A 72,089-nucleotide genomic window follows, 5' to 3' on the forward strand; every position below is an offset into this window, starting at 1 on the left:
AAAATGATGGGAAGTTGCTGTATATGATGTTTAATGTTTCAGTTTTTATTAAACGTTTGTTGAAGGCATTTAAACAAAGTTTTGTTTTGGAGTTTGTTATATTCCAAATCCTAAATATTTTTTAAATCAGTTATCAGTTCCAAATATCAGTTATCAGTCTCAGGAACTACTAATAATCAGTATCAGCCCTGAAAAACCAATATTGGCTGACCCTTAGTTTTTAGGGTTTAACATTAACCATGGCCCACGGCCCGGGGCCACATAAAGTTACATAACATAAAATTAGAGTTCCAGCAGCAGAGGATTTAACCCCAAACTGCAGCCTTTGCTACATGTCATCCAATCTCTCTCACCCTTACAAGCTGTCCTGTCAAATAAAGGCAAAAAAAAACAAAAAAACCATAATTGTGTTTGGGAATAACAGAGATCTCCCTGAGGACACCCCTGGGGCATAAGGGGTTTTGGATGCAAGTACAACTGTCCCTTGACAAATGACAAAGTGAATCGAGTGACTGAAGACTTCTGTACTTCGGGGACTTCAGGAACAAAACGCATTAAACAGAACTGAAATTAAATGTGACAACACAACTAGTTTATAGTTCATAAATATAATGTAACTTAAGTACTTCAGCTGAGTAGCATATAGTTTTGAGGTGACATTAAAAGTTTTGTGAATTTGGGGATACAGACACTTTACAATATACCAAATTAATTTTAGAACATTTAGTGTATGTGGCTGTAGCTATTGATCAATAAGTGCTTTACTTAAACTAAATACAAAACAATAAGAATCAGCAGTAAATGTATTCAAAAATCAAGCCTGTATCTTTTACGGTGGCATTTTTATTTCTATAGGGCTAACAAAATATATTCATATCCTCAACATTTAATGGTATTTTTATTATACCACTACCAACTATTGATGATAATAAGAAACAACAGACTGTGAACAAAGAGGCTGGAGAGAACATACCATATGTTTACCAAGATACTTTCATTCTGTTAATGTCTCCTTATCTTTTTTTAATTGAAGTGACAGGCTCTCCTCTTTATATAAGCATTCATTTGGGCCATCAAAAGTGTACTTTGGCCACCTAATTTAGGGGCTTGGTTGCCCAACTCGCCAGTGCTTAAAAATATCAGCATCTATCCCAGGTTTTGTACAAGCACTGCTTTTTGATAATTCCTCTTTTCTTACCCCCCACTAACAATCCCACTGACAGATTTTGCTGGGATGCAAAACAAACATGCTTCACTGACCCTCTTAAAGGAACCTGTGACTAACTGAAGCTTTTAAAATCAGCGTGGGGGGAGCTATAGTGCATTGACTGTATCACAAGCTCACAGTATTTATTCACTTGTGTATAAATCACACTCTTTTACAGTCGCTGCGTGTGGGAATGCAGTAAAAAGTGAGGGAGGAGAAATGCAACGCGATGTACTGTATGCCTGGCTCTTGCAGAATGGCAAAGCTTGTACATAAACCTCTGAGCGAACAGACCAACATGTGGAGACGCTGAGACACATGTGTTTGCACATAAATTACCATGTATGCATGCACAAGCACACACAGGCACAAACAAAAAACACACACAAGGATGGTGAGTATTAGCTACGCATGCAGGCTCACACCCACTCAGGCATTAGCTCTCTCTCCCTCACACACACACACACACACACACACACACACACACACACACACACACACACACACAAACAAGCTGCAGTTTTACAGACAGATGCACATACCTGTCATTGTAATTCACACGATCATTCTCTTCATATGGAAGAGACAGGGAATTGTCAGAATGGCAGAAGCTGAGGCCTCATATTAGCCCCGCTGTCAGAGCTGGTGAGCAAAGGATGACATTAACATGAGCGCTCCTGTCCCTTAAAGCTCACCCTGTCTGCGTCGAAACAAGAGCCCAGTCAATGCACGGCTGTACGCAGTGTCCACCAGTCTGCAGTTTAATCAGTGAGAAACTGCTTTTATTGCTCACCTATTTACAGGCTGCTTTCGCTGAAAGTTGAAGTATCTTTGTCAATAGTGTATTGCACTGACAGCAACCTCCAATTAAGTTATACCACCGTCTCTCTTTGCATGACCAGTTCACTGTCTTCACTGCTTGGAGAATGAGGAGGGGGTGGGGAGTGGTTTAACAAGTTTGGCTCACTCTAAAAACAAATGACAGCCTACAAAACAAATGTGGCATTACAACTGAGTATTAAAAGGCTTGACATTTACCGAGGCTCATTTATATGGCTGCCCACACTTAGCTCATTGGCAGCCCCCGTTACTCTGGGTAGAGCAGGAGTGAGAAGGCCGGGGATGGGCCGGGTTGGGGCTGGGCAAACACAGTGGGGTGAGCCGCTAACGGCCTGTGGGAGGATCGTCCTGTAGATGAATGAACACCTGGATTAATGGGGTCAGTGAGCACCATGCTGCTGAGGAAGGAGAATCCCAGCCAAGGCAGCCATTTTACATTTTACTTTTACTGCGTGTCTCATGGACCGTTTTCCTCTGCTGGTTTTAGAGGGGGCAGCGGGAGGGTCCCACGGGGGCACAAGAGAGCGAAGAAAGGACATTTTTGGACCCGTGTACTGTATATACGACATGAGCAGTGGGTGTGCTAGTTATGCAGTTATGATTTTATGAAACAGCAGCCATTTCAATGACACGACTCCATAGGTTTATGCTGATGTACTATGATTTTTACAATAAAATGTTATAGTATTGACTTTGTCTGAGCTCACCTGGATTGATAAATGCACCTTTCTGATTGTAAAGAGATGAACTGTCTTTACATCCATATTGAGGTGTCATTTTTCTGATTAGTTAAAACATTTGCACCTTAGTCCTTCGGGATTTAGTTGGCCTCAATTTTGCCACGAGACAACCTTGACTTCTCTCTGAAAACGCACTACAATGCAAGCTAAACAGGGAGGCTGCCGGCCCTTTAAATGGAGCTCTGAGTGCTTGGCAGGCTAATAGATGCAGTCTAAAGGTGCTAGTGGATGGCAACCTGAAAAATGGTCTTATCTGAAAAGGTCCAGGACAGTTATAAATGAAATAATCGTGCTGGGCACATTAATCCATGTTCATGCCCTAGGAGGAGACCTCAGCTCACCATTTGATCTGTGTGTGAGTGCATGTATACAGTACGTGTGTGCACATGCATGTCTCTGCGTATTTGTGTGTAACCAACCCCTTTCACTCATTTTTTCCCTCCTTCAATCATTTCCTTTTAGAGCTAACAGCAAAGGATTCATTATTCTTTCTGACTTGCTTTTAACCAGGAGCTCCAGCAGGGGATATGGCACAGGGAGAGAGAGAGGGAGAAGTGACAAATACAGGGGACAAAAAGAAAGACGGATACAAAGACAGGAGGACAGCCGAGAAAGACAGAGAGGAGCAAAATTAAAGACATTTTGGTCACAATATGCAATTTGGCATGGCCACTGGACCACTACAGCTTAAATTAGTTTTAATGACTGCTTATAAGGTTCCTGGAGTGCCAGGCGACCCAGACTTGCAATGGAGTGGGGGCATCTGAAGGACAGGAGAAAAAATGTCCTCGTTTGTTAAATATTAGGCCAGTTCCATCATCAGTGACTCATGGTATATCAGTTACAGAAGGTTATCAAAACAGTTTTTGGATCTTTTCTGTTTTGTTTGCAATAATTAAAGAAGAACAGCTCAAAAGCGGTTCATCACTTCACGCCTGCAACATACAAATCACATTTTTCCTATGATTCACGCTACAATTTCCTTCTTCATTATTAAATTTGGTAGAAGCAGGAATCATGAAAGGCCCCAAGATACGATATAATCGCAAATCTTACGTCACAAAACCATATCTTTTAAATGTTTTGCAATATGCTGAGAATTGCTCTAATATATATTATGATATATTTCATTTTTTTAAATCTTTTTTTCAACTGCAAATTGCTGTATGCCCCCCAAACTAATACCCTTTCAACACCCCTTTATGAAAATAAAATAAATAATAAACAAAAAAACTAAAAAATTCTTTTTTTTTAACCTCTTCAATCAGTTCATTGCAGCAAAATGTTTCTAGTGGACTGAGGAAGCAACTGACTTTAATATTCTAGTAGGCTACCAAAAGTTTGTATATAAATACTTTTGCTATATTAATCATTTTCATAATTTAAAAATTGATAATTGGCAACTATTTATTGATATAATATTTGCATGCAAAATATCACAATACTTCACTGTAAGACTTTTTCTACTCATTCAAACTCTTTGTTTTCCTTAAATATAAATGACTAAAAGGTAATCTAAAAAACTTCAATATGCAAACGATTATTTATGTGCCCCCTGGGGTGTGTCTTCCTCTTTTTTCCCCCGTTACAGGGGTTCATTTTGGGAGTTTTTCCTCAGGTGTGTGAGGGTCTAAGGGCAGAGGGACAATGGGCTCTATAAATAAAATTGACTTGACTTGAGACACACTGATCTGAATCAATATACTGACTCAGTAATTAATGATCAAATATCATTTATGCAAAGTGAAAAGGTCAATACTTATCATCATCTCTGAGTTATGCCTTTATTTTTAAATTGTCACAGCACATCTGTGTCACCATTTCCATAAAAGCGCACCTAAACCCCCCTAAACATTCAAACAGTGCTAGAGAATCAGCACCTGGCAGATAATGGAAAGCAGCCATGAAAAAGACAATGAGAACATTTACTGATATCATATAATATCCATCACAGGCCCCTTAATTGAACTGAATCAAAATTGTACTGTGGCAGACTTTATGATATCAGCAAATATCAAATTGTCCAAAATAATCAATACAATATAGTATTGTGATTAAACTTATAATTAATATCTCTAAATGCCTCTGTTCTAGTTTATCGCTTATCAATTAACTACAGTAAAATTCTCAGGTGACTTCAGACTGATGCATAAGTGCATAGATTGAATGACTCTGTCCTATCCGGGAAGAGAAAAGGTAGAATGAGTCTTTTCTAAATACCCTAAGAAATCAATTCCCTGCACACTTATGAAATAATAAAACTTGTGACATTCTGTTCATGAAATGCTTCTCAAAGCATAACCCAGTAAACACAGGAACACAAGTTGGAGAGAGAAACACAAACGAGGTGCAATTTACGGTCAACACTGACATCTACTGGACATGAGTCAACTCCACCAACCACAGAGCTGCAAAGTTAATTGAAAGCCGGGCTGTGTCCCAAAAAAGGATAATTGGGTTACATTTGTCATCCAGAAACAAATAATCATAAAGGGAACTAATTAATCATATTATTGATTAATCATAGTATTGATCGTGATCTCCCTAGTGAATTCTATTTTTCAGTCTACCCTGATTCTCATGATTGGCAAATAAAGTGGTAATCTGTCAAACTGGGATTGCACTCCAACAGAAGTTTGGAAACTGTAAAAGACAGCTTTCAAGAATTTTAGTCAATAACAACGCAACAGATGCTGAGAATTTCTGAGCTGTATTTCCTATTATGCGTCAGGCTCCACAAAAACATATACAACTTAATAGTGTCCCTGACTTTCCCTGCCTGGAAAACTGTCATATCTTTCAAATTCCAATCGATTTCTGTTAAAACAATTTGTAGTTTCCAAGTGCAAACCAAGATTACTCAAGTGACATGAGTGGAGCCATTTTCCAAGACTTCACAAAGCTCCTGCACAGCCACGAAATACATCATACAACTGTTTTCACAGACATGACATGTTAAGTGACTTTGACATGTGTGCTGCAGAGCCAGCAGATTCAAAAGCTCTCCTTTCTCCCAACTTCCAAAGCTCTACTTCACCAGCAACCTGCACAATTTTAGCATTTTAATGGTTATAGCAACCCTAGAAACTTTAAATTCTTGCTGTGCAGTTATTTCCTTTTATTATTTTTCCTGTTGTTGCCTATTTTCCATGCCGCTGTAATTAGCCATGGTTCCCTCTCACTTATCTTGCTTTTTTAAATCTCATTTTATGTTTGTGTAACAGCAGTTATTTTATATTTGTGAATATCGTAATTTCATGTCACTTTTATTCTTGTCGTTATCACTGACATTTCTTCTTTATTTCATCCTTGTGCAATTACATAACTCTTTTGTTTTGGTGCAATATTATAAGTTGCCACGTTAATGTGATTGCAGATGCTGGTGCATTATCATAAGGCAGGTGCAATATAAGGCGGTCAATAATGTGTGCGATCAATGTAAACTGCTGTTTTTTTGTCTGTGTCTCTCACCTCGCTGTATTGATTGATTGTTTATATAGTATAGCTGTAATTACAGCTTTGTGTAGTACCATAGCCCAAGACAAATTTCCCTCAAGGGACAATAAAGTTTATCTTGAATTGGTGAAGTGTCACTTTTATTGCATTTCATCTGATACATCACATAGTTCATTTAGGTTTTGCAAATAATCTAATAAGCATTGACTATCATAACATATGTTTCAATGTTACACTACTCCATTTTACACAAGTATATCTTCATGCTCACTATCCTTTTATGGGAATGAAAAAAAGGTAAAGTTTGTAGATGGATAAATACACACATTTAGGATCCTCACAACTAGAGCACCTTTAAATGTATTTCTGAAACTGTGAAACAAATAAAATTACAATCATTTCAAACTCATCATTTCATCCACCTGTGATGGCAAACCATTATTGTGTACCGATACATGGCAATGCTGCCACCCAGTGAGCGCAAGGTGAAAACACATGGAAAGTAATAGACACTGTATTTATGAATGATGGGTTGGAGTTTTTGTGAATGCTTTTTTAAAAAAAAAATTAAAAAAAATCACAATTTAAGGCAAGTAAGAGCAAAACAACCAATATTTGGTCAAGTCTGCAGAGTGAGATTTATTCATTTATTAAAAATGCAACAGTCTTCCCACAGCTAGCTGGAAGAAAATAAAAGCATGTAAGTTGCATGCAACCCACTATAACTTAAAATTGTGACCTCGCCTGTATACACCCAGGGCTTGAATTTTACTATATGTCATGATGGGAATAGTGAAGCTGTAATCTCTATTCACATTTAACTCAAACTCTCTTTTTTCATTCTTTACCCAATTAGATGTCCTTCTGTCACTTTTTGTATATGTGAAAGAAAGCAACACTATAAATTATATTTGAGGAAAGATTGTCCCAATGAGTTTTGTTATCGCCATATGTCTCTCTCTCTCCGACAGAAACTTCTTCACCTCACTTTCAAGTGTGGCCTTTCTCAACAGCTAAAAATACATTTGACCTGGTCTGACAACACTTCATACAAACTGGTTTGCTGTGAAGCATATCCTGAATTATACCAGTGAGTTTGGAGTCCGCAAGTTAGCCCCAGTAGATCCATGAGACATCCATGTGACATTAACATTATACCTAACATTATATAAAGACGGGGATCTTAAATTTGAGGTTAACAGCAGACATTTTCAGACAGTCTTTCCCGGCAAGGTGTTGTATGCCATGGTTCATGCGAAAAGGGACAAAAACCGGCAGTGCCGGTTCTAGAAGATTTAGTAACGTGTTGCAATAATCAAATAAATTAATAATCAAATAAATAATCTTAATAAAAATTGCAGTAAAAAATGCAAATTCCTTGATCAGAAGAAAAATACAATATGCGATAATATGAAAATAAAAAAAAGTATTTTCAAAAGTAATTCACTTTCTAATTGAACAGGGGATGCATCAGTTTTGAAATACGGATCCTGATGTTTTTATACAGTTTTTTGTTGTTTTTATTTATTCTTCTTTTGTGTCAGGGAAACAAAGAAATCTACACCATTAAAATTACAGAACTGTTTTAAAGTAAATCCTTCAATACACCACCATTGAATGAACAAAAAATATAATGATAAACATTAATAAAACAACCTTTACAATAAACTTCTTTTGGGTTGGCCTCTAGCTCAGTGAGTAGAGCGCGTGCCCCACGTAGGCTGAGTCATAGGCAGCAGCACAGGTTCGATTCTGGCTTGAGGCCCTTTGCTCCATGTCATCCCTGTTCTCTCTCCCCCTTTCCTGTCACTCTCTGACTGCACTACGAAAAAGGCAAGAAAAGCCCAAAAAATAATCTTTGCAAAAAACACCACGTCTTTCACATGACCACCTAAAAAAAAAAATAAAACCAATAAAAGATGTTTTACTTTTTATTATATCTCATAATTCCCTCTCTAATATCTATTTTATGTTGCTGTGAAAACATCAAGAGTTTTCTCCTTCAAACAGCTTATTTATTCAAGTTTCTCGCTAAAAGCTACATTTTCCAAGACTACATTGAACACATCATGTAAACGTTACAGTTGGCCTTTGCCTAGTGCTTATTTTGAACGTATCACAATATAATTCAATTTAAACTCAGTGAGCTTTTACTTGCAGTCAATGATTGCTTAGAGGTAAAGTAATAAGCTCTTCTGCTGATTTCAACACATATTTGTTGTTTCTTTTTCGTTTTCTTTCTCTCAACATACGCTTCTCTCAGTGGTATAGTAGTAGTTGATGAGGTGGGTATTCTACTAGGTAGGTGGGTGGCTTACAAATTAGATGAGAGAGTGGGTATACTCTTTTATATATTCCAATGGCTTTTTGGCCAGTTGGTGGGTAATAGGTGGGTAACGTTATACTGTAAACAGACAGAAAAAGGTTTTTCTGGGCACAAATTTGGTGCTCCTTGGGATGGTGCCCAAGGCGACCACCTGTATCACCTATGGCAAGCCCTGGCTCCTTTCTCACCTCTGCAAAGCTAACCAATCACAGCATATAAAGTCAAGGATTTAATGGCATCTAGCTGTGAGATTGCAGATTGTAACTAATTGAAACTTCACCCTTGTGCATCTTGGCAGACGTAAAATGTGAATGGACCGAAACCGAAATCTGAAACTATTCGACCATCTGACTAGTTCTGATGAAGCTCACTGGCACAAAACTGAACTGTTTTTCTACACATATAAGCGGAAGCTCTACACAAGCTCCTTTCGGATATCTGAGCTCTTCGCCCTATGTAACTGATTTAAATACTCCCGAACTAACCTCAATAAAAGGAATACTGTCCTTTAGCTACTACACACATCAACATGCTACATATCCTTCAGTAACAGCTTCTTTATAGCTTTGGGCTTTTGCCAACCTTTGTCCTTAGACTGACATTAGAGCATTAACCCCCTTGTTTGCCTGAGATCACAATGCTAATCACTCTTAACTGTCAAGGCTAATGGATGGGATAACTTGCATTTAAAGATTATCAAGTAGAAATAATACCCTAAGGATTTTGCTTTGTACTATAGTTTGAATAACACACTTTTGTGGTTTTGGTATTCACATTTTGTATCCTCAGAATTACCCTTTACATCCCCAGGAACCTTTAGGGACATAGGGTGGTAATGCTCTTACAAAGGTTGACCTTGGATGTGCACTGTGACAAAGGTCGTGGAGTCTCACCATCTATTATCAACTGGCCAACAGAAAAACAGAGGTGGGTCTGGAAGGATTGGCAATAATTAGGTTGAGAATCACAAAAGGTGGAAGTGGAGCAAAGGCAAATGGGCAATGCTCGCACATTCAAATGTGTGCTATTCAAATCCCTCTTAGCTAAGTTCACAGACTTCACAAATTCAAATATCTCTGGGGACTTGAAGCAAACATAATGTTGCTATATAGCTCCTCTGTACCTGCATGTGGCAAACTGGGGTAATAACTTAAAGAAAGAAACCTTTGTACCGCTTTGAGAGCTAAGACTATGCTTCTAAATTAGTCAACCATGTCCAATGCAATGTGAAAGGGGCTCTTTGTGAATACAATTTAATCTTTACATCAAGTCTTTAACAACCAGAGCATTTTATTCATGGACAGGAAATGTTATTAAAAACGTGCCTATATTTACACAAACTGACCCATGAAAAACTTAATCTATTTGAAAAGGGACCCAAAAGAGAAGGAGAAGCAGTGGGGAGCTACTAAAAGCACCTGTACACTCTGGACATTTTCCAATTAGGCTGTGGCTCGCCAGCAGATCAAAGCTAGGATAATCCGGGCTGGATGGCCTGACTACTAGTAAATGGACCTAAATATGAGTGTAACAACTGATAGGGAGACAGGTTGACAAATGAGTGTGCACTTGAGAGTCACAGGGAAGGAACACAAGAGTGGAGGAGAAAGGGAAGAGATGAGAGTAAGGGGAAGATATGGAAGAGATAGAGAATGAATCTGCACTGAGTGTACCGGAGGAAGAGAGGGAGGAGGGGAGGTTTGCGGTTGGTGCACTGGTATGTGACGTCAGCAGCTTGTTGGATTGAGGTGCTGTGTCCTGCTGATTTTAATCCTAACTCATTAAGGCACAGAGAGCAAGTGCCTGTGCGAGCCCTCTGGGGAAAGAGAGAAAGTGACAGGAGAAGGAAGGAACACTAAACAATCCATCAAGGGAGATAAGTGGAGATAATTTGCGGCTTGAGAGACAGAAGAAGAGGGTGATCAAGCATTTTATTTTTACATTTCAGTTTCATGCCTGCTTTCCCTCATTACCCTCTCCGTGGTTTGACCTAAACATCTTTATTTGCAATCTTAACGTGCGGCCTGTTGAAGCATGCCCACAAACGGAACTAACAGGGCCCTGAAGCTGCAGTTTGGCCTCATCAACTATGAGAATCGCTACCTGACGGCTGAGGCCTTCGGCTTCAAGGTGAACGCCTCAGGTGTCAGCATGAAGAAGAAACAAATCTGGACCTTAGAGCAGGACGAGCACGATAACCAAGTGGTGTTCCTCCGCAGCCACCTGGGACGCTATCTGGCCTCCGACAAAGATGGGAAGATCACATGTGGGGCAGAGAAACCTGACTCTGACTGCCGTTTCCTTATTGTGCCTCAATCCGATGGTCGCTGGGCACTGCAATCAGAGCCTTACCTGCGTTACTTTGGAGGCTCGGCCGACTACCTGTCGTGCTTCGCCCAAGCCATCGGGGAACAAGAGCTGTGGGCCGTCCATTTGGCTTTACACCCACAGGCCAGCCTGCTAAGTGTGGCACGTAAGCGCTATGCCCATCTGTCTGCTTCTGATGGAGAGATCTCAGTGGACAGCAACATTCCCTGGGGAGTGGACTCCCTTGTCACCTTGGTATACATCGATGGCAAGTACAGCCTCAAGACCTGCGACAGCCGTTTCCTGAGCAATGATGGCAAACTGGTGAAGGAGAACAACAACACTACTAGCTTCACACTGGAGCTGAAATCTGGCAAGCTGGCCTTTAAGGACTGTGATGGGAAATATCTGACCCCAGTAGGTCCCACAGGGACTCTGAGATCTGGCCGATGCTCCAAGCCAGGAAAAGATGAGCTGTTTGATCTTGAGGAGAGCCATCCACAAGTAGTTTTTCAAGCCGCCAATAAAAGATTTGTCTCAGTCAAGCAAGGTAAATGGTCTGTGGTGTAGTCTTAAAAAAGCACATTCTCTAAAATTGAAAAGTTTTGTGCAGAAAATGGGTTGAAGTGCTGCACTTACAGCATTATGCTCTCAATCTGGTATGAAGCACTGAGAGACTTTAGAGTGAAAATGTTTTTCATTGTTGAAAGTCATTACGGTAAAGGATGACATTTGATTGTTTGCAAATCCATCTGAAAGAAACTTGGATCTATTCAAAATGAGGTGAGGTAAAAGGGTCTTCATGGTAACAAACATAGCTAGCACTCCTCTCAGAGGCTGCATGCCGAGTTCACATTTCAGAAGAGAAATTATGAAATTTTTGACAGATTGAGAGACACAGCAATTTACCCCACTGTGATTTTGCAATCACTATGCAGCTGCAGTAAGTCCCCATGTATTTTCCGAACGTTAGCACCTGAGACTAGGTGAAATCATTATCAGATCCTTTAGAGAGCAGTGCACTATATTGCTGAAAATGCAGGTACACGCCTCTTCAAGTATGTCTTTGCTAACCTCTCTAGTAACCCCTCACTGGTAAGATAAATGTATTTTTTTCCTCATTGTCCTGGCTACAGTTTATCTACCATGTCTGTGGTTAAATGCAGTACTTATCTTCCAGGAACGGTTGATATCAGATCAGAGGTCCTGTCAAATTTAGTTCTACATTCTGTCAGTTTTTATTTTGGCTGTATTTCTCAGTTCATTCTCTAAAAGCTTTGCAAAGCTTAAAAAAAAAAAAGAACCAGGATGATGACACAGACTGTTACATTTTGCAGGTTTAGGCATTGGGTTTAGCTAAGACTCTAGCCCTAGCCTATATACAGTAAAATAGCTTAACTCAGAGCACAGTAGAGTACACTGTGTGCCTTTTGACAAATACATGTATAGTACATTCCTAAGTGGTGCAGTACCACTGTCATGTATTCAAATATCACACTATAGTAATGGGGGATTCTTTTTAACCTGAGACAGCCTGGATTTGTTTAATTGAAAAAATCAGCAACATTTACCAGCTAATGAGGGAAAGCCCTGCCTTTACTTGTCTACACGCGACATCCAGAATGGTTGACAGCCATGCTGTGGAGGTAATTGTGGTAATGGGCTTTGTCATATCCACTGTGTGTCCGTTGAAGATTAAGCAGCGTGCAAATGACTTCAGGGCAGATCTGTGCCCCACGGGCGTCAATTACCGTCAATGGACTTTAAGCCGTGCAGCTACTCGCTCTTTACTGTCATCTATTGAGGCAAGTTCTCCAAATTATGTGGATCTATGGTTGGCCAGTGTGGCAGTGAGGTGGCAGCCAAACAGAGCTACAGCCAGGCCTTCCCAGACAGATGAGTTAGTTACAAGGTCCCCTGTCAGCCTGCATGATGTAATCTGCTCTGTCCTGTATAATTATTCAAGCAAATAGTGTGGGAGGACAGGAGAGCAATTTGGGTTCTGTTGCAGCTTTTTAAAGCTTTAAAATTCAAACACAACAGACTTCTTTAAACTAGCTGTACAATGCACATGCAATACTAAAGAATATCTGAGGAACATGAATCTCAAACTAACTTTACACTGCAGTCATTATGCTTATGCATGAATAATATTTCAACAACCTTGCACTCTATTCTCATAATATAGGGCACAGAATAGATTTTTTAACTGTAGTGTTTGGCCTTGTGGCAGTTCCACGTTTTCTAAGGAACAAGGCACTGAAAGCTGCTTAGTGGGCCCTGCAGTGCAGATTTGCATTTCACCACTCAGGGAATTACAGCAAGCGAATGAACAGGAAGGGTGGAGGGGTGACTGTGGGGGATTAGGGTTGTAACAGGCTTAAGAGAAAGGTTGAAGGATATTTCAGTGGCATCTAATTTGAACTACAGCAGACACAGTTCAGTTATATGTGTCTGTGTATTCTCCACCACCTAACACACCCCACCAGACAGAGTTAATACATATGGATTAAGTGTATAACACTAAATTGGCTGCAAGTGAGGGTTGTGGGTTTAGAGAACAAGACACTAACTGACTAAAAATGGGCACAAGTTAAGCAAATTTTTAGTGTTAGTCTGTGTTGGGTTTGGCTTTTCTTACACTCTTGCTTTTGTATGCAAAACATATGACATGAATTGATCAGATGAAATTTGTTTAAGAGCAAAGTAGGGCTGGGCGAAATGGAGAAAATTAAATATCACAATATTTTTTCCTGATTACCCCCATATTGATATTGCAACAATATTGCAGTGTTGACTACTTTTATAGATTTTTGATAAATAATCATCAGTAATGTGGATAATGGTATAAAGTGGGTAAAGGCAAAAAATGCAATACCTACAGTCTGTTAAGTTTTTAAAATTTTCTCACAAACTAGGAAAAGACACTTTCCATATTACTATATCAAAAGTCTATATAAAGTAAATATCTAGTCCAATACTGATGTATCAATAGATAGCCCAGCCCTTGTGCAAAGGTTCACAGAGTGAGGCAGGGGGGAGGTCCACAGCTCGCAGATGGCTACAAAGCAAGTTAACTGTTTCACATGATCCTATGCCTAAAATCTATTTTTGGAACATGAAACACTTGACTCCAATAAACTTTAAAGGTAAAATAGATTGCAATAACGACATGGTGTCAAAACATCCAAATCTAAAAATCAGACCTGCAATTCATTTAACCTGGCCAAAGCTTCCTATATTCTAAGAGGGGGAGAAAACACAACTTTTTTTATAATCATTTTTCAAATCCAGGTGAGTGTTTTATGAGACAGATTTAAACAAAAACAAATAAATTTTTCGTTAACTAATAAATAACGAAGGATATTAGCAAACATTGCAATCTTAAAATGTGCTTTAAAACTCAAGCTAATTATTACACACAGCTATCTCATTACATTAAAGCATGTATGAAGTATGATTAAATACCATAAATCCATGGAGGTAACACTGCATTTGGAATGCATCATCAAATATGTGACTACATGATATCCACATCACCGAGACAGTTTATTAATCTGCTAAATAAAATGCTGTGTAACCTCGCACCTGCAGCCTTTATGAGGACACCGAAGCTTTGGATGAGTCAGTGTAGCCAGCACACTGTGTTACATGTTGCAACAACAGAGAATGGATTAATACTGTATTACACACACATGCCTTTTTGGCAATGCCTGAGAGAGTTAATGACATTCAAGAGGACACAAATGGCATTCAAGAGAGGATGCAAAATTGTCACCCATAATCTCTATGAAGCAAATGCATAATTATGGTCTCTTCTTCCATTATTTCCCAGGAGTGAGTATTTCAGCCAATCAGGACGTGGAGACAGACATGGAGACCTTCCAGATGGAGATTGATAAGCAGAGCAAAAAGTCTATGTTCAGGACCAATGGTGGATCTTATTGGACTCTAGTGACTCACGGAGAGATCCAGTCCACTGCCATAGAAGTGTAAGTAGCTCTTGTAGCTAAGGAGCTTTCTTCAATGTTTTCAAATACCTCTCCCTAACCTCTTCGTGCATTCTTTTCCCAGAGAGGTCAACACAATGTTTGACATTGAGTGGCGAGGACAGAGGGTGGCACTCAAAGCAAGCAACGGAAAGTATGTGTGTACAAAGAAGAATGGGCAGCTCTCAGCAGTCAGCGATACAGTGGGTAAGTGCTTTCAGTCAAGCCACTTGAGATTCAATGCTGGTAGACTACATTTATAGGTAGACTACAGTTTCACTGACCCATGTTCAAGAGATGAACAGGATTTGTCCTTCATTGCAGGTGATGATGAATTATTCCTGATGAAACTTATCAACCGCCCTATGCTGATCCTGTGTGGAGAGAACGGCTTTGTGTGTCACCACAAGAACTCAAACACTCTGAATGCAAACCGATCCGTCTATGACATTTTCTCATTGATCTTCAATGATGGCGCCTACAATATAAAAAGTCAGTTTTCATGTGCGCACTACATACTAAATTTCCGCATGCCAGTGTAGATCCTGTTTTAATCGATATTTAGCATCAACTATATCTATTGTTCATTTGAAAAATCTAACATAAAATTTACCGATATCCTTCTACAGGTGTGAATGGAAAGTTCTGGTACGTCTCTAGCAGTGGCCTAGTGTGCTCAGACGGAGAAAAGCCAGAGGACTTTTTCCTTGAGTTCCTGGAGCATGGACGCGTCGCTATCAAGGCCTCTGATGGCAAGTACCTTCGTGGAGACCAGGGAGGTACGCTTATGGCTGATGGCACAACTGTTGATGCATCTTCTCTTTGGGAGTTTTGACACCTTTCAATCAGGGTGCTCAACGAGGAAGCAAGAAGGCGGGCTGCAGGACCCGCTTCTCTCATCTCAAATGAAATGGACTGATCGGGTAACATTTTCCTGCCTGTTTTTATACTAGCTGCCAGGTGCCCAACCCCATGTTCTTTTTTTGTTTTGTTTTTTAATTGGGAAGGAGTGAACACTTTAGCAAGATATGTGTGGTTTTCTTGTAAATGTTAAATGTTTTTCTCTTGACAATGCCAACAAACAACACATACTCTGGAAAATGCGTAATTTCACAGATGGCTGTCCCAATTCTTTCAGACACACTTGGTTCAACATAGGTACAGTAACAATTAAATATCTTTGAGGGCAGCCACACTGATCAGTCAATGAACAAAGAAATCAACAAAGACTGTTGCTGCTTCCAGCAATTCTTCTGCTGCATTTCCACTTGAGCCTATTCAGGTAACATGGCCATTAATGGCAACGAAAAGCACATTAGGGGAATTTAACATGCCATATTTCTTGCGCTCTAAAATCCATTATTGTCAATGTAGACGTGTGGAAGGTGGCTGAAACGTAGGGCTTCAATTACTAATTACTTTCATTGTCAATGAATCTGTCAGTTGTTTTCTAGACTAATCGATTAGTTGTTTGGTTTATAAGCTGCCAGAAAATGGTGAAAATATCAGTGTTTTCTCAAATCCCAAAATGACATCCTTAAATGTGTTGCTTTGGCTGCAACCCAAAGATATTCAGTTTACTGTCACAGAGAAGTTAAAATAAACCAGAAAATACTCACTTAAAAGAAGCTGTAATTAGATAATTTAGGCTTTTTTTTTTACATAAAAACACTACTCAAATTACCAAATCAGTTGGTAATTCATTTCATAGTCGACAACTAATTAATGAACTGTTACAGCTTTCCTAAAAGCAATGCCATCAGTTTGCAAGTGTTTCAGAGTGCCAATTTTTAGGGCGCAACGGCTGCGCCCTGAGATATACAAAGTTCAACTTTTGGAACACAGCAACATGCACTGCATGTCATGTGAAGAGGAACAACCATTCACAACACGCAGATATCTTTCCTTTCTTCCATAAATATGAGTCTACCCAGAGCTTTACATATGTCCTATGGACAATATATTAGCACATGCTTAAAAAAACATCGCCTGGAAGAAGATAATCATCAACGTCTGGATATCTGAAGTAGGTTATGTTCGCTTAACAATGTCAGGTGCAACCTGCACATACTTGAAAGCTGATACAAGAGCAGTAGCCAGTACCCGAGCTCACGTTTGCCAGACAGTAAAAGAAGCAGCATGCGTACGAGCCCATAGTTCTGCTGCTGCTGTTCCACTGAATTCTACTGGCTAATTAGTTGAACGAGCTCAAAAAGCTGAAAAAAACTCCATGAAAATCCATGAGAAACAGACAATGAAGGATCAGCGTGGCTGCATTCTTAGGGTTTACTTTAAAAAACAAAACAAAAAATCAAAAAAGGAATACTTATTTATAGACACAAAATTAACTTGTTTTGGTCACTAAACCTTAGTCAACAATATCTATAACTTCTGTCAACAATCTAACTGTGTTTTTTTACACCTTCAAATAATTTCAGTACTTTGTTCTATAAGAAAAACGTGGCCACTGACGTCACTCCAAGCAAAGTAAATGCACCACTGTTTTCAAAGACAATGAATGTCTGGTGTCAATGGTGTTTTCATCTATCTTAATGGACCTTTTACAGTTTCCATAAAAGAGCAATATGAAGTAAATGAAGACTACTGGAGTAAGTAGACCACACTGTCTCAGACACCTCTGCAGTGTTGAGCAATATAGCTTAAAACCAAAGAGGACTTTACTCATCATCACTGCAAACACTGAAATATGTTTTTGTGCAACACATATAGATCAGACATGTTTAGGAACAAAGGACATCCGTAGAAATGCCATATATATCCATATCAGGGACAGCAAGAAACCAAAGGGGGAGCACATTTAAAGCATCTGATGGACTATACATCATTTTTAATGTACCAGGCATGAACCCAGAAAGTGCTTCTCTGGTGTTCTGCCTTGGGGCCTTAAACCATACTGCACTCTTTATCCCTTTATACCCTGTTCTAATGTTCAGAGTTGGGTGGTATGATTAGAAAAGATAACGGATGTAGATAACAGATATGTTTGAGGAAATTGCCATTACAACAGTGACAACCCTTAAAATATCACGCGGCAGCAAAAATGTATGACTACAAATCTTTAAATAATGCTTTTTCGTTTTATGTCCGTTTGGCCACAGTAAGATGAGAAGATGTATGAATTTTATTTCTAAAGTGCTCTGTGCACCACCTTTGCCCGGTGGTTGCTGGTCAAACAATGCTCTAACGCGGCAGCAAACTGCTTCTTCAGACAGGTTTGGAAATGTTTTTGGGAAATTTGTTTTACTTTTTGCAAAGCTGGGGTATCTGTCTTCCCTCTGCACCCAGTCTTTGTGCATAACCAGGCCAAGAACATTGCTCTTAAACTCATACAAATCTTCTCATCTAACTCTGGTAAAGACAGCAAACTGTATTTAAAAAAATACAGGACTGTTCCTCTGAATAACATTTGCAACACTGCTTTTATAAAATGTGATCAGTAGCCTCTAGTTGACCCTTATCGAACACAACCCTTCGAAGGAGGAACTTTTTTTTTTAAATTAATCTCACAGGACTCATTGAATTTATTACACACTCCTGACACCCACCAAAGGGCACAAGCTGCCCAGAGTTTATTGGCACATAATTGGCGTGCAGTACAGAGGACGGCCTGAACCTGTATACAATTTATACTGTACATTTTTTTAAGTTATAACCCAGAAAGAAATAAAATCTGCAATAGTTCAAGTATGATGTCTAAATCAATGGTTTTGTGATGTGTGCACTTTGCAATTAGTAGAGAAGTTTTAGGAAGCACGTTCTAAGGCTTGGTCACCTATGCATCCTGTATCAGCTCTATAGAGCCTCCAGCCATATTTTAGAATGTATTTAATATAGATGTTTGTTGTTTTACTATCATTGTTTTCTGATATGATTTTTGAAAATGTTGATGACAATAAAAACTTGACAATATCTTTGCTGACTTTGGGACTAGAGTTGTACACCAAGTAGGGATTTAAATGGTTAACCATTAATCACTGCACTGTATATCAAGATAGACGACACGTTTTCACTTACTCCCATTGTACAAAAATAAAGCCATAATGTCCTGGATATGGCCGCCATTTTCCTCTGGTGACATGATTTGACAGCAAAGCTTAGTACTATTATTATACTATTTGCTTCACACACACACACACACACACACACACACACACACACAAAAAAAAAAGACAGAGACAAAGAAAGGCAGTAAGGAACTGGTCTGCCCCATCAGGAAAAAAATTGGGGTTAAGTGTCTTGCCCAAGAACACTTGATATATGGACAGGAGGCGCCAGCTATCGAACGGCCAACCCTGTGATTAGTAGACAATCTGCTCTACCCCCAAGCACAGGGGTTACTAATAACATTAACAATGGCTTTGTTCCATTCAAGTGTCCCACTAAGCCATAAGTACATTTCCACCCACCTGTTTTTCATGTGTATTTTCAATTTGCTCATTAAAAAGGTTAGTAAAAATGCTGTTTTTTTTAATAGAGATTTAAAAAAATGAAGTATCTCAAAATGCTTGGCCAAGGTGGAAAAGTTAATGTATCAATGAAAATCAAATGTGAGAACTGCAGTGGGAATAGACAAAATCATGGCATACATAAAGCATGTGAACTTCCACTTCACTAAAGAGATGAAATAATGCAGAAACATTAAATCTTTAGATTTTCCTCGAATGAATATATAAAACAAATATAAATGCCACATTTTCATCATGTTTTCTGCATGACTGTCTGCTGTTTGAGCTTCAACAGGCACATTTCAATTACATCATCTCACTGCGTCCCCAGTAATGGCCTCCGACTGGAGAGTTATTGTCGCCAGTTGTTTATCTCAACGTGCTTAAATCAAAATATTTACAAAATGGTAGAAGATAGTAATCAAGCCGCAACCTCCACGGCTAAAAAATGAAGCCAAGGTCGAAGTGCTAAAAACTGTAGTTCTTAAGGGCCACTTGAGGCTGACTCCAAAGGCAAGTCACTCCTCATACACCTTCATGTTCAAATGCCCAACTTTACAGCAAAGTAAACATATTTAAAGCCTGGTAAAAAAATTAAAATAAAAAAAGGTTTTGGTCTCTGTAGCTAATTGCAAATTTAACAGTATTTTTTTTATATATAACTCAAACATTTACATTTTATTAAGGCTTACAGAAATATGGTCAAATTTGGCTCCAAAAAACCAAGATGATGATAGCCAAAATGCCAAGTCTTCAATACGGCATTCAACAAACCAACATCACAGTGGCTATAGTTCCATTATTTTTATGCAGTCCGGTAGAAGCACATGAATTCATATTTTGATTTTCCAATTTTCAAGACCCTGAAACTGAAAAAAAGAAGATTTAGCCATTATCATTGTTATTATTATTATTATTATTATTATTATTACCACTTGTTCTTTCCTTGAGGTGTATAAAAAATGTAATTATAGCTCAACAGTATGACAGTAAATATCATATTTACAAATAAACTGTTCCCCACAGGCACAGTAGGATAGGTAGTGTAATGAACAATTGATGGCTAAATGATGACTATACTTATACTTATACTTTCTATGTGTGCTGGCTCCAGAGCGCTGATATAGTGTATGCTGGCTCGCTGGGGGACATAAATGAAACTGAGGTCTCATTAATTGCTTTTCATGCTACAATATGAGTGGTCACAATGTCTGCTGAAAAGGGTAGATGAGCCTTGTGTATGGGTAAAAAAAACAGAAGTGGCCTTTGCTTTGTCAAGAAAGTAATTCAAAAACAATGGTAAAATTGTACCCAAAATACTAAAATGTTCTCCTGGCAGCTCTCAACCAAAACACAGTCCAACCTTGCCAGCATTCGTCCATAAATAACAGAAAGGGCTCTATGAGAAGTGTGGTATTATTCATAGCATTTTCCCATTTACTACACTGGGTGGCAGTATGCACCCTCTCTAAGCTCATTCTCTCTTACAGTAATAGTCACTGACATGAGCTGTGAAAGTAATATATCCTGCTGCTATTACAAAAATCACACCTGTTTGCAGTCCACCACACTGCAGCTGAACTCCTGAAATGTGTTACCACACTTTCAACAACTCAGCGTGGCAACAGCTGTCACTTGCAGCATGCAACACTCATATGACATTGAGGGAACAAGACATGATTCACAGGATGTATAGGAAGCCTCTCAGGTTCAGAACCATCACCTTCTCCAACCCATTCATAGTGTTTATCCAAAACAAAGAGTAGTGTAGTATTTTTCTATGGTTTTAAGTTTTCTTTCTTTAAAACACACACACACACACACACACACACACACACACACACACACACACACACACACACACACACACACACACACACACACACACACACACACACACACACACACACACAAGCACACTCCCAAGCTTTTCTGATTAAACCCTCACCCCCCACCTACCCCAACTTCTTCATGATTATAAAGCATTTGAATTAGTCTTATAACCAGTATTAATTATCTGTAAATTTTGTTTTCTTTTTGGGTAAACTTGTCTTTTATGGTCGTTTTGTGTGTCTTTGTACTTTTTTATTTAGACTTTTTGTAGTCTTTTTGTTTCTTATGGACTTTTTTCTGTTTCTTTGTGGTAATTTTGGGTCATTTTGTCATTGTTTTGTGTCCCTCTGAAGTCTGTGTCTCTTTCTGTTTCTCTTTCGCTCTCGTAATTCTGTGACTTATTGAGCTTATCGAGTTGTTGTGTTTTGTGGTTGTTTGGAATTTCTTTGAGATAACTTTGTGTCTTTCTTAAGTTATTTTGTGTCTCTTTGTTCAAATGTTGTGTCTTTTTGTAGTCCATTCTTGTCTCCTTGAGGTATAGCCCAGCACATTTCACACTGACAATTGTTTAATTCTATAATTACCCTGGCAAAAGTTGCCTTTGTGCGTCACAGCCCGTAATTGCTGTGCTCACTAAAGCACATTATACACTGCTCACTGAACTGGAGATGTTTGAACAGATTAAGTTGCCTTTAATGTGTCGTAGACTCTTTTAACTGTGCAATGTCTGCAATACCAATGAGAGCGCCAAAGATTTTAGCAAAGCAAACGGACAAAACAAGAACTCTGAAACTAAATAAAATGTTGGTATTACAAGTACTCAAGAAATAAACCCCTCTGACCTAAGTTTTCCCTTCAGTCTGTCTGTATGTTAAACAGAAAACTGTAGTCCTCTGGTGAGAAACGATGGCTAAAGGTCAATATGTATTACTGACTCTGTGTTTTTACTCTGCTGTACCTCAAGGTTTGCCTGCAGCCAGTTTTGTCCTGGACAAACAACACTAAAACAAGATTATTTGTGGTAGGTTGTCAAACATTAGACAAAAATCAAATTCTGATTTTTATTTGTATTTAAAAAAGGGGCTTGTTTTAAACAAAAGCTTTTATGCAAATCAATATTAAATTTAAATTTAAATTTAGTTCAGCATTCTCCTTGGATCAGCCTCGACAGAGAGGTAAAAAAACACACATCACACTCAAAATGGCAGTTTATGCACATGCATCAGTGTCAGATTAACTATGGCACTGGACAGTTTTTTACTTTAAATGTCCCTCAACAAGACATCTTCTCAGCCTGAGAGGAGAAGAGTAAAAGTCAAAGAGTAGAGAGCAAAATCCAGGCCCTAAACTATGACAGCCAGCAGCACTGATGGTTTATGATGAAACGCAAAAAGAACACTTTCAACAAAGAGTAAAAGAAAACAGATTTGTTTTTCTGTAACATTGTGGGACAAGACAAAAACAAATCCAATGCAGCAGAATTGTCTTTTCTTTTCCTTCAACTTACATTACCCAAAATGCAATTTGACTGCAGACAGTTTGGTCTGAGAATTAGTTATATTATGCTAGTTGTAGCTAATGTAGCCTCAAGCCGCTAGTCTTAAGCAAAGACGAGGACTGGCTACAGAAGTCTTGTAAACTCACTTCTTTCTAACTCCACACCTCCAGATTTTTTTTCATTCTCAAAATTTTTCATTTTCATATTCAAGTCAAATTATTCAGATATCACACTGTTTCCTGTAGAGGCACAGTATGCTTTCTGCAATGTTTTGTTTTGCACATGTTGTACTCCCATATATGTACCACAAAAATTATATAATGGAGCCCAAGATGACCCCAAAATCATTCCAATGCTCGTCTGGTGCATGTGCCAAAACAGTTTCTGGCCTCCAGCTTACTTACTGGGTTATGCAGCCCACTGGTGCACAGTTGTGTTCATCCCATCATGCCTCAGTGGCAGAGCAAACCACATTCTGGATAGTGGACATGGCACTGCTGATCAGCCTTGCAAAAGGGGTTGTGTTCATTAAGTACACATAAAATGAACACAATCACAAATTAATGGTTGGTGAATGTGCTAGGGACTGCTCTAAGCTAAACAGAAGTAAAGTCTGCTTTCGTGATGGGCTATAATTTTGCCACACTGAGACACTTTCAGTGAAAAAAATAATAATAATTAATGCAGTTGTTGCCAATGGATGCTAGTCTTGGTGTCATCTGTGCCAAAAGAGGAGAATCTGCTGGTACACACGGATCACATAAAAGAAGAAAAAGAAAGAAAAAGAAGAAGTTTTCCATTTCTTTTTTCTATATCCGTACAGCATTTGCTATAACCTAGCAAACGTCCTTTTTCCCCAGAAACAACACAACATGTGCCGTGCAAGTACACAACAGCAACGTCTTTCAGAAAATGTCTTTTCTCATCTTAGGACACATTAAAGCCCAGATTACTTACAATTTGTGTTCTGTCATCAGTATTACAGACATGCCTTTTTACAATGCTGGCCTATGGAAAAAAAAAGATTTTTGGGCCAAAGGGCATTTTTCATTGCAATATTGTGAGCAGCCACTAAAAAAGATGGATAATCGATGGAGTTGCCCTTTAATCACTTCAGTGTTATTACAAGCGATGGAAAGATTACATTTCCTGTTTCTATTTTCTGCTACTTCATACTTCTACTCCACTACATTTTAGAAGAAAATATTGTAACTCTTACTCCTCTTAATATTTAGATTAATAATACAAAATATGATTAATAAAAAATGATAATGCGTTTTTATAGTTTAGAAGAAGAAAGGACTTCATTGGTCCTCACGAGGGAATTCCACCAAAAAGCATATAAAGTGATGGCAATTATCCCTACCCTAACCAGCTGCGATATTAAAGAGATCAATAATCATAATCTAATAATATTATTTAGAATATTTCTCAAATGGGCCACAAAGCGTAATGAGAAGTTTACTTTCAGTGCTTGAAGTGTATTTTGATGCTAATACTTTTTACTTCAGTAACAGAGTATTTTACTGAAATAAAAGACATAAGGACTACAGGACCAGAAGTGCTGACAAACATACCTATTTTAAAAACTGGAAATAAATTTGACCCCAAAAAACTACTGAAAAATACAGTATGTGTAGCACCCGCAAGTTATTCTGCAGCATCCTTAACAACCAACTGCAAAAAGTCCTTTTCAACATTATGTAATCAGAAAATGACATACTGGTTTTAAACCAAATGATCACACAACAAACTACAGCTTCACCCTTCAGATGTCCCTGCTCCCCATCTGTTAGATACTCGCTCAAAATGACCTCTGTCTGCTGATTACCTAATGTTTCTGGCTAAATTTAATCATAACAGTTGTTTTTTTACATCCTTACTGGGCCTTGGTAGTAAATCTGGAGAGAAACATGACCATGATTTTCAAGAATTAAGCCAACATGTTAAATCCAAGTTGTGTATTACTGGGCTCCACTGAGCCTGAACAAACAAATAAAATAACTATACATTATGAATACAAATTTGTTCAATGGGCCTTTTTTTAGAGCTTTCACAGACAGAGAAAGGGAGCTTTTATGCCATGAAACAATCTTAACACCCTTTATCAAATATTTTAATATGAACCTGAAGCATTTTGCTGTATTGTAATATGTGGGGACATTATGACAAAACAAGGCTGTTGCAAATGGGATTAACACCCAAATGAAACCTTGCAAACTGAGGAACGCACAGAAACACAACACACAATTGATGCCATGCAGAGACCAACTGCCAATTGTCATTAGGATCCAAGAAAAACAATAAAAATTCTACAAACACCCTAAAGCCAATGAGCCTAGCTCCTATTATTACAAAGCTGTACACAGAAGAAGAAAATGAACACAAGTCTTTTCTCAGCTGCTAAGGAGGCTCAGCTCATCGACAGCATGCAGACCTCACACAGAAACGACCAACCACATTATAGCCTTAAAAGAAGGCAAGGTGCATCAAACACTCCACATTCAATACAAACTTCTAAGTAAACTTAGCACTGACCAGCCGATACAGAGGCAGATTATCTGGGCACTCTGAGCAACTGAGAAAGACATGAGTGAGCACAGAGACCGTTCTGCCAGCAACAAAAAAGGCATAACTGACAAATTGGTTTCCTAGGAGCTCACTATGTGATCAGAGCCAAGAAGAGGTTAACTTTTCCTACCTTCTGACTGTCTGTTGTTTCCCCACGCTGCTCCAGCATCTTCACACCGCCTTTCAAAGTTTGTTGCAGAGTCAAATCCTCCTGCATTCTTTTAATGGATCTGCAAAAACAGAGTAGATTTACTGATCTAAAATATGCATCATGCTTGCTGTGGGTTAAAGTCGCTGTTGTAGCACAACATGCTTGGTGAAGTATGTGGTGCTACAAATACCATGTCCACTCATCTTACCACACTGTGTACAGGGTTCCCACATATGTCCATGGACAAAATCTTTTCCATGACTTTTCAAGGACCCAAAATATTTTTTTTCTTACCCAATATTTTTATTTCTTGCCCAGCATTTATCAAACACATAAGATTCAAACTCCGCTCAAACATAATTCCAGCATCAACCAAGATGTGTTCAAGGACTGTCGGGAATTTGAAGATTCATCAATAATTTCTGTTTTTTCTACATGGGTAGAAAGACACTTTTGTGATGAACAAATAAACAAAAACAACCAAAACATTCTCATACATTCATATTAGCGCTACGTTATGTTGTCAGCTACAGAAAATAAATTCACCTTGTGTTACATTAATGTAATTTAATTGATTATACACAACAAATTTGCATGACTTTTCTCAAATTTTCAATGATTTTTACTATTTCCAGGCCTGGAAAATGTGATAATGAAATTCCATGACTTTTCCAGGTTTTCCATGACTCTGTGTGTAATATGTGTATAAGCCTATGTGCTAATGTAAAACATGGATTGTAGAAAGGTGGTGCAAGAACTTCAGTTCAAACTAGCTTGTTGTGACAGAGCACAGGTGAACTATGTTACTTTACTCTAAGCAGAAGCCAATGCAATGATCCTTTTGCACAAATCATGAACAAAAACGTGCGCTTTCATCAGCTCAAGGAAATTGGTTATGTCACCTGTGTCTCCTTTTAAGAATCCACTTGTAAATTTCCAGACTTTCACTCCCTAGACTGCACAACCTTGACAGAAATTTTGTTTTGTAAGTTTTGTCTTGACATTTTGCCTACAAGTTTCTTCAAAGACATTTTTAACTACATATTATCAGATGTACATTAAATAGTTAATACTTCACTACAGTCAGGGCTTTTTCTATGCACCCTCAAGAAAGCAGTAATTTAACCTCTTTTAACAAAACCCAGTCTGCATACCTCAGTAATGAATAACTAAAGGCCCATATCGAACCTGCCTTTTCTAGGAAAGATTATTGAAAAAGACATTTTCAAGCAACTTCACACTTTCTTGGTGCTTAATAATTACTTTAATGCATTTCAGTCTGGATTTCAGTCGCACCACAGCACTTAGACTGCACTTGTCAAAGTTTCAAATGACATTCATCTGAAAAGTGATGCATCAAAAGTTTGGGTTTTGGCTGCATTCGATATGGTCGATCATAAAATACTGGTCCACAGACTACAAGAGTGGGTGGGACTTTCTGGCACTGCTCTGAACTGGTTTGAATTGTATTTACAAAACAAGAACTATTTTGTTTCAGTTGGTAATTTGGTGTCTGAACAGAAATCACATGTGGACAGCTCTACATATATAGAGTAAGTGCACTGAACATATCAGTGAACACAGTAGAAACTTAAATTATTATATCTGGCCCCAAACAAGTAAGATTAAAGTCAGTACTCATCTTGAATCCTTGGATTTAAAACCTAAAAATCAATACAGAAATCATGGTGTACTTATGGACTCTGACCTAAATTTAAACAGCCACATTAAGACAGACATAAAAAAATCAGCCATTAACACCTGAAAAACATAGCAAGGATTAAAGGATTTCTATCTCAACAAGATTCATAAAAACTTTGTCATGCATTTATTTTCAGCAGGCTAGACTATTGTGATGGTGTCTTCACAGGTCTCAGTAAAAAATCTCTGACAGCTGCAGCTCGTCCAAAATGCTGCTGCCAGAGTGCTGCATCTCTGCACTGTCTATGTGTGTCAAAGGATAAATTTTAAAATACTATTACTCATACATATAGCCCTAAATGGTCTCGGGCCTCAATACATTTCTGATATATTTTTATGGTACAATGCATCAAGACCCCTCAGGTCATCTGGGATGGATTTACTCAGCGTTCCCAGGATCCAAACCAAGCGAGCTGAAGCAGCTTTTAGTTTCTATGCTCCTCACCTGTGGAGCAAACTCACTGAATACCTGAGATCTGCTGCTCTTCATTAAGATCGGGGCTTAGAACATTATTGTTTACCGAGGCTTTCCAATAACATATTTACATACATTTGTTTTAAAAATTGCCTACTTTTGCTCTTTGACTGTCTTTTAGTGTTTGAAAGCAATTTTAATATGCACCTAATATATTGAATTTCATGAATTTCTGTGCCCCTGTAAAGCACTTCGAAGTGCCTTTTGTCTACAGGGTACCTTATAAATAAACCTGCCTTGCCATTTAAGAAACAAATGTGGCACTTCTGTTATCAGCACCAAGAAAAGGTCAACTTTCCTACCTTTTTATTCTCTGTTGGTTCATCACACTGCCTTTCACAGTTTGGATATAACATGGCTGAATCAATTCCTCCTGCATTCTGAATCTGCAAAAACAGAGTTGATTTAGTTATCTATAAAATGCATCATGCTTGCTGTAGGCAAAAGCCACTGAAGAATAAAATAATACAGACAAGACAAAAATCACGTGTCCAAACCTACGTGCTAATGTACGACATGCACTGTGGAAGGATGGTGCAAAAATGTCAGCTCCGGGTAGGTGTTGACTAGCTAAGTCACTTTACACTCGGCAAAATCTGATGCAGTGATGCCTCTGCAGAAGTTACTAGAAAGAATGTGAGCTTTAAATTAAACACAGATGTGGCAGTTCTTGTTTATTTAACAACAATAACCAGAAGCTGGCAGTGGTGTTATAGTGTTAACAGCATGAAGCATTGTAGCTATAATATTTATTGGTTGGTAATTTAAGGAGATAAGTATGTAGCGGAAAGTTTTAAGAAAATGTTTGAAGTCTGCATAACAACATGCAAACAGGCAGGTTACTTGGGTTAAAGTAGTCAAGAGCGGTTCAAAAGATAAATTAACAAGGCTTCAACTATTCAGCACATCATAGCATTCCTGCTTTTCACCCAAAACGGCATTTGAGTTATTCAGATGAAAGAATTTGCACATGTACAAAGGTTTGCAGTTGCAGTACAAAATACAAGTCTAATGCGCATATTTAGTTTCTGTTTTTTTGTTGGGTATTAAAGTGCTACATTTGTAATAATGTTTGATTGAATATCCTGGCATATTTTCAATGCAAAAGAACTGTGCAGTATCCTGCTCAGATGGTCTCGGTAGTATGCATGGCATTTTCAATAAAAAGTGTATTGTGAGCAGACTTTCTTTTTTTGCAAATTAATAAATACAAATACTAAAACACAAACAGTCTGTGTTTGTGAGATTTCAGTCTCCTTTGATTACATAACAATTAGGAGATACAGTATCAATGAAAAGAAATGTGTTTCAAATGTCATGCATCTTTTGCCTAAAGTATCTCATCTATGATTTATGTGATCTACTACACTGCTGGTCCATACATACTGTATATACATAAATACTGTATGTATGTATATATATATATTCTCTTTGTGAGAAAAAAAAACTTAATGAAATTGTCATTTTTTTAAAGTTTAGATTATTATTCCAGATATAAACTAAAAATCTCACAAGATAAGGGCACAGTGATAACTTTAACACAAGCTAGAGCCTTCACTCTCTGCACTACTGCCGTACAAAAGTACACAGATAAAACAACCAAATAGCTAATAGAACCATGGCCAAGAGACCAATTTGTCAAAAAAGAAGCATATTTAGTATGTATGATTGTTAAAAACTAAAATAAAGATACATAACATAGACAGAGAATTATATAAAATGTTCATAAAAATATCAAGACCATCTCTGACACAATATTTATAGGATTAATGTGCTCAAACTTGTTCATTTTACATAAACTTCCTGTAGTTGTTACATTCGCTATTTGGGTGAGTTGTATAGTCATTTCCAAGAAAAACGCTGCAGCTGGTTTCCATTTTTTTCCTTTGTGTGCTTGACCCCTACCAAAGCATGACAGATTAATATATGAGTTGTATGATTGCAGGTCCATTATTCTTACCATTTCAGTTTTTTTAAAATCACTTGCTTCAATTCAACATGAAAATGAACCATGCTGACTTGAGTATTTAAGGTTAGATGCTGCCTCTATATAAGTGTTCCTTTTACATGAAAAGACTTTCTACAAATGGACACTTAAAAATACTGCTATAGCTGTAACTATGGTCCAGTGAGAATAAGGAAAACCTGCTGCAGTCTGCAAATGAACTTGGTAGATTTGATCTCCAGTGAGACAACAACACCAAAACACAAAGCCATAAAGTTAAAAGCTTCGAAATATCCTGGAGTAGTGGCCAAGTCAGAGTCCAGACCTCAGTCTAAATGAGAATTTGTTGCAGTACTTGAAATTGCTTTTCACTCACAGTCCCAATTCAGTTTGACAGAGCCTGGGCAGTTTTACAGGGAACAATGGTGGATTGTCTATTATGTGTGGGGCTGACAGATCTATTCACACAGACTCCAGGCTGCACGTGCCTGTTGCCAAAAGTACCAGTAAACTGACTTGAAAGGGGGTGAATGCTGATGCTAATTGCTGGTTGCATTTAATTTGTATCGACTTGTTTGCATTTTTTACATCAACTCTTTGCAGATCAGTGACCAAAAAAAGCTAAATCACATTGACTGGGGCTCAGTAGTAAAACACCAAGGCCTACCTCACGGACGCTAAAGTTGACTTGTTCAACAGGTGTCCACCGCTGCGTCTCTCCACGGTAATACGCAGGCCTATTTGTCCAAAAACTGCCCGTCTCATAGCTTTATTTATTTGATGTCAACATCGGTTGGCAAAGCTAGCTACAAACCCGACAGTTTGCTGTCTCCTTTTACATTTAGACGTAGATGTGCTGGATTGTTGACAGCCAGCTGCTCCACCTGCAGGACACTTCCGGCATAACAGCTGTAATAACGGAAGCGCCTGGTCATCAATTTTGTTTGATTTATTGATTTTTATTTATTTATTTATTTATTTATTGAATAACATATAGTTTTCTGGTCATGAAGTGCAAAAGACAAGTATCTTATTGTTTGTAACCAGGATGCCATTCAAACCGAGCTTCTTACATGTAATTTACACAAATCAGGGGGTATTTCACGATTTTCTAATTGAGTGTAGCGACAAAAAACAGCATTTTTTAGCTTTTAATGTTGATTTTTATTTGTTAAGTCTTTTTTATTTAGTTTGTTTATTTGTTTGTCTTTCTCGTCACGAAATGCAACAGGTAAGTATTTTATTGTTTGTAACTAGGATGTTATTCCCACCGAGCTTCCCACATGTGACCAACATATTAGCCAGGAGTACTTTTGGATTTTCTAATGGAGTGTAGAGACACGAGGCATAGTTTTTAGACATAAATGTTGTTTTTTATCCGTTAAGTATAGGCATTTTTTATTTATTTATTTATTTATTTATTTGAGCCACTTTTGTATGCGTATAGTGACATAAGAATAGGCTCGACGATTGTTGAGTTAGAATAGTCTCCAGTTAAATTGCATGGGTCAAGTACACATTACATAACACAACCATGGCCGGATATGGGCAAGCTTGCTGAAAAAAAAAAACATTCAAAACACATTCACAACACATATTCCGCGATTTTATTTTGGAATTCTGCACCGAGAGTGTGGCGTTTTATTCTCTCAGCTTGATGCTGTGGATCGATCCAAGAGCGCTGTGAGCAGCAATTACCTGACAGTGCAATGTGAACTGGTGCCGAGGAGGACGCATCTCCCTCTTCTCCTATTTTCATTTTAAAGTTAACTATTCCTGGGATGTGTTTTGTTCAGTTTTCATCCCGAACTACATTTTAGGACCGTGACTGCCATGGAGAACCAGCCACCAGAAGGATCCAGCGGGAGAGCTTTTACGCATCTCACATCTTGGAGCGTCTGTACAGATAACTGTGGAAAAATATAGAAACTGCACAGACTATTCTAGTAACTGCGCTCTGCGTTTAGAGTGTATATAATGAAGTACGGACTGGTGGTTCTTGCCGCTGGCTTTACTGGTTTGCTTAGCTTTAGCCTCCTCGCTGTGGCTATTGGGACAGATTACTGGTACATTATCGATGTGAATAAACCCAACTGCACATGTTCAGACGACCTGAGTTCACATTCTGGACTGTGGCGAATTGTTGAAGGTATGTCAATCCAACTTAAACCTACATGCAGTTCAGAAGATGAGCTGTAATAAAATGGGATGCAACCTTATTTTTTTGCAGAATAACTTTTGCTCTGCTTCTGAACACAGTCATTTTGAGAAGCTTTTGTCCCGTGGCACAAAACGCCTGATCTCAATTGTGCAAATCCCAGTATTGATCGTCTCTGATGTTGACAAAAAGAAAAATCGATGTAACTGCCACTGTGAATTTGATGGCGTTGGGTCTAACATTGTACACACATGGGTCTCGCTTTCCTGTAGCTGTGTTACCAACCATGTTCAGTCAGCAGCATGACAGGAGCTATTTACCATGATTTATTCCTTAACACAAAATTGCTTTCAGTGAGTCTTAGTTTTCTGACACAATGCACAGAAGAGGTGGCTTGGAGAAATAAATGCAATATTATTCACTCCTCAAAAAGATGATAAAAATCTCCCTTTTTACTCAGTTAGTATAAATTACCACACAGTGCAAATATATATATATATATATATATATATATACACACACACACACACACACACACACATATATATATATATATTGATCCAAATCTCCCAGTATTCATAGTTTTTTCTTGCCATTCTTTACAATAGCTTTAACGCTCTTACATCTGCAGGCAGCTGCAGGCAAACATGTAGGAGGCTGCAAAGAAAATCCTTTTTTTTTTAATACAGCTGCAAATCTGTTTGCTGGCTGCACAATTTGAGATCTCATGTGTCCAGTGTGTTTCTGGCACCCACCTGTCACATAGTAAAGCCGAGTAATAAGTCAAACATAACAATTTAACCTCTTCAAGCAGTGCACCTGTGGCATAGGTGGAATGTGTTCTGACATGGTTATATCATCTACTGCGCTGGCTGAGTTCACAGGAGCAGCAGAGGTGCACACATGCAGGGCTGAGGAAATATGTCACACAGAGAGGTCTTTAATTGGTTTGACTAATTTGAGCACACACCGTGCTACTACATTTCTTAATAAACTGATCATTATTTGTACTATTCTTGGATAAAAAGTGACCTTGGTTGGTATCCAGTGGCAGTTTTCTATTTTGTCAGCTCTGTCCATGCACCTTGTCATGTCTAACCTTTTCCTTTGACATTTTCAGGAGAGAACAGTAGCTCAGTCATCCCCTCTTTCACAGCAAATATGTCCAGCCTATCAGAAGCAGAAAGGCACCTTCTTGGTGAGTAATTTCTTAATTGATGGGCATAGGAGTTCATAAAGAAGTGGATTTAAATTAATACATTAGTGATTCCTGAAAAAAGTAACTGATAGCTGGCTGCTTAGTAACTTACATTTACAAGCGGCAGAGTGCTGTCTGCAAATCCAATCCAGAAAACGTACCTAAGGAAAACATGTACATTATTGTAAAGGATGGTGAATTTTCTGAAACGCTCCCTGTTTGCAACTTTGACCATGAAATACAATAATAACTTGTCCACTGTGATAGAAGCTATCTTAAACAAGTTTTCAATTTTTTTTATTTTACTCCCCAGCTAACAATGAAAATGACAAGCAGTGGCTCCCTGAATGGTAGAAATCAATCTAAAAAAACCCCAGCTGCTTTTGAAAATGGTTGCACTCAGCAGTATATCTAGATGACTTGTAGTTAAGACACTTAAAAAAATCACAGGAGTCATTTTTAATTTTCAAGCACACAGTAACCGCACTGTGTTTTTGTGTGCATGTGTATTTGCAGGCTTACACAAGGTGGTGGTCATCGTGTTGCCCCTCAGCCTGGTCCTGCTGGTGTTCAGCTGGATCTTTGGACTTGTCAGTTCATTGGCTTGCAGTCCAAAGTTGCTGGCTGGATCCGCATCCTATGTTTTCTTCTGCAGTAAGTCCACAGAGAATTTTTATTGTTTTATTTTTCCTGAGCCTCAGGCTAGGCTGTTATAAAACAAGTCCTTTGTAAGGGTTCATTAGCATGCAAGATGTGTGTGAGAAAGTGTGTGGGTGGCACATTGTACACATACAGGTGTGTGCCCTTGTGTGTGTCAAAGAAAACCCTAGGAATTAACTGTCACCTGCTCGCTCACTTCTGACTTACTTCTGACTTAAAGGAACAGTGTGTGAGATTTAAGGGGATTTGATGGCATCTAATGGTGAGTACTGGATATTGCAACCAGCAGGAACTTCTCCCGTTTCAAATTTCTTCAATGCTCATTGTCCAGGAGGTTTAAACCTGGAGCCAAATTATCTGCAGAGGTCTCTCTCCTCTCCAAAACAAATGGACCTGATGATTAGAACTGGTAAAATCACCAAATAAAGTGTTTTTATGTCACAAATCAGTGTTTTTTCTATGCTTATTAGGAATGTCAGAAACAGGATGCTTGCCCAGCACCTGCTGATGCATGCTTATCTTTTTCTCTTATAGTTTAAGACCCAGATGTTTAGGAGGTTTTTGCCAGGACTCGGTGATTGAAACCAGTAAAAGCACAGAATAAAGCAGTTTCATATTAAAAATCAATGTCTTCCTAATGCTGTTTGGCTTGTCACGGAAGGGCTGCTAACTACGGTGGCCAACACAAAACTGCAAATGGTCCAATCTAAAGGCAGTGTTTGGTTTGTATGTTTTGAGCTAATGTAGAAACATGGTAGTGGAACATAGCAGAATCTGTGGATAAAGCTTATTCTTAGTTAACGAAAACACAGTGATTCTTATTATCAGGTGATTATTCACCAGTATATAATTATTTTTTGCCAATATATTTCCCTAAATCCAACACACTGGACTTTTAAATTGAGCTGATTTAGGTAATGATCTTTTTACTCACACTGGTTTCTGGGATTTTATTAGGGAATTGGGAGAAAGAAACTTTTTACTGACAAGAGTGCACTGTGCAAGACTAATATAGCTTTATTCCATCTGTTTGTCACATTTTGGGAATAATACAATTATGGTAGTGGAACCATTTGTAATAAATACGACTACCATATGCTGAATCACAGCTTTGACACCCTTTACAAAACATTACAGTGCTGTAGTATTGTGTGAATTAAAACAGTTTGTAGTGAAGATTTGATATTTTTTTCTTAGTGCTTGCCAGTCAGATTTGCATAAGATAAATCATAATTAAGCTGTTCCTTGATGAGCCTTGAACAACAAACCACCAAACATTCTCACTTTGGACATGGACATAATTATCAGTATTGATCGCAGAATGTGGAGTGATTGCTGATTGTGATAGAATGGCACAAAATTACAGAGGAGCTTGTTCTTGATTAAAAGGTTCAGTCAGACTTCAACCAGAGATCATCAATGCATCCCCTCTCATGTCATTCTCTGTTTCAACTGGCATCCCCATTAAATATCAACAAATGTAATTTCCTCTTTGTTGAAACTGAGTGTGATCACACAGACAGTCCTTTAGATACATTTTGGCCTATCTCACATAATGTTTTATTGATAATCTCAGGCAGATAAATGATAACACACACATCCCCTTTAAATGTTATTGTGACCTCATCAAAGGCACAGCCCGGACATTTGATAAAATACTGAGTTTATGAGCACTTTTAATAATAGCGGTGCAGCTGTGGCTAAGAGGTAGAGCAGGTCGTCCTCTAATCGGAAGGTCAGCGGTTTGATCACGAGCAGCGTATTGAACTTGTGCACACCAATATGCACACAAGCTATCAACCATGTCTTCAAAAGCTATTTTTCTAGCATCAAATAACTAATTTAGACTAGGGCTGTCAAAACAATTATTTTTTTAAAACTGTGAAATAGTGCAATTCCATTATTTTGCATTACAAAATAGTTTTCAAGTCGATATTGAAAAGGTAAAGCAATTCCTTCCAGATGTCTTGATTAGGAATCAAATGACAGCAAAAAGCTTCATGGGACTGGCATAAAATACAGACGGTCAGAGGTCGAGGGACCCCTGTAAAATGATCATGCAGGTTTTCCATCCCCAAAATTTAGCCAAACTTTGGAGCACTATTTCGCCCTCTTCCTGAGAAGCTAGCACAGCATGATTGGTGCCAATGGTCACCGTGGTTGTCTAGTTTACCTGATAACACTGACCTTCATACACAGCCTCTTAAAGGTAACAATTTCTGCTTTCAGTTATTTACACCAAGGTGTTACTTATTAAGCAACACTACTTATTGCAGTGTGGTGGATATCAATAGAGTAAATACTAAATCAATTTATAGAAGTGCTCGTGACAACATTGTCTCACAGTTAGATTCCCATTCTAGTTGATTCATTTTTTTTGTAGTTTTTGTTTTTTTTTTTGCTTTTTGTCATTCCCTTTGACTTTTGAGATCTGAGCTCCTATTACATCTATAGAACACTACGGATTTACACTCACTTAGAAAAGCAATACAAATTGAAACATTTTAGTAGAGGAAAGCCAGCTTTTTTAGAGCATCTTGAGCTGCAGAGCTGCAGAATCAGACCTGAGGCCAGATTAATCAGTGCTGCAGAGTGTGATGTGAATTTTAAAGGCCAGTCGATACATAGTTTCAACAAGAAACTTTTTGTTTTGTTTTGTTTGTCAAACTAAAATTTCTAACTCAGAGATTGCTCATTTTGGGGTGTAGAGTGCATCCGTATTTTGTCTTGGGGTGCCATTTTCCACACTGATGTTCATGATTGGACTTGGCTCACCTGCACCTTTTCAGAGTGAATTGAACCTGCTGTCTTTATTTGCTCCCCTTTAAAATGATGCAGGTTCAGCTGTGATTGTCAGGTAAAACCATTACATATCTGAAGTATGGCCTTAAACATATCATAAACCTTGAAATACTTCAGATGCCATAAAGGAGATCTGTCCATATGAAAGAGTAGTAAATGCTGGAAAATTGAAACTGAATTTCCAACAGAATAGGAGCTCAAAGATAAGACTGAGCATTGTCCTTATTGACAGACATTGGAAAGTCCTTTTCAAGCAGAAATGTTGGTTTTGCCTATACAGTAAGGGAGTACAGGGTTATGCTTTCATCAGCAATACAGTATATCAAGATTGCTTTTCTTCCATTCCTGTGAAGGGTTCAGCTGTTGAGCAGTGACAATAAATAGAATATCCATCAAAGAATGCATTTGATGAGGTCCATACTTAATGGAAATGAGTTTGAATCTCCATTTGGATGCGGGTGAGGTTGGATGCATGAATCTGTCACAGAGGTAGAGGGTCTTATTACTGAATATACTTTGCCATCTCTGCTGACAGGCCCAACCTTCATGTCACACAGTAGAGACAGCTAATTTCAGGCTTTGCAGCAAATGGCCCGTCCACAGCTCTACATCACAAGACTGCAGACACCTATCCTCTTCCACTTTCAAAACTTTCTTTAATAGACAGAAAAAAAGGGGCGATCACAGCAAAGTACTTTGACAGAGTATTGGCAGTGGCCAGTGAGTGTTAAATTTAACACTTATTATCATCTCAGAACACCAGAAAATGTGATTTTAATGATACACTGACTCTGATTGTCACCACTAGCGTTACATAGTTTACACAGTAATTTAACAAACTGAATGCTTTTTACTCTACATGTACCAGTGCAAGTATTACAGTGAACAGTTTACAGTTAACAGCACAATCGGTGTCATTCCTGGATTTTCTAGTAATTAACTGAAATTTCAGCACTCAAATTAATTTACATTCCTTTTTTTCTTCCTACAAACATCTTAATGTTAATTGCAATAGATCATTTTAAAGACCACAAGTAACGTTTATTCTTCTAAAAACTGTAAGGCAAAATTATATCAAGTCTTACAAGAATTCGCTTTAGTTCTCTTAAAACTGCATGAGGTTATAAAATTAAAGTTAAAAACACAATTAGCAACACAATTTAGAGCAGTGACAACAAAGGCACAATGTACGGGCCATCATCTTAACCACATGCACTTTTAAAAAGGCTTCTAAATCTGCAGTGTTAGCTTTCATAACATCCTCCTCTTTTCCATCTAATACTATGCAGGTATGACAACAATTACTGAAAAAGGCAATTCAGAAGTTTATCAACAACAACAAAGTAGATAACAGGGTATGAGTTCTTTTGGAGAACATTGGCATTTCCACCTCAATGGAACTGCAGATGGTGCAGGCCTTGCCTCCATTTAGCAAGTCAAATGAGAAATGTGTGTATGCATTTCCATCACTCATGCTAAATGGTTTTATTGGTCCATATTATGGTGATGTCTGCCACTGATGATCTTAAACTCACTGCCTGGTATGGAGACTGCACCGAACAGTACTGCAAAGAGTATTTCTACTAGCTGGACTTACTATAGTCGCTGCTTTACCCTGAGGGATGTTTTTACACCAAGCCATACAAAAATAAAGCCAGGAAAGTCATTACAGGTCGCAACCACCCAGATACCCACATTACACCAAGCTGGCAGAGAGAGGCTCAGGAAGAGCTTCTACCCTCAAACAACTAGGATCCTAAATGAACCCCACATGCATTTCACTGAAATAATATTCTTATGATTTCATGTGACAAATAAAGTCATTGGTTGATTGATTGCTTGATTGATTCATTGATTGAAGTGAGTTAGCAGTATATGGGTGCGCATGTGCAAGGCCTGATTTATAAAAAACGTTAACAGCCTGCATGTTGCATCTCTTAGTTCTGAAACTGGAGAAAAGTGAAAACTGATAAACTTGTGCCCAAATAAGCTTCAGCCTTTAACTGATATAGGTAGAAATGTTAATTAACTACTACTACCACTTTGCGGATGTATGCCTCTGACAACCAGTCAAGATACAGTTCATCCATGTATGTCCAGATCAATAATATATGAAATGACGGCTTTAATAAAAGGTATTTAGTGTATTTTTTTCTGGTGAAATGGAAGTTATCACCATATTGAAATGTATGATTACAGTAAATAATTCCTAGTAAGAATTTACAATAGAGTACAAAGGACTAAGAGAGAGCTTTGTCACATGGTGCAATGACTATCACCTGAAGCTCAATATCAGCAAAACCTACAAGCTTGTGATGGACTGCAAGAGGAACAAGAAAGAACACAAAGTTTTAGCCATGTCATTAGACAATGCTTAAAATATGGATGCTACGGCAGAGGACAACAAATTCTAAAATATGGATGCTTCACACACACCTTCCCCCTAGCAGCACAGAAGATCTATACAGACAGCACAGTTTCAAATGATTGACCCATGATTAGAGTCACCAATATAGTATCTGACCTCCAACCATTTGCATATACAATGTAATCAGTTTACTCTAGACATTTTTGTGAATTTTTTTGTCATAATTAGAACATAAACTCTTGAATTATGGCCAAAATGTGTTTTGTGAGGTCACAACCTTCCAACCAAAGCCATCACCAGTGCACAGGCAGAAAAATTAAAAGTAAAAATAAAATAGAAAAATCTAGAAAAAAAAGAAAGTGTCCTCACTTTCTCTGATAAACATTTATGCATTTTGTTAAACATAATCACTTCATTTCTTTTGTCAGCATGAAAAAATACAGTGAATTTGATGCAATGTTGAACTTTTGGACAATGCTCAGGCACTTGAAACAACAGCTGATATGCATAGCCTGACAAATAAAACACCAAAACATCCTTAAAATCTCATCACCACTAGTTGAGAAGTTTTGCAAACTCTAGAGGTCTGAATTGTTCCATTGTCAGTGTTATATGTTGTCTGCACAAAGTTGTACATCTAGGCCAAGGACACCTCATAGGACAGGTTGAACACAACATGAGATTTAAACAGTTCATCAAATGCAGCTAGGTAGACGGCTCCCTGTCAGTGGATGAGCTGTTTGTCCACAATGACATATAAAGTGTCAGTCTTTGTTCTGCCTTAGAACAAGGAGGTACAGCTGCTGACTCGCTCCCCTCAGGTCATCGTAAATGCTGCAGTATGACTACAAAGCAGAAAATAATAAAATGAGACCATAACAAGACCATTTCAGAGTGGGGTGAAAACCTCTGATGAAAGCATGCCTTGATTGGTTAATTAAAAAAAGCAAACTACTCCTGCTGCCAAAGTGCTGTCCACTGTGTAATGATGTGTACCTTAAATATCACCACATCAAAATATATTATAGAATATGAAAAATCTAGTTAACCAACATGAAAAGACTGGTGGTGAAGGCCTCAAGTTGCCTCCTGCCGCCTGTGTCTCAGCCAAAACGTTACTCCTGAACACAGCCAAAGACTACAGCCAATGACCAACCAGCACATACGTTCTGTGCCTATGAGAGGAAATAACTTTACACATCAGCAGGAGACAAAAGTCTCATCATTCAAAAAGGAAACCCGAAAGACCAACAGAACAGATTCAAGACTTATGTTAGCCAGTTATCAAACTAACAACACACAACCTGATATTGAAAGACTGTGATATTTAACAAGCGCTAGCAAACAATAACACCAACAATTAAAAAATATATATATAAAAAAATTATCTAATATTACCAGTTTGTCCCAGTCTATGCCCCACTGACTTTAGCCATTTACTTTACCTTCCTCACTTCCATTTCTCTTCTCATGCATCTAGTTGACCTGCCAATCAGAGTGATTTTGCTCATAGACAGGCTCTGCCTTTTCCAACGCTGATTCAACATGCGGAATCTGTAAAAAAAAAAAAAAAAAAAAAAAAAAAAAAGCAACAAGGTAAGAGCCATCGAGGGCCAAAGGGGAGGGACATACCACAAAAACTAGGAGGACAGCAGCTCACTGACTTTTTGACATTGACCCCAATTGCTGGCTTGGTGTGTCAGGGCAGTAACAGGCCACTGACATCTATTCGTTGAGGTATCTAGTACCCTGCTGAGCATCATTGAAGTGCTACTGTGATACTGAATGCAAAAACATAGTTCTGAATCCAAACCAAAAAACCAATCAAAAAATTCAAATGTCAGACTTAATCTTAATTAGCATGGACCTTCATCATGAATTTCTCACATACACACAAAATACTAAAATATATGCAATTTGACATATTTCTGTAGAAAAGCAAAATACGAACAAACCCAATCATCATACTCATAGCCCTTTGGAGAAAAGGCATTATTCAGAGTTCAACAATCCCCAAACATCACCTCTCCCTCTAACGTCGGATTGAGCTCCTCCTGCAAAGATCTGAAAACCTCCATGAGGAGAATCAGCCCAGGATTATTTGAAGCCCACATTTTTTTCTCTCACTAGTTGGCCTATTGTATCTGTTAATTATGTATAATTCAAATGTCAAGGAAGTTGTGCTTCAGAAAACGAGTTGCTTTAAATTGCACGACATCCTGACCCCCTGCCGTCATCAGTAAAACATCTGACCATAGTTCTACAAGAGAGGTAACAGACAAAAAGTACTACTTTAGGTTCAGATTCATTATATTTAGATTAAATAACATTTAACTGTGCACTAAAAGATAACTTCAATAATGAAATTTTTCTACCTCATTAATTTCCATACATTGTATCCCAACATTATGGGAAACGTTAACTTTAGAGTCAGTGCCGAATCTGCAATAAAGCAAAACAGTTGGTAGCTCTTTTTCACCCTTCAACACAGAAATGCTTGTTCCAGTATAATTAGATCTAGCGCTCACCCTCCAGGGAGTAGAACTGCCCACTCTATGCGACTCTCTCCTTGGCTCGAAGAGCAGGACAGGTTATCTGAGAGGGAACTAGAACTCGATTGATGTACAAACATAACACAACAATACTTTGACATTTTGGGGCATATCTTATGAGAAGAGTAAGAACACCCTTTTTCTATCCATTAGGAAAGCTGGTAAAAAAAAAAAACAGTTCCAGCTCCTTACTGTGAAACCACAACCACACACATTTTTACATTCCTGTTTGTTAACTGATTGCACAAGATTTACTGTGTCGATTAAAGATCTTTAGAGGGTGCTTGAGACAGATTTTTTACATTTGGATGGAGCCAGATTAGCTGTTTCCCCTACTAATCGTCTTCCGGCTCTTGCTTCAAAGGACAGGTTTGAGAGTGGTATCAGTTTCATCTCAGTCTCCACAAGAGAGTGAATGAGCACATTTCCCAAAATGTCATATTCTTTTAAAAAGGGCAAGCTCTGGTTTTACATCAGTGGCTCTGTCACATCCATTAAAGCCAAAAGACAATCTAGCCAAGAGAGCAAACAAAGGTTTACGGAGATGATTTTTCCTCTGACAATGACTGAAGATTATATTTTCCATAGTGAACACACATAAAATGCTTCCTGCTTTTCAATTTCAGTGATGAAAACCAGAGTATGACAATCCAGGTTACAGTCTAATGGTGGACTTGTGACTCGCAGGGGGGTATAGAAATGAGTTCCTGTTGCCTACTGTGCTTCTTCACTCATGTTCCAGAAATTGTGGAGCATGAATCATTCTTAACAGCAAGAAACAGATCATTTCTTGGGTCAGCTAGTGTTAGCTTATATTGACCAGTTATTTTTAATTATCACATTGGCACTGACAGAAATGAAAAGGTATATTTCTATTCAATTTAACCTTTGTACAGGTAATCTCATTGAGAGATGATGAGTCTCATTCTCAAGACAGGCCTGTTTTGGACAACATGCAATATAACAACAATTAGTAACAGATTTATCAATAGTTTATCAATAGTACATACAACATAGACAAGCTAAAGTGCCAAGTGGAAGCAGATTGGAAAAATACTAAAAACAGAAAAATTTTCCAAAGATGCTTTTTCCGATGCCCTTGAAATAAGATTGAAATCCCCTGGTGGGATAAAGCTGAACAGCTACAGTCCTGCTGTAACATGTTTCAAGTTGATTATAGGTCTTACCTGAGAAATCACAGCTGAACCTGCATCTGTTCAAATGGGAGCACACACAAAGAAAGGATGTTCAATTACTCTGAAAGGGTGCAGGTGAGCCAAGTCCAATAGCGTCCCTTTTCGACACAAGACAATACAGATGCACTTTACACCCCAAAACAACCTATATCTGAGTTAGAAATGTTTGTGTGAGAGATAATGTACAATGTATGGCATTCTGGCAAGAGTAAGAACATTTTATCATTTTAAAAAGCTAGCTTTACTCCATTGAAATGTCTCAGCTAATATTGCTTTTCTAAGTGAACAAAACAGATGTTTAACAAATCCTTAGCGTGGCACTGGTGCGGTAAGAGCTCAGACCTCGCTTGAAGTCCAAGGGAACTACCAAAAGCCATGGAGTACACAGAAGACAATACATAATGGATGTATTATAGAGTAGAACTAAGGTGAAAGCTGGCCCATGTAGGAGCACTAATAGACTGCAATGGAAAGCTAAGTATCAGACAGACTGTGTTAATGAGCACTTGTATAAACTTTTTTAGTATTTACTCCATTTATTTCTGTCACACTACAATAACCAATGTCCTTCAACCAGTGGCGTCATTGTGTACAATGAAAATTCTGCCCTATCATCTCTTTTTAAATGAACACGATCATTATTTAAGAATTCTGAGAATAGTTAAATGAAACAAATCTGCTGTGTGTAAATTCTGTAATTGGAGGCTGAAACTGTTATCTTTATGAGGCTGTGACGCGCTTGTGAAGCCCAAAGGTGTGGTATCTTGTGAAACTAGACAGCTAAGGTGACCACTGGTATCAACAATGTCGGCACAGCTTGTTAGGAAGGGAGCTAAATAACACTCCAAAGTTTGGTAAAATTTTGGTGAGGGATGACGGCAAGGCCATTTTCAAAGGGGTCCTTTGAAATCTTACTTCAAAATCTCTAAATGAAAATCCGTTCTATTGCTACCCACAAGTCTCCCCTAAACTTGAGAAGGTTTATTCCCACTAAGTGTTTTATTCCTTACAATCATCCGTATTCTACCCTACACCTTCAAACTAAAACGATTGGATATATTTGTCTTTTTAAGAAAAAGGAAAGCCAGCCTATTTGAAGACCAATGAATCTCCATATTGATACACAGTTAAACATGACTGTTGTTTTGCTCAAAATGCAAACTGTATTGCTATGCACATCAGATAATGAGACAGCTCTGGGAAGACACTCAAAATTATTTTTTAAGCAATGGGGGTGAGATATGTTTTTTGGGTTTGGCTTTGGGCAGGGACAACTTTAAACAGCTTCATTTTGTATTTATACCGTATATTTGGGCCACTAGAACCCCCAAAAAAACCTGGGTTGGAAAGGCATGTTTTCTTAAATATTAAATCTCCAAAATCACATTTTTTCTCATAGCTGTGGACCGTGAGATATTATTAATGGTGGAGGGAGGGTCATTCATTTTCCTCCAGTCCCTCCGGAATCCTCAAGGAAAAATATTGCTGGCTCTGGGGAGGGTCATGATATAAAAACGAAGTCGCACCGCAGCCACCCCCCTACTCTGATAAATAAAGTCCCCTAGCCCTTTCTGAAAGGGATGTCTGCAGACAGTACTGTTCATGGCATCGGTACTTGCTAGCCTTTCTTTCTGTCTTTCTATCTTTCTGCTCCCTCTATCTACTCTGATGTGCTCACCTGCTAATCAAGCACATCATAGATTTTGAGAGAGCCCACAGTTGTGATTTTGAATGATCATTTGCAATTAACCCGGGTTAATTACAGATGATTGTGCAGTGTGTAGTGCCTCTGCCTTCCATGGTGCCACTCTAAAGGTCAGTCTGAATTGCACATGCAGTGGTGGCTCCTCGGTATTTGAAGTGTTTTTTGGGGGTTGGCATTCAGTGATGTTGTTCCTGTCAGAATAACTTAGCTGGGTTTTTGTTCATGACTCATCTGTTTGGGAACTCAAAAACAAACAAAAAAACGATACACCGTAGAAATTTATTACGTAGGGAGTGCTCCTGTTGAGTAAATGATTTGATTATATTTAGAAGCACTTTACTGGAATAATTTGCATATGAATGAGAACGAAAATAATTTTCTTGCAACTGCTTTAAATAGTTTATTCTTCAAGATTATACTAATTGTTTCTCATTAATGAGCCAAGTCTGTTATCTAATGAAATCCATTGAGTTAACTGAATATAATTAGGTTGAAAAAGGATTATTTGCTAATTATTTTGTCACCTTAATGACCCCATTGTAAAAGTGGTTTAATATAAGACATCATGATGATTATAGTGTTTGATTAGCTGAGAAGGGTCTCATGCCTTGAGAATTCATTACAGTAATCCTTCAACATGGATCCATTTCCATGACACAGGCACAATGCAATGTGTTCAGTGGTGCCATCTGTCTGTTTCTGTGTATTAACAGGTCTTTTTACCCTGTCTGGGGTCAGCATCTCTACGTCAGATACTCTGACCTGGCCATGGAGGAGTTCCAGCAGATAGTGTCCCCAGAGAGCCTCGCCCATGTGGACGTGTCCTTCGGATGGTCCTTCGCCATAGCGTGGCTCTCCTACAGCCTGGAAGTGGTCACCGGCCTGCTGCTCATGCTAGCTGCCAGAATAACTCAGATGAAGGGATGCTATGACTCTGGTGTGACCATCGCTATGTTATAGATTTATATTTTTTGGTGATCAAGTGAATGATATAGAAGCATAATGAGAGAAAAAATGGCTCTGTTTTTTTCCTGAATCAACAAAATAATAATCTTGTTAATTCATAAAAATAAGAATTTTTCTCCTTCATTCAGGAAACCAAGTAATTTTTTTAATTTAAACTTTTGTCAGAATAAATGATAATAATAATAATAATAATAATAATAATAATAATAATAATAATAATAATAATAATAATAATAATAATAATAATAATAACTTCATTAAGTAAGAAAAACGAACATTCTCATCCCCAATTGTCAAATATCGCTGCTTGGTCAGAGCTGTTAAACTCTACATATTACGTGTTATAGGTATCCTCCTCCATTTGCTGTTGACATTCAGGGACAGAGTGTAAATTTAGGCCTGTTAAAATCGAGTCTTTTCAAAATACACTTCTATTTTCACTGGAAAAATACATTTTCTGCTCATCAGATGTGAGGTTATCAAAATAAACTTACACCATCGGTAAAACACCTCATAATTACATTTGTATCCCTCTGCAACACAAGCACATGGTTAGGTTTAGGCAACAAAAGCACCTGGTTAGTTTTTTAGAAAAAAAACATCATGGTTTGGCTCGACACTCATACAAGCAAACAGTCAACTCCTGGGTGAAAGTCAATGGTTTGCTGGGCCCATCCTCTTCTCCTCCTGCCGGACTTATAGGAACTTTTGGGCTCCTTATATTAAGTTGTTACTGACAGCATTTGTAACATCCAGCGGCATATCATACTTCCGTGACAGATTCTGTCTGGTTGTGCCATAAACTGACACCGCCTGTCAGCATATAATGAACCGCAACAGGTGCCGTCCATTCAACCAGTGGCATATCATACTGCTGTGAAAGGTGCAGTTCAGCCACCCTACACCGTCTAATTTCACCATCACTCTCTGACGCTGAAATATGACCGAGCAGCAGTATTTGACAACTTCGAAATGAGAACAGGCTGGAAACAGAGCAGATTTGGTCCATCGAACTTTTCTCAGAATTCTTAAATAATAATCTTGTTAATTAATTTAAAAAAAAGGAAAGGTTTCTCAGATTTCTTTCGTAATTCAGAAAAACAGGGCAATGCATTGTGCTCTCAGAATGTAAAAGCCCACAGAATGGTATATTATTGCTGTTGTTTTTTATTTTTTTTTTGTACTGATGTAAAACAGATTTGAATGTCGTCTTGTAATATTATCAAACAGGTCAAAGGCCAAAGCAACAAAATGTAAATGCAAGCTAGATTTACATAACTGCAAAAACAGGCACATAGCTATATCAGTGATGCTGTTTCCGCTGGCTTGTTATGACGACAGCTGCCTTTCATCCTCTCAGTATCATTGTGTATCCATTGTCCCAGTCCAGATTATTATAATACAGCCACAAACAGAACAAAGGGGCTCACCATTCAGAATGTAATTACTGTCGAAATTAGAAGTATTATTCTTCCCTGTTAGCCTTTTGTTGCCATGTTTGTCCATAAATGTAACCATTATGTAAAAAATTATGTAGGAGTTTGTGTAGTGATTCATTTAGCAGTAGGTTTTTGGTGAGATTTGCCCCAAAATATGTTTGTAATTTACAAAGAGCAGCTTCGTCTACGAACCAAATACAGACTCACTGTCCTGAAATATCACCGCAGACAAAATGAGAAGTGAAGTTGTATGGGATAATTTCTTTTCCACGCATGCTGTATAAATCTTTTGAGGAGAACACCTCCTGTACACCATATGGATAATGCATTTAAATATGGTTCACATCAGTGGATCAAGGCATTTCATTCAAGTGAAAACATTGCTGAATCTGCAGCAGAAAACCAGCAGAACAGATAGTTTCTGTATTTCATAACAGAAAAGCTGCTGTGTTAGATACAATTTTCACAGCTTTTGAAAAGTAGTTAGCATTTTGCAGATGTTGAGACAATGTTGGATTGTGACTTTTAGAGAAAATTTGTGCCTACTGCTTAGAAACTTCCTATACTGGTAAATGCATTAACTCTTTGAAACCTGCACAAGTTGGCTTGGTTTCTTTCAAAAACATGAGGAGACAAGAATAAGCAACTTAAGAAAAAGAATAAACCTAAATTTGTATATACATTGGGGAAAAAAAGAATAGGAAAATTTCTAAAAAAAATTTCTAAAAAGTATTCTTGTATTTTTTATTATTTTTAAAATATTTTTTTCAATAAAATAGCAAAAAAGAATTTAAAAAGAAATATGTCACCCTAGCTTTTTTCTAAAAATCTGCTAAACCTACTTATTTCTTGCAATTTGCAGAACATTTCTTGCCAATTTGCTCATTACCTTTTCCCCCATGGTTCACAAAAGAAATCAAACCAATTTGCTCGGGGTTGAAAGGTTTTAATACTTGTGGAAGGTGTCTGAGTGCAGCACATGACATCGATCCAAGTTTCTAAGGTTAATCATGAAAACAGGGCTGAAGTTACAACCGGAGTGCACTCTTGGGGATCTTGCAAACTGGTTTCAGCAGTACAGAATACATATGTGCAAGTGTTGCTGCATGCTTTGCAGTAGTTAATAGCTAGATATTGTAATGTTATGTCTGTGCTGTCCATTTCTAGGAATGAGACTTCTTTACTGAAAGTAAAAAGAAGAAATACAACGCATAGCACTTTGTATTGCTGTAAAATGTATTGTGTTGTTGCCTTTTCAGGATCATAACAAATCATGCTTATGTGTTTATAAATGAAAAGATTAACTTAGCTAAAGCTGAAATGAAACATTTATCCTGCTGCGGTGTGAGTGCAAACTGTATGTAGGCAACAGAAACATTGATGAAATGCTTTTAAATGCCAGTGAAACAGCGTAAACAGTGTAATCCAATTGTTGAAATATCCTGAAGATTATTGTGTTGTGAGACAGTAAGATCTAAAATGTGATGGTTATATGCTCACTCATGCACTGTTGGATTTACATGCTCTGTATACAATATAATTCTGAGACAATACGTCTTCAAGTTCCTAGAATACTTAGCTGCTGTGCCTTGGGATAAATCCAGGCTGCCTCTGAATGTAAATGAAGCGCATCAGGAGTCAGAAGCAAGAAAGAAAACAATTGTGTAAAAAATAGTTTAAGACAGCCTGAGAATAATTCAGAAAGGTCTGGCAAAAAATGTCACAATACTGCTACAATGCAGTTGTCGATAAAAGTTACATTAATCTTTTTAACAATACATTGGAGATGTGGCAACTGTGGGTTCATAATATTCAGTGAATTACCACCTTTTATGTGGGTAATTTGCTGTAAAAGGTGGCAAATGTGCTGTAAAAGGAGGTGAAGAAAACTATAAGACAGTAATATGAGCAATGCAGATCCAAAGCTTTCAAAACGGGGTTTGCAGTTGATATCAGACAGAATTTTCAACTCATTACACTCCATTTCCATCTTCAGTCTGAGACTGCATCCAGGCGAACCGAATTTTTATAGGGGAGGTGAATTTGATCTTTACCAAACCAATCACTTGAGACCAACATATTCACCTGAATCTGTGTAATGTGTAGCCATACCAACATACCTGTCGTGCCGGGGTTTTGAGAGTGGAGGGCAGCAAAGTAAAAACAAACTATGATGTCAGGTGATATTGAGAATGGTAAATGGGCCGACGCTTATATAGCGCCGAGTCTTCTTGTCTTCCACTCAAAGCGCGTTTACACTGCATGTCACATTCACACCGACATACACACAGTTGTGGCCGAGGCCGCTCAAGGTACTGGTCAAGCCAGTAACCGATGGTACTCCCAGAGCAATCAGGAGCCACTGGGATCTTTTGGGTTGAATATCTTGCCACTGATATTGACACATAGTAAAACTAATATATTTGTTTTAACTTAAAACTGTTGGTGTCTGCACTGCCTTAAATTTTTACATTGGCTGAATTTTAGAAGAGAAGTTAAATCATTAGAAAAATTAGAGAAGAAAATTAAAAGCAATGGTAACCTGGACACTTAGTTTTTAAAATTAAAACAAATAGTTAATCTTTACAGTAGAAGGGGACTGGAGAAACCTGGGATCAAACCACCAACCTTTCAATTACTGGACAACCCACTCTTATCTCCTGAGCCACAGCCACCCCTGAAGACATGTCAGTTTAGAACAGCCTCGATAGCAGTGTCTGTCCTGTCTGTAGTGCTCACACTGCTTGAAAGCCCTTGATAACAGACATTAGCGATATTCGTACCTGTGGCGCTGATTAGCGAATAGAGGCTCCCTGCGGTGCTCATTGGTCTGGACCCAGGCAAGGTTTGCATAATTTTTTTGCTCTATATAAAAAGTGCATTTAAAAAGGGGAATGCATGTAAAATAGTAAAATATATAAAAACAGAGGTGTATACAAAGACAACTCCACAGAGTGCTCATTAAAGAATAATCTTACAACAATACCAGCAGCCTTTAGCATCTATAAACATTCCTGATATGCTGTCATTAATATGAGCTTTAACTGAGATAATTGTGGGTATGAAAGTGCATTTAAGCAAAGTATCGGTACATTGACAACTTGTTTATCTACTGAGAGATTATGATCAAGCCTGCCAACTTTGTCACAGCCTGCCACTATGCAGTGTCAGATAGTGTTCCTACAGGAATTTTACACCAGTAATCACCAAGAAATCTCAATTCAGTTGATGCTTTTGCAGCATTACAATTATGCTGATAAACTGCCTGTCACACACGAGAAAAAGTGAATCATCCCCCCCAAAATGAAAAAATTCAATATTAAAAAAAGCTCACAGGAAATAAAACCTTAATTATACACACAAAGGCTTTTAAGGTTGCAGGCCAAAATGTGAGGTGCACTGATCATGTTTTAAGTGGAATTTTTTACCCTAAGATGTAGACCTGCATTAAACTCACTTTTAAATTACACCACTCAGTGCTGCAATGGGGAAAAAGCAGTGCAAAAGTCTTTGCTGAAGATGCTTGTGGCAAAAATGGACACTGTAGCATTGAAAGGTGTGCTTTGCCTAGATGTACTAAGTAATTTGCAATGTGATTTAAAGTGCCTCAGCCAGTGAATCAAAATCCAAACCATGAAACATTGTGTCCACTCAGCTGTTTGTGAGGCTGCATCCTGTCTGGTAATCCTGTCTCTGATGGAACAGAGAGCAGGGAGCTATAAAGGAGGGACTGAAGCACAGCAGCTTGGTTTTGCAGCACCCCCTTTTATATATTAGGCCTGCTGAAATCCCATTAAACTTTTATGGAACATAATAATTCAATCCTCACTGGCAGAAGAGCACCAAACTTGGTGCAAAGCCATTACTCCTTGGTTTGTGCCCTTGTCCTTGACAGAGTGCAGTAATTTTGACTTGGACAACCTCCGTTTTAAGAATTTATTAAAGAAGCACAGCGTCTTTTCATCAGAACCACTCTCCTCGCTCAAAATTTCTCCTCGGACTGCCGTTTTTTAAAGCTCCCAAACATGCAATCACTCAGTACATTTATAAATCAGTTCTCTTGTTTCGTGAGATGGCTCTTCAGTGGCCTTTATGAAATTTGTCTTTGTTCAGAGCCGTGGACTTTTGCCCAGCAATAGAGCCCTTGAGCGGTCTGTGAAACAAAGTTAAATTGGACTTTTAGCTTTTTGTGTGATTGCTCCAACACATTTGGATTCATTTCCAAATTGCGTTTCTTTTGACTTGACTCAGTGAACCTCTATGAGCAATATACTGTGGCTTTTCTCCATTTGTTGCCATCAAGGGGTTAACATAAATATATATCATTTGACACACTGTAGGAGCTCATACAGTTAACTGGACACTAGAACTGTTCATATGTGTGTTATTATGGCCAGCAGCATCCACAGTATATTCTACAGAAAAAATGCATTGCCTTAGGGAAAGGTAAGAACCCATGTTATTTTCTAAAGCGATTACCTCCATGGTGACAGCGGTGATGTAGCCGTAGAGCACAAACTAAGCAGCCTCATCTATTTCACTATATGAAATGAGCATGTTGTGCCTGCAGTCATTGCCATCAGTACACTGCTTTCTTTCTACAGATCAATCACAATGAATAAGCCCTTCTTTCAGATGTTACAGAAAAGTGAATGTATCACTGCATGAAGGGCAACCATCATCCTCACTGAATCAAAGACAGACAAAGAAGGATTTTGCCCTTGTTAAGAGGCATTGATGGAGTGTTTAAATAGTTGCACATTTGAGAACAGCACAATGGAAATGATTCATTCAGGCATATATAGTAAAGAGGGATTTTAAAAATCAAACTTAGGCCATTCATGATATGTTTAAGGTTGCACTCTACACGTTTTTTGGCCATAAATTTGACATTTGACACATCAAATTAAAGTGTTTTTTTTTTAATTATTATTTTTAATTTCATATAAAATGATAACTGCAAATAGGCCTGTCTATATAAAACACTTTTCTAGTTTTCCCAACATTCAAAATGTTTTTACACTATATGCCAAATTCTCCCATTCATACGGTGTCCATCAACCAGTTAACAGCACTCACACAGTATCTGGTGGGTTCATCATCTTTTTTTTTTTGTTTGTTTGTTTTCAAAGATTTTTTTTTTTTTGCCTTTTTGCCTTATTTAGAGATAGGACAGGTCAAGTTTGAAACATTCTGGTTCAGACCAACTTTCTCCTCTGTATCTTTAACCTCTTTAGACACTTCAGCACATCACATTGCTTCATTCTAGCTCTGCAGTTGAGGGCTGTGTGGAGCTGGGATTGAGTGGTCTCATAAAAAGAAGAGGGACTCAATCCCTGGAGGAACGTGAATAAGATGTCTTTTCTCTGACCTGGGAACCACTTGAAAAGTTAATTAGACACATCCCTTGCTTGATGAGCACCACTAGTAATGGGATCGTTCTAGAGATTGAAGAGGCCATGAGTGTCAAGTTCATTTGTTTCCTGTGATAGTGTATAGGTTATGCAGGTAAATAATGAAATGGGAGGAATCACTTTCACATTCCAGATGTATAAATCTTGCGACACATAGACACACAAATCCAACAGAGTGTAAATAGTGAGACAAGTGGACTGACAAAATTTGAGACCTAAGACTTGGTCTTTTGACTTGACTTGACGCACGAGGTTAATATAAGAACCTGAGAGAAAAGACTTGGTCCATTTTGCCTGTGGTGATGCAATAAAAATACATATTGTCAGGCAGGCCTTATATATGTAGCTGTGCCCACAAGTTCCATAGTTTATTATCAGGCCTGAAGTAAAATTACCCAAAGGAATAAAATGAAGAGCTCAATATATATTTTTTATTCTCTTTGTGTTCAGAATATTCAAAGAAATGTTATTACTTGCCTCAAGGCAGCCACACAAGTTTTTATAGTACAGCATACATTTATCTGGTACATGTGCCTGATTTCAATAATTGATGTTTATGCAGTTCTAAGTTCTTTTTATTGTATTGTGATTTGTTTGTTTCAAATTACTAAGAATTGTCATTTTTTTACAATATATTTTGAGCCCAAAATGAACAAAACAGAGTTTTCTCTGTTTATTTATTCTCCAAGTTATTCATTTTGAAAGTTTAACTACAATTTTGTGCAAAGCCTTGAGGAGCAATTTTATATAAAGTGTAGAGTCACCAAGCACCATGGTCCCAATACACTTTACAATTAAAAACAATATATAGTAAAGCAAAGTAAAGTAAAGTAAATAAACCAATGAAATTTAAAATAAAACAACCACATTAAAAACATCTGATATAAAAACATCAGTACTAAAAAGGTGAAAGACTTGACTCAGTTCTGGGGTTGGCTGTAATGAATACATATATAAAATTCCACTTAAATGCGTTGAAAAGACGCTCAAACAGTTTTTAAAGGTTAACGGTTAAATGCTGTATCTATATATGTTGTATATAGTAATGGTCATTGTTCTGAGAAGTACCAAGTCATTGTATTGCAAGTCAAAAATAAGTATCAAATAATTGCGCTCAAGTCCTACATCAAGTCACAAGTTGAGAGCAATGTGCTCAAATTTATTGGAGCAATGATACATTAAATTTACAAAAATCATAAATGCTTTTTAATTTTGTTGTTGTTGCTGAAATAAGTTTGTTGGAGGAAGTTGTGTTTTTAATTTAGGACCTGAGCAATTTACATACTGCAATTCAGTATTGTTGACCACCCTGTAGTTTTTGTAAATGAAAAAAATTATCTTCAGAATAATTTGTTCAAACTGGTGCTCAGTAATGTAACATTGGGCCTTCAAGGTTTTTTTCCTGCCACTTCACTTGCTGGGAATAAAAAGCGTTAACAGTTGTTTCAAGAAATGAAGGGAACTGAACTGATTCCTCGCACACTTATTAAATAATATATCTCGTAATCTTTGGGCTTGTGGGAAGGTCAATTATTTTCAAGTCAAAAGGCTCAAGATGAAGTCATGAGACACTGATGTTGAAGTCCAAATCAAGGTGCATGTTTGTTTTTTTTTTAATTTTGTCAAGTCGAGTCTAAAGTCCTCACATTTGTGACTCTAATCTGAGTCATTTCCAAGTCATGACTCGAGTTCATACCTCTGTCATTCAGAGACCTGAATGATTTGAATCTTGCCTTGACAATTTGTTGTTTAAGACTTGTGATGTGACCTGCATTGGCCCGGATTACAGCTGACAAACAGCAGCAAACAACAGCTGACAAAAGAAAGATTACAAAGCTTTTTTATGAATATCTAAATTCCTTCAGCAGAGAAGAACTGGAAGGCCTCTCTATAATGGGCTTGGACATTTTCAAATAGAAATGGATTCAAAGTATGAATTCAGACAGGCAGATCAAAAAAGAGGCTGAGAGAAAAGATATGAATAGTAGGATGGATCACATATTCTCCTCTCTGAATAAAAAAGTGCCACTTCTTGTTGATGAAAGCTGCACAATACTGTCAGCTATGACCCAAGAGAAAGGAAAATGGAAAGGGGCAGTGAGTGCATCACAAAAATGGCTTTATTTTTCCTTCACCTTTGTCACCCCTTCTCTCTTCCACCTTCTCTGTCTCACTGGGTTCATTTCCGCTGCCAATGACGAATTGTTCTTGTGGAGGCCTAATGTATCCTTATCTCCACAGTACAGGTTCCTTCATAGCGCTACTAAATCGCCGGCAACCACAGTCCATGTTAGGCTAATGAGGTTAAATGAAGCCAACAAATAATGCAAAGAGGGCATGGAGTAAATTGCCAGTGAGACACAGGCTTCATGTCTTCCTGCTGCCTGGAAATGTCATGCAGGGTGGCTGCAGCTGCTGTAATGGCGTCATGCCTTCCAGAGACATGGTAACCCAATAAGCCATGACACACATGGCCGCTAATTTGATTCAAAACACCACCTGAATCCTTATGACATTCTCTGGCTAAGCTTATAAAACCCCACAAAGCCAAAAACATTATGTTTTTTCTCTAAATCTGGATTTAGAGGATCTGTGTGTAAACATTCCACGAAGCCCCTGAAATAAACAGCAATGACGGCAGTCGATGATTTAACCGCAGCGTGATGCACAGGTGGCTGTGAATGATAACCAAGAGCTTACAAAGCAAACTTGAATTTAAAAAAAAGTATGCTTTTTGTCCAGAATATATCGCTGTAAAGATTTTTTTTAGCACAATTAATTATCTCTCCAGCACTATTGATTTGTTAAATATCACTCTTGAATCCTTATGCACCTTTTTATTTTTGTATTTGTAGCCACATTAGCTTTAACAAGCACAGCAGTTACTCTTCCTAAAGTCCATAACAAAGAAAAATACAACAGTTTTGTGTGATTATGTAAATCAAACTTGAGTGAAAACAGTATTACATACATATGCATGTAGCAAACAGCAAACGGTTGCTTGTTTACACATCCAGCAGATACAGGGAAACATTAGCATTCATTTAGAGAAGTGTTTCTGACAACCTAACATAGTCCAATATACTCTCTCTCTGGCTCCTGAGTTCGCTACCAAACATTTTAGCAGCTACATGTTCCACTATATTCTCACCAAAACTTTCACTTACTTTGTCTGTAGTGTGGTTTTGGACAAGGAAGTTAAAAAGAGAAAAAGTCACGTTTTAATGTTGCATTGTATCAGTGATGTACAACACAGGCATAGAAAAATCTGCTCAGACTTGCCGAATTACAGTGCTTCAGTCATTGAAAAAGGTCCCTAATAAAAGACCATAAACTAATGTTTTCTCTATGAAACTACTGTATTTTGTCCGCCATCTATATAAGCGTACCTTATACATTTTGTCACGCTGAGAGTGCCCAAAGATGCTACAGAATGAGCACCCTATATAGCCAGGAGCAGATGCCATCCCTGTATTTCTTGTGCCATCTGCTGTAATTCTGCGTTCCATTTATCTCGGAGGCCAGAGCTGGGAATGACATCAAACCTAAGTTCATTACGTACCAGTAGAACAAGTCCAAAAAGCAAGCTGGCATTAGCAATACCAGTTGATAACAAGGCCTTACGCTGTATTTTGTGCATACAAACACTGCACCAAAATGTCCACAGATAGAACTTGGACAGAGCTGTGCGTATGGCTGTTTTTTTCTTACTCAAATAACATAAAAGTGCTATTAAACAGGATGTTACCACAGCTTTCACAATAATGTAGATGCAAGGAGCAGCCTTTTTAGGTCAGGATTGATGAGGTTTCTCTGACTTTCGAGGTCAGAAACCCAACTTCTTGATGACGTTCCATTTAAAATTTCCAACAAGGGACTCAGAAATTCTGACTTCCCAATGCAAATGTAATGACCCATAACTCCAACATCGCAGCTCCAGTTGCATTGTGCATGTGTAATATCTCATAGCTCCCTTGGGTTTAGAGAGTGTGTCTCGGCCTTAGTGCTGGCCAGGATGTGTACAGAGCTTTTCTGCAAAACACAGTTGCTTGCCTGCTGTGGACCATAAAACCAAAACAATGAGATGGAAGAGGTCTAAACAGCCCATAGAGCTGAGGGGAACTGCAGAGTCAGGCAAAAATTCTCTGTGGATTTGTCTCTTTAATATTGATTAGAGCGGCTTTAAAATACACAAGTCTTATACCCACCCATTTAGACCTGTCGATGGTATCAGAGGAATGGGGATCACTCTAGTCATTAGGATTCGTCCTCTAGGGACCCTGAATGTCTACTAAATTTAACTCACCTCAGGACCAAAGTGGTGAACCAACAAACCAACATTACCATATAGCAATGCCGCTACCAGGACAGGCAAAGTTTTAAACATAAATAAACATAACAAGGACTGTATCAAGTATCGTTGTAAAATGTCTTAAATAGTGGCAATAGCCCTTAAACAAACTCATTAAGAAATAACACAGAGCTAAATGTGCCCTAATGGTTTCTTTGTGATAAACAGTAGCCTATCTGACCTTCATCACAAACTCATTATGCATTCAGTGAGCCTGTAGGCAAGTAATTAATCATCCAGATGGACACACAATGTAAGCAACACTGATCAGACCCTCCTCCTCCAGGACTCCCAGTGGTCTCTTGTCCCATAATCCACTAGGTGTCAGCATTTGCCTACACGTCACCCTGCGCAGACAGGCCAAAAAAATAATCTCTGTATTCATCCAAATGCACACTTTCAGCATGCTGATACACACTGGGGGTGAAATACTGTGAATAACTAGGTTGTAGTTAAGGATTTATAATTACAACAGAATTACAGTAACACAGATAAATTAGCAATTAAAGTGAGTACTCTTTTCTCACATATCCAAAAATAAGGCACTTAGCACACTAAACGTAGTCAGTCACATTGCAGCCATGTTATTATGAATCCTTTATTAAACTACTTTACAGAAAAAGTGTGCATGTAAAGCTGGGTAATTACTGCATGCAGCACACCCTGTGAACAGTGCTGTTAAGGCATCTATTACAACCTTTTGTCTGTTTTTTCTGCCTGCCATTGAGTAAATTACCTCTGGCTGAAGGTGAAGCAAGTGTGTCATGTAAGGAAATCCAAAGGGCATCATGATTCCAGTAAGGCTTAACAGGGTGTGTGTGTGTATTGGCTCTGTTTCCTCTCATTCTCTTCTACCACACTGTGCCCTGTCCTGAGGTGGCTGCAGTTTAGTGAGAGCTTCTACCAGTAGAATCTAACCAAAAACCTCTGTCTTTGAATAAGCATTATTTGCCTAAATAATGACACCCTCCTTAAGTTTTGCATGTGCATTCAGAGCAAACTCACTGCAGCCAACAGGCCTGCTGCAGCCGGGCTTTGAATTGTCATGTTATATATATGCAATGTTTCAGCATGGCCTGATTTAGGCCTGTATGGTCTTTACAATTATATAATATTTTCCTAAAAATATATATTCCTAAATAGTGTTTTTAGTGTTCTTACCTTTTAACATCTCTCTTTCTATATATAATATTGAATACTGACAGATAAATTGATGTTTTGTATTGCCTTCCCACTGCACGAGGGGAACGTGACTGACTGCAAACTCACAGCTCCTCCTACATAAGAGTGCTTCTCTTTGCCAAAAACTGTTTGCCTGATGAAGGTCTCCAAAAAAGTTACACTAAAATAAGGATTTTTGCAAGTTAGACAGTGTGCAGCAGTTTTTCCTCTAATTCGTGTTGAGCTTTTGAATTGTGTACCATCTAATGCGAACCCTGCAAACTACCTAAAGTTTTGTTCATTTGCTCGCTTGCACTCAAATGACCCTGCAGTTATTTTCTCTTCCTGTCTTTTCGGAGAACTACCATGAAATGCGGGGGTGTATTGTCTAAAAGGTTCAGGCTTGTCCTAATGACTTTCTACAGAGGCAAAGAGTTAAAGTTGACTTGGGGCTTTCATGTGGAAGTTGTCAACGCCCATGGCTTGTAGGAGGAAAATGCCTTTGTTTAGTATTTGTAATTTTTCGGACCTGTTTTTGATCTCTTCATGTGAATGCAGAACAAAGGCCCACATTATGGCCTTTTTGCTGTGTGTGGGGGTGAACAACATCTCCCTCTCAAAGCTGCTCTCAGTCATATACTTATACGGCTCACAAACAAACAATCACGCAGTGTTTCCGAAGATAGAACTCAGCTCTATTTCCACAACGAGCATCTGTCAACTGCTACGTCTGCTGAGCACCAATTCTGGAACCAGCGCCATCAGTTTGGCTCAGCTGAGATGTATTTGTTAATTCCCATAGATTTCACTGCTCCCAAAACAAAGTGTGCAGTGGGATGGTCGCTATGTGCCCTTTACCATCTTGATCCACTCAGCCTCTGCTAGCAATGCAAGGTCTCTCCTGCTGCGATTCAACAAAGAGGACTTACACACCTCACCGTAAAGCTCATCGTCCTGCTTATCCCTGAGGGATGAAGCAGAAGTCAAGCCAAGATGGGAAGGGCCAACATGAGCTCATGGTCGCTGTTCCTGCCAACACTGCTGCCCTCCACACACATACACAGGACATCTACACACCCCTCCTTCTCTTTGTCTCCTAAATAGTCCAAAAAAAACAGACAGGAGATTTGATTAAGCTTAAAGGAGGCGGTCACAGGCTTTATTCAAATGCAGGCCATGCTGCAGCCAGGTGTTAGAGTAAAGACATATGCATGCCTGAACTTTTAAAGTTTGTGTTTCCACACATCTATCCAATTTTTCTCTCTGCTCGTATTTCTCTTCCTCACTCTTCTAGGAAACAGAGCAAGCCTGACTTGAATTTTACAATTTCTTTGTGTGTGGAGCAACATTTCTTGGCAGTGAAATGTTACGACAACAAGATGGGGGTCACAACAAAGACAGGGGAATGGAGTCAGTCTTTGTGAGTGCATTAAAGCCGGTCTACCAGATCGTTGCAGCTACAGTTTAATGGGTAAATGTTTCCTCAGGCTAAGCACAACTAACTACCAATCCTTCACTGACTCACACTTCCAGCCAACCAGTGAGCGCAGCTACAAATGTGTGCTCTCGCTGATCACATTATACTGTTATAGTTAAATGATAAACCCTGTGACTCTTTGTTAAATTAATCCTGATAGGGTGGGAACCTGACATCTGCTGATACTGCTGGTCAAACACCAAACCTGTCATTCTGGTCTGCTTTACTAGGAAAGAGGAAACAGTTGAGTGAATCGTTTATCTTGTGTCACTGACAAAATTCCACCCTATGGTTTCCTTTTAAGCAGGTGGCCATGATTCACATGAATTTGTTAAGTAAACTACAGCCACAACTGTAGAGTATCTGATCTTGAACTAAACAGAGGTGTGGTTGAAATCTCCCTGAAAGGCCTGTTTCAAGTTAAAGGACTTCATTCTAAAAAAAGTCTTAAAGACAAGGGTGTAGTGTTTGTTATAACAGAGAGTTCACCTTGAGCATATTCATATTATATAATAAAACAATCAGACTGTGCTTGAATTCAATTTTGAGTCAATTTACCTAAATGTGTTTGTATGTAACGCCTCTACTTCCCAACTTTTACAGTATTAAACTATACCTTCTGTTATACTATGCAACTGTAGTTACTTTCAGATTTAGATTTTACACACAAAACACCTAATCTGTTATTCAGCAATTTATAAAGTAGTTCAAATTTGTCTCTCTATACTATATATATATTACTATATTCTGTGTGAGTTAACAAATGGAGATATCAGCTGTAGAGCTGTCTCTCCAATATAATGGAATAAGTTAGCAATCGGTGGTGTTCAAAGTGCCAAAAAAACACATTAAAAAACTTTAACAGCCATGTCTCAAGAAATAATGACTCAATCTCTCAAAATAATCCACAGACCTTGTATTGAACAGTTTCATGTAGGAACTTTTCTTTCCATCGAACTACACCCACCAACTGAATCACTGCGCAGAAGCAAGCTTGCGTGCTAGCACAGTAAGCACCACTGAGCTAGCTAATGTTACAGCTCAACCAAGGACAACACCTTTAATGTTTACATCTCACACTGTTATGAGAAGGAGCCTTTCATCCATGAGTAGATGAATGCTTCCTTCTGCGGGGTGATTGGGTGGTGTAGTTGGTATGAAAATCAGTCTTACAGGAAACTGCTCACAAGGTCTGTGGATCATCTTGAATAACCAGGTTATGATTTCTGGAAAAAGACATGCTATTGAGTTTTTTAAAAATATTTCAAGCCAAGTGACATCTAGTGCCGTTATATTTCCGAGAAGGAAGATGTCTATATGACCGATATCTTCAACAGGAAACTCACACCAAAACAATCTAGATTGACGAACAGCACTACCGGAAAAGGGAAAAATTTGTATTTTTGATTTTGGGGTGAACTGTAAGTGAATGATCAGGATATTTTTCCCCCGTTGCTCTGAAATACAAAATCCCCACTACACTATTTAATGCCCCCCGGATGTTTGTGAAAACAGACTGCCCATGCTCAAATTCATGTGACATCTGGATTACTGTTTGGTGATGCTGAGGGGATTTTGGGAACTGCATTTCATGAGGAAAATGCTCCAAAAAGAGGCTAATGCTTACCATAATCCTCCTAACCTTAAAAGTGCCGCCTCATCACTGACAGTCCAAATCATTTTCTTGAATACAGTTATAAACTGATCACACAATTTCCCTCTTACGTTCATCCCACAAAATGTGGAAAATGTTTGCCCTTTGATCTCCATTCAAAGTGCTGCAGACAGACTTTGATTACTGCCCTTTACCTTTACAGTCACTGGCTGAATACTACTTTTCCGTGTCATGTGGGGTACTCATGTGAGTGTGTCCTGAAAGAATTTCACAGCCCTCTCTATTAAGTGTTGACTGTCTGTCTGTGCCTCGAGGGGATTACCTGCTATGCAGAGGAACCTGCTCAACCTTTAATATTTACATTGCAGTGGAGTTTGACCTTTTACAGGCTCGTGGGAACAAAATCAAACACCGGTTTTAACACTTGATTGTTTTTGTGCCACAAAAGTGCTCAGCAAGCATTGCTTTTATGCATCTATGCAGTCATTTGTAGCAAAACTGTACCAAATATACTTCCTATGTGCAGAACCTTACTTCAGTACTACAAATCCACACCTCCACATGAAGTCTCTCTGAAGAGGTCGCTGTTTCTACATCTCTCATCCATCTATTCTGCATTAGCACTTCTCAGTTTGTCCTTGTTGAACTTCGCTTAGTAGACTGCGGCAGCACAAAACACTTCTTGAGACTTTTAATGTCTGACAAATTTTTTTGGAACACCATTCTTCTTCAGGATTGAACTGCCATCCTGACAAAGTAAGGTACTTTCATCTACAGGCCTGGGACCTTCTTTGATGGGACTTTATCTCTATTTTCAGCTCTAAGAGCAGTTAAAAAAAAAGAATAAATAAAAAATTTAAAAGGCCTGTGTCAACATGAAAGAGACAAGGAGAGAGTGAGGATGTGTGTGTCAGTCAGGTGATTAAAAATGGAAGTGTCTCACCCTGCCGTCACCTGATCCACTCTTGCAGCCGTCTGCAAACACTATAGCATTACCTCAGAGCAGAGGAGCTTGGGTTTCACACAGCAGACACCAGGCAGGACAAATGAAGTCTGGTCCATTCACTGTTAAACAGCAGCTCTCTCTTTACCAGTCACAGCACATAATGATTCAACAAATTTGCTTAAAAAGAGTATCTATCTTAATAGATCTTTCATTTGATCTGACCCTGCTTAATAGAGTAGTTCTTAACATTTTTAGAAAAATCACGGAAATGATTTTAGTTCTTTTTACTACATCTGCTTTTTTCCTTCACCAAATAAATGATCATTATCTATTGTATATATATTAAACACCACGCAACATAATATCATAGAACGGGTCATATGATATCCTACGAAAATGCAAGCACAACAGTTTGTATGATATTATACAAATTAGCGTCTCACAAATGACATTACATCTTTAATGTACAGTTACATAATTACTACACCATGGTTACTAAGGTTAGGTTAGGCAGCAAAAGTTACTATGTATAGGGTTTAGAAAAGAAACATGGTTGGATGCCTTTAGGTTTGGGCAAATAAAGTCACTGTGGTTAGGTTTAGGAAAAGAAACATCATGAGGGTATACCTTAAAAAGACTTCAAGTTCACTCAAAGTTTACATAATCTCAAACACGTGTCCACAGGGAAAAGACCGGGGGCTAAGTCTGGATTTTTGTGACCCATACACCACCCCAACCTGCCTCACTTTTTACTCCCGTCAGCGCAGCGGCCTTTCAAAATATGTGGGGTGTACAACTTCTGGGTTTGTTTTTTAAGGAAAATGTACAAGCAGTTTGTGAGAACAGCCTGCTTTATGTGTTGCGTTGAATATGCGAAGAAAACTGTTTTTGTCACATGACTCCACAATGAATGAAGAATACAAAAACGGATAAAATTCTCTATGGAGTAAAAGGCGGCTGCGTTTAACAACAGCAATACTATAGCGTGACATTCATTTACAAACCAACACAACTCATAACTAAAATCAAAGTCTCATTTATACAGTCATGTTCATTACCTCTTAAACATGTATTTTCCTCAGTAAAAGGATAAAAATCTAAAACCTCAGTATTAAAACACTTCGGCACAGGAGTAGCGTGCCTGGGCAAGCACATGTGCTTGTGCATACCATTGAGCCGAGGTCACACGCACGCGATGCCCAGGCCTGCTACTTGTCCTTGTGCGAAATCGTCAATGTAGAAGTGGGTAGTACTGTGCATACAAATGAATAAATGAGAGTTGGATATCCTATTTTATTCTATTTTGTGATTTTTTTTTTTTTTTTTTTACATTTTTAAAGTGTCTTTGAGTACCTTGAGCAGTGCTTTATAAATAAAATGTACTATTACCTATTATACTTCAAGTCTTGTGTTGAAGTTTGTAATCTGATATTTTTCGATATAGTTTTGCTTTTGGTAAACGTTTTCTAGGGTTCTGGATTCTTCATGTAACATGGAGGCACGCGAGATAAGAAAGTTTTCTTTATGAATTCAGTGTAATACGGTGTAAAATCAGATTGCAGATTTAAAACATGCTTGAAAAAGATATCCCTGACACAGTGGCCATTACTCTTCATTATTATTTTAATGCAGTAGAAAAAATAATTAATAATTTGTAATTTGTTAATAATAATTTGTTAATTTCAAGGTCGGTGTGTTCAGGTGCTGTTGGGGAAAATGCTAAACTTTAGAGTTTGTTGTCATACTACTAAATGTGTTTAGATAATAAACAAATGAAAGTCCAGAGAATGTTCACCATGAAGAAAAAAAAAACATTTAAATAGGTCTACAGTAACATACTGTACATGGTATGCTTTGGAAAATGGCAGCATAATGTATTTTCCACAACAGCCATGGAAAAAAAAGTAAAAACCAATTTGCAAAGTTCTGTCAGAACTGCACCTTTGGGCCTAGAACCTAAACCCTGACTGATCTGATAATTGTACAATTGATTTACTGTCGACTGAACCGCATGTCTGACTGTTTCTTTCTGGAGGCTTTAACTGCAGTACAGATCATTGAAAAAGAGCGCTGAGCTTGATTTATAAAAGCTAGAAGTTTTCACTCCACGGTGCCAAACCTCTACTCCCAACTGCTAGTTGTATGTGTGTCGGCTTGTGTGCAGGTTGCTTTGCGTGTGTGCATTATTGGATCTGTGCTTATTTGAATGGAAATGCTTAAATGTGTCAATAGAAGGCGGTTGGGTAAACGCGAGGCTTTGACCAGCGTCACTGCCAATCTGCTCTGGTCAGGGTCAGACACTGTGTTCTCCATACTCTGTCAGGCTGCCTGACAAATCTGCCTATTTGTTCAGTGAGTAAGGGCACTGCATGCCATGTCACCTGGTTGCCATAGTAGCAGTGTGGTCGAGCTTTCCTGTAAAGAGTGGAATAACAGATCCATACGCTGCATTGCAAAGATCCCCAGAGGGTTTGACTTACAGGAATTGCTCTTGTGCTCGTGTTTAGCCAGTTTTTCTGCTTTGTTTGCTTCAACTTGTCTGCCTTACACTTTCTCTTTTTCCCCTTCTACTCTGTTTTTGTGTCTCTTTAGCAAGTTGGTTTTAATGAATATCCCTTGCTGTCCTGACCTGGTAGGTGTTCTTGTGTGGCATTCGTTTCCAGCTTCAGGGATTTACTCCAAAAATATTGCACACCTCAACACACTGACCTTTTGTGGCTCACATGGAAAAAAAGAAACACACAATCACAAGTTTCTGCATATGGAACTGTATGCTACACAATGCAAAACTTTCCCAGCTTCCACTGAGAGAAATTCAGTTGTGAAAGCAGACACTGCTTTCCTCGGGAAGCTGTTAATGTACTCCCTTATCATGAAATTCATGGTTATCCCATAGTGTTATCATTCACTAGTGTCATGAAGTAATGTTTTGTCAAGCAAATGAACTTCATGTGAACTGATAACAGCGGTAACTTCTTGGTAATAAGAAACTCTGTCTTGATAACAAAGAAAACTGAAGTAAGCCAGTGTGACCAATTCACTTCCACAGAAACTACACCGTGTGCACACATGCAGTGTTTGCATGCTTCAACTTTTCGGTCACTTATATGGGCTTAGAGTGCAGCTAGTGAACTGCCAGCTGTCTTTTATTCATCCAACAAAATTCATCTGAAGCCAAATGCATTTACATGGAATGACAAATTGATATTTGTTTGCAACAAATTAGCAGCAAGCCATTTATTAAAAGAGAAATTGCTCATGATAGCCGCCTCATAATGTGCTGCAGCTGCTTTTGTATATCCAGTCCTGCTTGTGTCTGACCTCATACTCATTGCTAATGGAAAATCTAATGACTTAGTAAAGACCCTTTCCCACATGTACCTTAAACAACTGTTTCAGTTTTCAGTATGTGTATGATGTGGAAACAGGAGCCACTTTTGAGTGCAAGACACTTCTGCAGTTTGGTTGTCGTATGTGTCATCCTGCATTCCCTCGTTTCCATAATTTCACAAGCCATTTGGCAAGTCTCGTGATTTTTGGAAATTGTCATGCCATATGGGAGTACACAAAATGTGGATTTTTTGTGTGTGTATGAGCAAAAACAAATGATTTACTGAGTCTAAAGCTCTGGGAACAAAGCTTATCTGTTATAAAAGATAAATATTAACTTAGTTACTCCCACATGGGGAAATAAAAGAAACTGCTTTAGTTTTTAAATGTCTCTAAAATACAAATGCAACACCAGCACTGTACAATTAACGCAAGTCAAGACGCCTCAAGATGTAGAACTTGAAAGACATGCTTCACAAGCACAGGCACACATTGTTCTGCAGTTGTTTTGCACATCTGCAAACAGCTTTAAAGATGTGGATTTTATTTTTTAGTGTTTATGCAAAGACAAAATGACAGCTCGATGACCCTTGTGTCCCAGGTGTTAAACATTTACATGTTGTTCTCCCCATTTAAACACTCCATTTAACAAGCTGCTCTATCTATCCTCAAACCACTGAACAAGAAAAGTGACCATTATGTGGATTTATAAAAGTGATAAGGAGTCAATACAAGATATGACAGCACATTATAGGATTTTTCTTTTCAATCTACCTATTCATATTATAGTATGGGTGTCTTAGAAAATAAATAATAGATAATGTGCTATTCTTGGGCATCAACTGTGCATAAAGAAAATAAGTCATGACTATGTAAAAATTTGGTAAGAAAAACTAATGTGTGACAGGAAATTCTGTTTACGGGAGCCTGAATGTGATGTGCAGTGGAGTGTAATGAGGCATTTCCCTGTGATATATCTGAATTACTGGCATAAATGGATATTTGAATGATGCCTGTGTTATTTGGCTTCCAAATAAGGCTACGTATGATTTCCAGGAAGCCTCCAGATCAGGGAGGAAGCAGTATCTTAAAGTCATTTTGTGGTATTCAAATCCAAAAGTTTTATTAGACTGTGTTTTTGCATGTCACAACATTTCATCTCAGTCTTTTTTTGTTGTTTTTTTTCATGTGAGCCAAGTGGTTTTGTAATGTTGCAAGCTTGTTGTTTATGGGAAGCTCATGCATTCTGGTTGTTTCAGTGTGTTGAGAAAAACACTTAGTTTTGCAACAGACTTTTCCTGGAAGCAGGGAGACTCACCTGAGTCAGATTTTGCATAAAGATATGAGGTTTACATCTTTGATGTCCAAGGTCTCGAGTGTTTCACTCTCAATTCACACAATCTACCCTGTGAGTTTATCACACTGTGTCTGTCACTCTCTCTCTGCTTTGGGTCTTTTTCTCTGTTCTCTGCCTTCCCCATGACACACGCACACACACACACACGCACACACGTACACACAGGATGAAGGAGCACAATACTTATGTTCCACTTATATGCCAGACATGGTGAAGTGAGTACACCTCTCTCTTTAAATAAAAGAAATAAAACAGCCATTCTATCTTTGGTTTACATGCTGTCCTAAAACTAAACTCCATTGTTTATGCATGACAAAATTAGAAATTATCAGTAAAAAGCAAACACAAAAAACTAAATTTTCCACCTTGCAGTTGTATGCCTCTTCGAATAAGTTGCAGTCACAATTTGCATCCATGTCTATGAAACATAGATGCTATATACCCCCCCCCCCCATTAGAATAATGGCCAGAAAATTGTCTTGTAATATTTGTAATAATGATTTAATGCATTAATTCTTGAAATTTTTTTTAGCTCACCTCGATGTTGACCGCTGACCACCAAATTCTGAATAGTTCATTCTTGAATTCAAGTTGTGCCGAATTTGAGGAAATTCCCTCAAGGCCTCCCTCATGTTTGCAAGAGGGAGATGGATGCAAGTTCACAGTGACCTTTGAACATCAAATTCTAATCAGTTCATTGTTTAGTCCAGGTGGACGTTTGTGCTGAATTTCCTCAAGATGTTCTATAGATATCACTTTATCGAGATCAGATGAAAGTCACGATAACTTTGACCTTTGACCATCAAATTGGGTAAATGTTAGTGCCAAATTTGAAAAAAAAAAAACCCTCAAGGCATTCTTGAGAAATGCCATTCACAAGATGAAGTCACAATGACCTTAAAATTTGATCTGTAATCAACAAAATCTTATCACCTCATCCTTGAGTCCAAGTGGATTTTAGTGCCAAATCTGACGAAATTCCCTGAGGGTGTTTTCGATATATCACGCCCATGAGAATGGGACAGATGGACAGGCGGAAAACTTTCAGTTATCATAGCAATGAAAGCATAAAAAGATGGAAAAATGATGATATCGTGAAGCAAATTAAAGATGTTTCCATGAGGGGGATGACTGTGATCATTATGTGTCACTGTGTGTTGCTCTTTATTTAGTAATTAAGTCAATAATGGAAAGATTCTGTGTTTAAGTCAAAAATTAGTCAAGCTCTCTTTGAGGGGGCTCCTGAGAGTTCCTGTGTACGTCAGACCTTTAAACAGCATCACAATGAAATCTGTGAATCTTACAGGAACTGTGAGGACTCATATCCACTTTGCCCACCACACACCAAAGAGATGGAATCATTCAGTCTGACTGGATGCTGCATTTCACCTTTTTTCTGACTAAACACGACCCTCGTACATTTGTAGCGAGGGCACAAGAGTTTAGAGGAAACTAATCATCTGTTATCATCACTGCAGTAGAAACACAGGGGTCCCAGCTGTGTCACTTCCTATCACTGCTGCGGGTAAGAGGAGGGGGAGAGCGGAGGGGTTTCTGCTCTCTTGCTCAACATGAAAGAGAGAGAAACCTGAGGGAGGTTTCTCTTTCGTGGTTGCCATTTTTATTCGAAAAAGCCACGTTTAAAATTGTTTCATTTTGAATAAATGACATGAAAGTCCAGTGAAACTTGGTCAATGCATCTGATGACAGTGGTCTTACACACATAAAAATTCCAAATGAGTGAATCAGATGTTGGCTGGAGAAACATGCCCTAATCCCTGACTCATTTGTTCTTTCCAAACATATTTTTTGGTTGAGCAATTCATCCTTTAAATTGCTTTTATAAGTCTGTCCGTTTACTTATCGGTTGTAAATAATGCACAACCAGTAACTAAGGCTGACTTCAGTGTGTGTCCCTATTATGGGAAGTGGAGATCATTGTTTTTGAATGTCTTGTCTGACGTGAGCAGTTTGGTATGTGAAGTTTTGATTCTGTGCTGCCACTTCCAATCACACGTGTCAATACTCAGCGGGAGTTTTAGAGTAAAGCAAAACTGCAGCGGGGAGATACAGAGCAGGTTGTGCGGGGGCAGAGAGTGGGAGCCTGATGTGCCCACGCAAGGATTGCGTTAGTTTTGAGGATTATTTTAAAGAAGAGAACAAGAGAGAGAAAGGTTGAGAGGATCGTTTTGCATAAGATGTGGTCGCATTTGCTTAAGGCGCACAGGTTGTGAACAACATCTGAAGGGTTTCCTGACACGCCACAGGATGAGTCACACTTCTCAGAGGCCACAATCAATTCCTTGAATTGTTACTAAGAGAACAACTCCCCTCCTCCTTCTCCTCTGACTTCTCCTCCCATTCTTCTATCTATGGTAGTCATTTTCTCATTCATGAGAAGTCTGTCAGACAAGCTGTTCTGATAGTGACTGTCTCCTCATGTAGTAAAGAAATGTTTATTTTCTGTTTTCATATATAATATCTGTAGCTTGTGTACTTTTTTATGACTTGTATCATGTTCTTTGCTCAATAATTTACCATGGAAATAGTGAGTATAAATGAGAATTCAATTTTACTTTCCCTACATTTCTCCAATAAACTCATTTAAAAAGCTTTAATCATAGACTCTAACTTATAGACCAGCAGTGGTGGTGAGTAAAATATTCAAATACTGTACTTATGTATTGTTTTGAGGTACTTGTACTTAAGTAATTCTATGTTATGCTAAGCAAATATTGCACTTTTTAATTTCTTCAAATACAAAGCTTTAGTTTCTTTGTAGATTTGGATTATTAATACAAACCAGAAAGTCTATATAAAGTAAATTAAATTAAAGATGAGAGACAGAGGGCAGGTTTCCACTACAGATTTGCGCAAAACTTAAACAATGTTTTTAAAATGTCAATAAAACACAATTTGGAGATGACTGCATTTCCATTTAGTGATGTTATATGACTTCGCCTCTCGCAATAACATTCCAAGAAGCATTGCAATAGGGTGATCAAAATATTAGCAAGTTTATTTCTATTGCAGCCACTGCACTGGCCATCAGTATTTCCAATCAAAGGAGATGTAGGCATGTTATGCAAGCGAGCGATAATGGAAAGGCAAGCCCTTTATACTTGGGAGTGGCCAGATATGAGGTTTTTTCTGGGAGGTGATAACCTACGATTTCACAGAAGAATTTTGGATTCAAAACTTCTGGATGATCAACTTTTGAGGAGTACTGCGATGCAATAACACCTCTTGCATTCCCATGGGAGCCAGTTCAACATGTTCTTATTCCGAATTCGTCAAATACTTTGACTCTGTCAGTGCTTTCAGCGTATGAGTGTGACGCCAAATGCCACCTTCTGCGTCCACATGCATGTGCACAGATGTGTCAGGTGATAACCCGGTAGGACAGAACCGGTGGCATTGTTATATTACTCTAGCGGGCAAGTCCACATGCAAGGTGCATGTCCAGTCCCGTGCACTTGAAATGCTGAAGGACAGCATCAGGATTTTAAAAATAATTCATTATTTTTGTAAACTTATTATATTACTACATAGGATGAAGTCTTTATTATGACTTGTTAAAACTCAAAATTCAGTATTTAGGACTTGGGACTTGGAATTGGTCAGCCTTTACTTGGAACTTAAGTGCAAAGTTTTGAGACTTCATTGTGACTTGCAAAACAATGACGAAGTGCCACCTCTGAATAAAGTTACGCAGTATAATAAGTTGAAATTAGTCCCATGTCCCCCAGCTGAAACATTAATACATTACTAATTGTAATCCCATAATACACGTTTTGCCAAAATGGGCCATTCTTCATGAGGAATAACCAAGTATTTCGACACTGTGGCACTGCTACTATTACCTAAGTCACATTTCAAACTACTTTTTCCACCACTGTGAAACAGTTCATTTAACAACACACATGAATCATGCTGTGATGAAATCAGATCACAGTGAGATACTGAGATACTGTCACATAAAGACGCCCAGTTCTTTGGAAGAGATTTCAGAAACTCATGACTATTATCTAAAAAGAAAATATGAATTACAGGCATTACACCATCTACATTGCCAAAATTACTCCATTTCACCAGAATGGAAGTGATGCATTGAAGGTCATTGTAAAACAATTGTCATCTTCCAGTTAACTACAGGCACACCAACACTGAATGACTATAATGGGATGTTTTAACTGTTTTTCATCACATCAACAGTAAAATGGGCCACTTCCCCCCTCTAAGCATGGTGTTAAAAAGTACTAAAAATACAATGCAAACCTCACAACCACATGCAACATGTGTATGCGCATCGTTGATAATGAACTTCTCAGTAAACTCTGTGAGCTAAGAGTTCACAACTGCAGCTGTGCTTCTTAGTGATCCATTCACTGATGGCCAGTAAGATACATCATCAACATCTTTTAACGTTTGCACCTGTGCAACGCTCACTATTTCATACTTAATACACAGAGCTATTTCAGCACTTCCTTTGCTACGTAAATTGAGCAAGTATATTTCTAGTTAGAGGCATTTTGCAAGAGTGTACTGTACATGTTAGCGTCTTTGTGGTGGGGTATACTGCAAATGCGGAATGTTGCAATATTTTTTCCTGTTCTTAGCAATTGTTGCATTTATTACAACAATTCCAGTCTTTCTGTCGTTGCACTTCCCACATGGACATGCATGACAACCAAATTAAGGGTTAACTTGAGTGGATGAGTTAAGAGTTCATGACCGCTACTGGAACATTTTGTAATGGTGACAGAACTAATTTAGTACAAAGACAAACTAATGTAACATTTTTTGAGATTTTATGAGGCAGGAAATGTGTGTGTGTGTGTGTGTGTGTGTGTGTGTGTGTGTGTGTGTGTGTGTGTGTGTGTGTGTGCAGATGATGGGAATAGTGATCCATCCCTGTTTACAGTTACTGTGTACTTTGTGAGTCAACCTTCAGAAATCTAATAACCAGTTCAGCTCATTTAATGGTTTTGTGAGATATCTCAGCTCTTTGCTTAAGACATTTCCTCAGACTGTGATAAAGAATCATCAGTTATAGTCACACACCCACTAGAAGCCTTGATAATATTGTCCTCAGGGACCCATTAATTGGGTCTATCTCACACTTAATCCATGCTGGTGTTTGTGAAAATTGACTCTGATGGATGTTATTGTGGTAAATACACAGTGAAACAAGGTTTTGTTTGTTCAAGAAACAGGAAGACAGTGGCTAGAGCAACGTCCCATATACAGAGGTTATATCCTCGCCGCAGTGGTCGCGGGTTTGATTCTGGCCTCAGCCTTCTGCTGCACATTGCCGTCTCTCTCTCCTCTTTTCACTCTCAAAATGCCCTGTCCATTAAAGGCAGTAAAAAAATAAAAAGGAAACAGGAAGACATCCACAGAAAACTCAGCAGCAAACCAGCTGCAAGCTGAGAAACCGTTATGCCACTATGATGATTGCCTAAATGGCATTTAGGCCTAAGGACTGCATAAAAATTCTGAGAAAAAATATTTTAAAAAGAGAGATTTTAAAGGGATCTATTATGCTTTTCCTATTTTCTGTCTTATGTGCAGTGCTATAATTTTGGATGTTTATATAAAACATGGCCAGAGTTTCAAATAGTTAAGTTTACAAATATAAAGAGAACCTGTAAACTTGGCTGCAGATCACAGTAGAAAGTGCTGCTGTTCTCTGTTGTTGTTTATTTCTCCCTAATTTCTGACCAGATTTCTGCCAGGAAACATGCAAATTGCAAAATTGGCCCAAATTTTAGATCAGAATTCTGCTGGAACATGTTCGGTCATGAAGATTTTGGTCTAGAAGCTTTTATTGGTGATTTACACAGTAGAAAGAGCCCAGTCCAGTAAATCCCTGGCTGCAATGATGGC

General features: G+C 38.3%; 2 protein-coding genes across 2 annotated transcripts; both read left to right on the plus strand.

The window, feature by feature from the left end:
* Window positions 1–10,603: 10,603 nt before the first annotated feature.
* fscn2a (fascin actin-bundling protein 2a, retinal) lies at window positions 10,604–15,700 on the plus strand. Its single transcript, XM_042505831.1, has 5 exons — window positions 10,604–11,426; window positions 14,712–14,868; window positions 14,951–15,072; window positions 15,190–15,357; window positions 15,495–15,700. Exons 1-5 carry the CDS (start codon window positions 10,604–10,606, stop codon window positions 15,698–15,700), a joined length of 1,476 nt encoding a protein of 491 aa, XP_042361765.1.
* A 15,782-nt stretch (window positions 15,701–31,482) lies between these two features.
* On the plus strand, window positions 31,483–45,104 carry LOC121956076 (transmembrane protein 235). The gene is given in 5 exon segments (XM_042504165.1): window positions 31,483–31,654; window positions 32,784–32,861; window positions 33,378–33,515; window positions 44,858–44,886; window positions 44,889–45,104. Coding segments are annotated over 5 exon segments (633 nt in total).
* The last annotated feature ends 26,985 nt before the right edge of the window (window positions 45,105–72,089 follow it).

The sequence above is a fragment of the Plectropomus leopardus genome, chromosome 17 (assembly GCF_008729295.1).
Source record: "Plectropomus leopardus isolate mb chromosome 17, YSFRI_Pleo_2.0, whole genome shotgun sequence".
Taxonomy (NCBI): Eukaryota; Metazoa; Chordata; class Actinopteri; order Perciformes; family Serranidae; genus Plectropomus; species Plectropomus leopardus.

Excerpts from the sequence above, each read along its gene's own strand:
- fscn2a (XM_042505831.1), top strand. The coding sequence starts at position 10,604 with ATGCCCACAAACGGAACTAACAGGGCCCTGAAGCTGCAGTTTGGCCTC. Across the intron at positions 14,869-14,950 it reads CAGTCCACTGCCATAGAAGT|AGAGGTCAACACAATGTTTG; the intron begins GTAAGTAGCTCT and ends TTCTTTTCCCAG. Across the intron at positions 15,073-15,189 it reads AGCAGTCAGCGATACAGTGG|GTGATGATGAATTATTCCTG; the intron begins GTAAGTGCTTTC and ends CCTTCATTGCAG.